The 57,952-nt window shown below is 36.1% G+C and overlaps 5 protein-coding genes across 9 annotated transcripts; 4 read left to right on the plus strand and 1 right to left on the minus strand.

Annotated features, from left to right (window-relative positions):
* The first annotated feature begins 3,658 nt into the window (after positions 1-3,658).
* LOC126785388 (type IV inositol polyphosphate 5-phosphatase 3) lies at positions 3,659-14,168 on the plus strand. 5 transcript variants are annotated; one of them, XM_050511062.1, is made up of 12 exons: positions 3,659-3,975; positions 7,395-7,424; positions 7,596-7,761; positions 7,879-7,953; positions 8,239-8,314; positions 8,423-8,527; positions 8,801-9,662; positions 10,511-10,695; positions 11,003-11,111; positions 12,143-12,285; positions 13,050-13,319; positions 13,778-14,168. In XM_050511062.1, exons 2-12 carry the CDS (start codon positions 7,395-7,397, stop codon positions 13,980-13,982), a joined length of 2,226 nt encoding a protein of 741 aa, XP_050367019.1. In that variant the 5' UTR covers positions 3,659-3,975; the 3' UTR covers positions 13,983-14,168. The 5 variants fall into 5 exon arrangements, with proteins under 5 accessions (XP_050367019.1, XP_050367021.1, XP_050367020.1 ...); XM_050511064.1 differs by having other exon boundaries at positions 7,641-7,761; XM_050511063.1 differs by lacking the exon at positions 3,659-3,975 and having other exon boundaries at positions 7,051-7,424; positions 8,242-8,314.
* A 793-nt stretch (positions 14,169-14,961) lies between these two features.
* Positions 14,962-16,642, plus strand: LOC126783958 (uncharacterized). Its single transcript, XM_050509481.1, is given in 8 exon segments — positions 14,962-15,021; positions 15,024-15,071; positions 15,168-15,229; positions 15,618-15,737; positions 15,839-15,938; positions 16,058-16,112; positions 16,185-16,338; positions 16,426-16,642. Coding segments are annotated over 8 exon segments (816 nt in total).
* Positions 16,643-17,520: 878 nt separating this feature from the next.
* Positions 17,521-21,975, minus strand: LOC126785404 (probable choline kinase 1). The gene is made up of 8 exons (XM_050511083.1): positions 21,654-21,975; positions 20,775-21,179; positions 19,762-19,883; positions 19,487-19,682; positions 18,814-18,931; positions 18,649-18,696; positions 18,099-18,199; positions 17,521-17,980 (listed from the first exon to the last, which is right to left on the minus strand). The coding sequence occupies exons 2-8, from the start codon at positions 21,123-21,125 to the stop codon at positions 17,870-17,872; spliced, it is 1,047 nt and encodes a 348-aa protein (XP_050367040.1). The 5' UTR covers positions 21,126-21,179; positions 21,654-21,975; the 3' UTR covers positions 17,521-17,869.
* A 2,642-nt stretch (positions 21,976-24,617) lies between these two features.
* On the plus strand, positions 24,618-31,639 carry LOC126785405 (probable S-adenosylmethionine carrier 2, chloroplastic). Its single transcript, XM_050511084.1, has 12 exons — positions 24,618-24,693; positions 24,774-24,842; positions 24,927-25,009; positions 25,132-25,208; positions 26,652-26,742; positions 27,177-27,230; positions 27,321-27,416; positions 27,661-27,750; positions 28,599-28,650; positions 30,099-30,160; positions 30,272-30,352; positions 31,296-31,639. Exons 1-12 carry the CDS (start codon positions 24,660-24,662, stop codon positions 31,416-31,418), a joined length of 912 nt encoding a protein of 303 aa, XP_050367041.1. The 5' UTR covers positions 24,618-24,659; the 3' UTR covers positions 31,419-31,639.
* A 6,935-nt stretch (positions 31,640-38,574) lies between these two features.
* Positions 38,575-42,894, plus strand: LOC126785399 (tryptophan aminotransferase-related protein 4-like). The gene is made up of 5 exons (XM_050511077.1): positions 38,575-39,022; positions 40,882-41,197; positions 41,472-41,764; positions 41,853-42,133; positions 42,277-42,894. Exons 1-5 carry the CDS (start codon positions 38,727-38,729, stop codon positions 42,549-42,551), a joined length of 1,461 nt encoding a protein of 486 aa, XP_050367034.1. The 5' UTR covers positions 38,575-38,726; the 3' UTR covers positions 42,552-42,894.
* The last annotated feature ends 15,058 nt before the right edge of the window (positions 42,895-57,952 follow it).

Consider the following 57,952-nt stretch of genomic DNA (forward strand, 5'->3'; position numbering starts at 1 on the left):
TCCTTTGTTTCTACTTAAAATTTTTTAGTGTGCTCTTTAGAACGATACGTGTGTTCTATCCTCAAGTTAGATGCATGCGCTAATTAAAATCAACAAAAAATTGGTAACTTTTGTAGGATGCTTGAAGTAGACTATATGATTATTGCTTTTATGTGTGGTTTTCACTAAATGTTTTCTAAGAAGTTATGTGTACTCGAAGCATTGCATGATTCCTAAGTTTTGATTAAAAGACTAATGCCATGAACATGATTTCTCTTTATATGTTGCTCGAAATATGCATGATTTCTAGAGCTCGTCACACAAATCTCTGAACCTGATTTTCTTGCTTTTCCACAAGGTTATTCACTCTGAGCTCGATAGCCTCCACCATGCTGCCATGGCCTTCGCCACCAGCCGCACTTCCACCGGAATCGAGCAGCTGATGGAGCTACTTGAAGCTTACTAGCTAATCAAGCTGGGATTAGCAATCTTTTAGAGCCTCTGGTTTAATGGTTTATTATGTTTTTTTGCTCAATTTTTCCGTGATCGTGCTCTTTTTTCAATGTGTTGTTGCAACTATATTTCAAAGTTAAGTCATGTACTAGAGACAAACGAACCTCAGCCTCCCCCGACAGCTAATGGCACAGGTGCTTGGTGTACCACTTTCATGCATTTCAAGATGCCTGGAAATATTAATGGCTACTCTTTAGCACATATGTGTAGAATCTCAATGATTTGGTTGAGTTGAATTCGTTTCCTTGCCTCTGGTTTTGTTCTTGTTGCTTATTTAGAGGAATATATATATATATAATTGTTGAGGAGATAGTAATCATTTACTGGGGTCAGTAACATGTTTATTGAGTATCAGTAATTTGTTATTGGAGATTACTGAGTGTTAATAGTTTGTTATTGGGAGTTACTGGCTGTTAGTAATTTTTTATTGGGAGTTACTTGGTGTCAATAAATTTTTCCAACGATTGGTGGCCGAAGTCAGCCGATGGTGACCAGAGTCCAGTGATTAGATCAGAGTCTGGCAAAGTTTCGGTAAAGTGGTATCTCTTATCAATTTTCTCTCTCTATAAGTGTTTAGATAGATGAGGGTAAAATAGTCTAAAAATATACAAGATCATAGTTTTTATTCTATTTGGTCAAATAGTTGTAGATACTCTTAGAGTGAATGGTCATATTTTGAATTTTGTCATTCAATTTGTCAATAAAGGAAATTTGTATGAATTGGTTATTTTTCCAAATTTATATGTAAGATGTGAAATTAGACTTTTATCAGGCCCTCTGCTGTAATAGTTGCACCCTAATTAACTAATTAAATTTATGAACTTATAATTAGTCAACACATCTAATTGTCCTGAAATTGCTTGTAAGCACAATAATTCTCCATACAACATGCATGTGATCACATAAACATCAATGAGTAAATCCATTTATTTAGTTCGATTAATTTGTTCTACAAATAATTGAAATATGAAGACCCAGATCATCACGTACAATTCTACTATATAATTGTTGTACTATTGTTAATTAGTAATTAAACTTTTCTTTTTTGGTCGAATTAGTAATTAAGATCTAACAATAATATTATAGATTGCTGTCACAATTAATTGATGAGATATACTGATATACATATATATCGTGGAGTACCTTACGGCACTGCTACACCCCTAGTCTGTACCTTATATTAATGTTCTGGAAATCAATCAGAACTACACCAAAAAATTAACCAGTATAATTTTTGTGGTTTGTTCAACTTAACATCCTAATTAAAGATAATTAACAAAGACGTACAGCTTAAACGATTTGTCTGTTGCTACTTCAACTAATCCGTATAAAGTTGAACAGGCTCACCAAGTAGTAAAGTATTTTAGCTATGAAATTATTCACAGCCTTTTTTTAATGGTATATTTAATTTGTAAGTGGCATCAATTAGAGTAGAGCCTTTATGGGATGTGGCACACGATAATCACATTGTTTCAATATAAGATTAGAAAAAAAAACGCACTTAATGGTATCAATTACAGAACTAAACACCATGCAAAGATGCAGCCAAAAAAGTTAGTCCCTAAAACACATTCCTTAACCACTGCTTCATGCTTTTGTTTAATTACTGGCTATAGTTCTTAAATTAGTTCTTCTATTTGGCGCATGGATAAGTTATTCTTTGATTTGTTTAATTGAAATGATAACTTAAAGCTGTAGCATAACTTAAAAAGTGTGCAACCTTTAAGCTGATTAGCTAGATTAATTATACTAATCTTGTAAGTGTCAATTGTTTAGAGACCTCGTTTATCTTTTAATCAATATTATATGTCTTCCTTCCCCATAGAGTTATCATGGACATGACCCATTTAGAAAAATGTTACTGTATATTACTTACAAACATCCATATCTTTTCTCCCTAATAAAGTGAATATATTAAGAGCGAAGGTTATAAACGTTCATCGGAAAAAATATATACAAATTCATTGTTGAAACCTATTCTACACTGAGCACTCCATATTTTAGAAACTGATAAAGACATACTCATATTAGAGTATATTTGACGATACTAACTAGCCATATTTCAGTTAGCGAAAAAAAATTTGACGAAGCCACATTTGCATCAGTTCTCTCTGTCTATAATTTATTTTATCTGTTAACATATTGAAAACTAACCCCAAATTAGTAGTGGATAATCTTACTTGTCTGGTTCTCCAACATCTCTTTGAGTTCGGTACTGTCGATCAATAATGTCCAAGTAAAAGTAATATCTAAATAACTTTACGTTGAGCCAATAAAGTGATACTTTAGACAAGATAGTGAACAACTTGTTAATGAGTCAAAATTCAGTAACCATTTATGTGATTATCCTCACTCACTCTACTAGAGTTTTCTTGCACCCAATCATGTACCCCCTCCTTTATTAATTCTCTATCACAATCTACTTTAGTGGAGATTTATATGCATGACGCGAATTATAATCAAAATGTTGCCTTACAGTTTCATAACTAAAATTTTCTTTAAGAACGCTAGCGAATGTAATTAAGAGAAACAAAATATGTCACACTAGCCTCTAAATTAACATTATTTGTTACAGATCATTAAATATTCATATACATAAAAATAAACAGCATGTAGAAAATAAGTCTTTTAAGACCGGCCAAAAAATTAGTTCTCTCTTGCCGCACACGCTTTTACAAATTGAGAATCCAAGCACAATCCGGAACCGACCAGCACTAGTGCATTACCGTTACCGTCCTCGAACCTGAGAATTGGTGGTGTTGGTCGAGGACGATCACTTGGTTTAGCATTGTAGGCCTCATGATAGATATCAATATATCTGACAAATAAAGGACTATTGGACTAGTATGTGCTGTAGGATTCCTAATAGGAATAGCTTGAAATGGGAACCCCCAACCTCAACTTTAGGGTATGACCATCTCGAAATCCCGACTGTCCCCTAACTGATTTGGTGTCCGTCCACTGTTATGAATAATTCTACAAGATAGCTAAGCTATGAAAGAAAAATACCACATTTCACATGCAGAAGTGACAGTGATCTACACGTGTCTTGAAATCAGACACTAAATAGAAAGAGACACATATGCTGCTTGCTTCTTATATCTATTAAAACAGCCAATTACAAAGCCAGTAAGCCACTCGTCTCTTTCTTCCCTCCGTAGCCTCTTTCCTTCTCACTCGTATATGCAATGAGCTGCTGATCTATTTTTCTATATATACATCTGCCCACATAATCCAGCTCTTACTTCATATGTGTTTTTCTCATACAATACAGAGGGAACGTGCAGAAGAGAGCTTTGCTTCAGTGTCCTAGCTAGCTACCAGGTTAGTCTCAGCTGCTAGCTCTCTTCGTTTGGTCAATCGATCGAGTTCATCATCGATCAGTTGCCTCTCTGAGTTGCTTCTACTGTAAAGATCGATCCACACAAGACTATTAATTGTTCTAGCTAGCTAGCTCCATCATCCAACCGAAGGCAGATTAAGGTACGTTTCTGCAATAATTATATACTTCAGTCTCTCATATTTGGTTCCGCTTTTATTCCATTTTTTATTGTTAACAAGTGCATATACATACATGCTATTCTGGGATTTGAATCTCATTTTATATATCAAGAATAGAAAGCAAATAAGTTCAAATTCCTCAGCTTGCTCTTCCTTAATTTCTCTCGTATCTGCTGTTCTTTTCTTCTTGCCTTTACAACTTTTACCCTTAATTTTATGTTGCTGTAAATGATTAAAACCACTCATTTTCTCTTTTCTATCTGGATTCCAAAAATGAAAAGAACAAAGGGACTAGCAACTAATGCCTAAAATCAAAGCTTTTGTTAACCCGATTACCGACAACATTATACTCACTCTTGTATTCTAATCTGTTTATTCTGCATGTTCTTCAAATACTCGATCGAGATCTTTTTTTTTTTTTTGGTTCTCTTATCAGTTCTGTAGAAATGCGCGCTCATTCCTCGATCTGGCAGAGTCGTTTTTAGATATGAACATATATATGCATGATCGAGATTGATTAAGGAGTAACTATATATCGTTAGTACTGAAATATGAGATCTGTACTGAAATATTTATAGCATGAGTTACGAGCAAAAAAACAAAAATTGACTATGCCTCCCCAGGCGACATGATGATCGATATGACCTCGACTGGGACCTAAAAAAAATGAAACAGAATTAAGCTAAACTACAAAACTCTTCGAAATTAGTACGACCGTCTGAGCTAGATATCATATCGGACAGGTCTTATCATACTCCTGACCTGAATTATTGAGACTATATATTGAAATTAGTGTTTTTTCGACTTCATTCTGGGAGCTGAGGGAGGTCAAATTGTAATAGACTTTTAGAGGGTCATATTATATTTCCTTTTGATATTAAGAGGGCCATATTTGCAAGAATACAAATAGAAACCTTGGAATAATTCAATTTAGAGAAATATACAAGACGATATTCTCAATCAAATTATTAGATTAATGGGGAGTGTCACATTGTCACGGTATTCTTAAACATACCACGGCGGCTCCATGCTGCCACTTTTTCCGGTTTAGCACCAACATCTGTACAGTTCAATGAATCTTAATTTGGCAAGACTTCCAATATTTTATTTGTTCAGTCAAGTCCATTGTTAAACAAGAACTAATTAAGCGTATAGTAAATTAGGGGTCATATTTTCTCGACCATTTGATTGAGAATATATACTTTTGCCAATAGGAACATGTCCTGTTGAAAATGTGAGTGTATTTTGTCAGTCTAAGAAGATTGCTGGGTAAGTGGTATAATATATTTCATGTAGGCCTACACGTCTTCCTCTTATTAGCTGGCCCTCACTAAAATTTCTTCAAAAAACAATTTTGTGTATAATTAGAACCGTATTATACGACTAATTAGCGCAAAAAAACATGTATTTAGTGTAATGGATTAATCTTACTTTCATAAGTAGGTGATTATATATGAATTTAACTCGGGAAAAATCGTTTTAGTACTTGAGTTGTTTTTGTTGGTTGTAGCTTGGATCGGATCTCCCCGACCACATAAACTCTAGATTGCGTTCTACAGTATGGCAACTGTATAGGATGGATTGGACGAATAAGTTGAAGTCACAAGCTCAAACATTGTTGGCCTTTTTGTTTGCTTATATGTGTCATGTGTGTATAGAACTATAGAGGATATTGCAACCAAAAAGGAACTTAAATTTAAATATATTTGGGTGATGAACGAAAACATATTTCAATTTTTAATTGAGTTCATACCTTTCAACCAAGTCTACTAAGACCTCATATTGTATATTTAGGTTGAAATTCTGGTAGTCGGCAGCCAATAAATAATGAATTTTTTACTGCCACAGTGGAACCATTGAAATTATTTATATTTCAAATAACTTGCAATGTATAAAATCTTATATATATTGAACGTAATGTTGGTATTTCAAAAAAGCAATATAAAGACAGTTTGCATATAAACTTTTATAAGGAAATCTCTAAATCAGGTCACTCCTACTACAACCTTCATCTGGGGGCGACTTTTCGGCTTTGTTTTTTTTGTTATTTCTTAATAAGTTGACATTATTAATGGGTTTTGGTTTGGATTTTGGAGCTTATTCTTATGGTTTCAGTATAGAATTTGCCAAAATTTTAGATTTTTAAAATTGTGGTAATTTTACATATTTCAATTTTAACATAGCTCGCGAAGGTATAATGTGTTGATGTTCTATTTATGATCAATAGAAGCCTTTGCGTTTTTTGTTTAAAAAAGGTCTCCCTACATAAATTTAATTTTTCTCCTACCAAATGAGGCAGGAACTGCATAGAAAATGGGGAGGTCCTCAAGTTTGATAAGTTCATAACCATTGAACTCCGCATTTATAACAATAACATCCAAATCTTTGGTGACTTCCCTTTCCTATATTACTTTTGCAAGCAGTGGGCTCACAGAATGCTATGATTTATTCATTTTTATAGCAAAAAGAAAACCCTATCAGAGGCCAGTGAAAAGGTCCTTTTGATTTAAAATAGATAAAACGGTGATGAGTCTATTTCCAGGCCACTCTTTGCACGGGGAGATTGTGATAGGTTACGACACATCATAAGTAAAACCCTTCATACCAAACTATATTTGATGCAAAATCTGGAAACTCGTTGTCTCTAGATGTAAAGAAGCCAGGAGCATAGGATATCTTGGTGGTACGTACATTATGATGTTCATTTGGACCATAACTAATTGAGGAAATTGTATTTGATAAGCCATAATTTGAAGTGAACCTGATAGCGTATCAAACTATTTTCTTTACCAATGAGCACACATTTAAGGATAATTAAACATAACTTTATTGATCAGACTCCGTGAACACTATTATACCGTCAATATTTTTGAATTTAATTACATTTGCTATTGGGTAGCTAATATTACAATTGCCGTGAAATACAAGGCAACCGTAGCTTCCGACCCCGACCTCTATCATCGGCTCATGAGTAGGGGCATGCTTGAGCTAGGGTTAGATTGCCTCGAGCACATAAAAAACCGGTGTCTACTACTCAAAAGGCGCCAGCTTTCTACTTTTTACCGGAAATGTACTAGTGTTTTGAGTTCTAGAAGAAAGCAAATGAAGGTTCCGGCAATGTTTCGGTTATCGCGGGCTACATTTGCGTAGTGGTTCTGTAGTTAGGACTGTGGATAATAATGATTATTAGCTGTAATTATAATTAACAAGTCAAAAGCGTGGTAATTTACAAGTCCAGCCTTCAAAATTCCGCTTATTACTTCATTTCCATTGGCCGTTGGCGGCAGTCTTCTTCTTTCGCTCCCAAATCTATTCAACTTGCCCTTCTCTCCCTTCAAACATTGTTCTTGATTGTTGTTGTTCTGTTGTCCTGGTTATGTTCTCTAACTTCGCTTCCACAGATGAAGCCCCACTCCAAGAACCCGCAACAGGTAAAACTTCCTCTCTCTCTCTCTCTCTCTCTCTCTCTCTCTCTCTCTCTGTTTATGTTTAACGTTTTATCATCATCATGAATTCATGAATCACCATGATGATGATGATGCATTGTTTGCTGTGTTATTTGTTGGGTTTAATTTTTTGGGAAAACTGAGAGGAATTTGCAGACGAAATGGGCTGAACTGTGTTGTTTGGATTGGTCGTGCATACAGCTGTTCTGGCCCAGAGTTGTGATGCGCAAATGGCTCAACATCTCCGCCCAAGACTCCGATTACAGCGCCGACACTGAGGATGACGACGACTGGGGTCCTGACTCCCCAACCCAGCAGCAAGGTACATGTGTTTCTTGAATTTGAAGTGTCTTCACTTATGTTTGTTTATACATTGCGTATTTGTTTGAGGAATACCCTTTTGGGGTTTTGGACTGACTGTGAAGTTTGGTCATTGCAGATTTTGGTCAACGGGTCAGAGGATCAAGGTTTAGTGATATCAAAGAAGATGAGTCTGAGGATGATGACCCTGATGGTACAATTTCTTCTACCTTTTATTTTCGTTATATTTACTGATCTGTGATGAAGGTGAATCACATGTAATTTGTATCTGGTTTCTGTTTCAAGAGGACCAGACTGGTTTCCTTTCTTGGTTAAATTTTTTACCAGTGAGGTAATGTAAATTTATCAGCTTTCTTAGTCTCAAATAGTCGGATGTCATATGCATTTCCAGCTAAAATAATGTCTTCTGTTCCCGAACAAATTCCAGTATCATTTCGACAGTTATTCTTCCTTATTATGTTTTTTTTTCTGGTCTAAGCAGAATCTCTTCCTAGAATACGAAGACGAAAATCAGAGACCTTTAGAGCACAATATATAAATACAAAGGAACTCAGGTATGTCTTCCATACTTTTGTAATATGGAGTAAAACCATACTGTGAAGGCATTCTTTATCTGGCTGCATGCATTAATACTCATATTGTTTAGTTCCCGACTGTTTCAGAATATGTGTTGGTACATGGAATGTTGGAGGACAGACTCCACCTGAAGACCTGGATATTGATGGCTGGCTAGATATCAATGACCCAGCGGACATCTATGTACTTGGGTATGTACATCTGACCCCTTCACTTATCAATCTGAAGATTCACTGAATTTGAATTGAATCCTATTCTGTTTATCTTGATCTATTATCCCACACAGTTTCTTGCTTTTGTAAATACTATTGAATAACCTGAATCGTACCTATTACACTATACACAACATTCCTTGTGCTGCTTTTTATCCCCTCTTTTGTTTCTTCTACCACTTTGATTTGTATTGTAATGTGTTGTTCAGCCTGAACTGTTTTTCTTTAAAATGAAATCTGCTTTATTTTCAGTCTTCAGGAGATGGTGCCACTAAATGCTGGAAATATATTTGGTGCTGAAGACAGCCGTCCAGTTAGTATGTGGGAAAACGTGATTCGTGAAACGCTGGATAGATTTCGACCTGCGACCAACAAAGTTAAATCCTTTAGTGATCCCCCATCACCCTCAAAATTTAGGCCTTCTGATGATGTCCCTTATATAGATGAGGAGATATTAGATGAAAGTGATTGTGATATTGGTAATGAAGTCCATCCATTGGATGACGAACCCAAAGATTTTGGTGCCAGTAATGCTACATCAGTCACAAGTGAAACAGAGAATGTTGATGGTTCAGTTTCAAACTTTACTGATAGTAGTAATCCGGGGATGCCAATTGGAGAGGATTTACAGAGGCAACATTCTTCTCCAAAGAGATTAGATCGGTTATATTGCCTTCGGCCAGATGATTGTTCATTAGATGAAGATGCTTCTGATGTCCAACATAATGGAAAGTTAACCAAAATGCTTAGTGGGTCTGATAGAATTGGTATGAACTGGCCAGAGCGTCCATTGAACTTGCTATCACAGCACTTATTAGAGCGGCGAAATTCCTTTAGACCAACAAAGTCTTTCAAGTCCTCTAAATCTTTCAGGACATACAATTCTTTCAAGTCAACTGCCAATGGCAGGACACCAGAATTAGATTTGCTTGGAGAGATTGATCTTGAATCTCTCATGAAACGAGAAAGAAGATCATCATATGTAAGGATAGTAAGTAAGCAGATGGTTGGGATCTTCCTAACTGTATGGGTTCGTAGGAGCTTGCGTAAACACATTCAGAACCTAAAGGTGTCGACTGTTGGTGTTGGTGTTATGGGTTACATTGGTAACAAGGTTTGTTCCTTTTTACAAATTTCTCTTTCTTTTATTCTTGTCTTATAATTTTCATTATAATGACTGTTATTGTTAGTGGTTGGCTACTCTGATGAGGTCATCTCACAATTACGTCCTTGAATTCTCTTATCATGTCCATTTGGAATTGCTTCTAAACTTTGCTAAAAGCAACTTTACACTACAATGACTTCTCAAAGTGGGAATTATGCTTTGTTACAAAAGCACTTTTGGTGATTTTGAATTATGCTTCCTAAAGTGCTAATTGAAAAGTACCTGAAAATTTTATTGCGTTTTATGTAATTTTAATAAATATGCTTTAGTGGAGGTGCTAAATTACAAATGCACTTCTAGAGATCCCATTATTTCATTGCTGTTGAATTCTATCTGAGTGTAACAGTATGACATAGCAGATAAGAATTGAACTCTGGTTGTACCCCTCCCCTTTTCAGTTTTATGTTCCAGATCATCATCATTGCTGCACCTATTTAGGGACTTCAGTGACCCTAGCTTCTTTTTCTTTTCTTTGTTGAAAAGTGTGTCCCTAGGTTTTATTGTTTACGATTTGTAGGCATTGAACTTTGCAATGCATATATCCACTAATTCCCATGTCAAGATTTGTTCATAAAATATATTTCTGTTAGATCTTAATGATAACATTCGTCAAGGTCCATCTTTATTATATACGCATTCCTTAATAAATCATCCTTAGTTAGGAGGCTTCACACGTAGTTTCTCCGATGATTTTTCAAACCAGTAAAGAATAAGTACTTTGGAAATAATATTGAGTCGTCTTTCATCTTGTCCCATTCTCTGATGTTCTGCACTAACCAATGTCTCAACTTTGCCAGGGAGCTGTATCTGTGAGTATGTCCATATATCAGACACTGTTTTGTTTTGTGTGCACTCACCTGACAGCAGGTGAAAGGGAGGTAGATGAACAAAAAAGAAATGCTGATGTGCATGAAATTCATCGGAGAACTCACTTTCATTCTTTTTCTGGTATTGGACTTCCTAAAAGTATCCATGACCATGAGTAAGTATATGGCACGTAAAGTTAAGAAGCTCAATGCTCTATTTACCTTGTTTTTTCACCTTTATACCTTTTTCCCCCTTTTGCCTCCAAAATAAAACATATGCTTTTGTATTCATATATATGTGTTTATAAGTACTGGCCTTTTTTGCAATTCTAGTATAGCTACTAAATGTTAAAAGTTATAATCTCCTAATAAAAGTGCCGGACATGCAAATTAATTGTATCACTGCAACTTTCTTAGTGTTTATAAGGAGCTTACATGTTCCTCGTGACGAGATTACACTGAAGCTATTTACCACTACTGCAGAAAAATAATTTGGTTGGGTGATCTAAATTATCGTATCAACTTGTCATATGAGAAAACCCGAGAACTCATTTCCAAAAAGGACTGGTCCCGGTTGGCTGAGAAGGACCAGGTGCACTTTTTACTGCTCCTTAGAATGATTGTTCCTTTAAAATTATTTCTGGTTGATAATGTGTCTAGTAGTGATCACATATATCTTCTAGCCAGCTTTTACTGTGGCTCTGTATTGGTGCTATGCAACCAATTCTTTGCCGACTGATCTATGCGTACAGATTCCAAGTCAATCTTTGAAACAAATAAACATTTGATAAGCACAATTTGAGTATATCAATTTGTCATTCTAATGGTTAATGCTTGCCTAAAAGTAGATGCTTAATAAACTTTAAAGTTCTTTGAATTACTTCAATTGGTTAATTCTTTACTTTAAAGGCTAGTAATGATGAATTAACCAAATTTTGGTAGTTCAATTTTACATTGGACATTAATAACTGTAATTTATTAAAGATACAAGATGGAACAAGATACTTAAGGATTAAATTCAGTTTACCCCCAGAGGTTTGGAGGGAACATCATGTTAGTTTCCATACTTTAATTTGATCAAGTTACCCCCTGAGCTTTCAAATTTCAGTTAAATATGTTGAATTGCTCATTTTCTGTCCAATTTGGACGTTAAGTTTGACAATAAGACCATTTTAAGGGCTCAAATGATCATTTTATGATATAAATGCATATAATTGACTGAGTTAACTTCCAATTTGGACGGAGAAGGAGCAATTTGGATATGATTAAAGAGTTCAGGGTGTATTCTGATGATTAAAAGTTTGTATACTAACATGAAGGTACCCCTAAACGGGGGTAAACTGAGTTTAATCTTTTTGTTTTTTTTTAAATGTCTCTGTGATATGCTAGTTAGCTTGTATCCAGAATGTGTGACTGGTCGAACATCTTTTCTAACCTATGAGAATTGCATGTTCTACTGTCTAACAATGTGCTTGTAAGGCTTGATATGACAGCCTGTAAATTCCGGACATGTTGGAGGGATTTTATACAATGAATTCTTCTTAAATGATTGAACATTAGTATTTGATCAAATTAACTGAGATTCCAAATATAACTTAAGACATATTGTCATTATTCTGACAGCTTGCACGACAATTCAAAAAAGGTTGTGCATTTGATGGATGGTCTGAAGGTGTTCTAAATTTCCCGCCAACTTATAAGTATGAGATGAACTCAGACAAGTATTATGGAGAGGATCCAAAAGGTGGGAGGCGGACTCCAGCATGGTATGTTTTGCATTGACACATCACTATTTGTTCATTTTCTTTTTTAATAAATGCACTGTGTTTTCCATTCTGTACTTTAAACACTTCAGGGTTTCGATGTTTACTGAACTAGTTTGCAATTGTCTCGCCTCTAACCTTATAATTGAAACAGTTCTTTCCATTATTTACATCCCAAAAGGATCTGGAGATAATGTTATAAATATGTTTTATTATAGAGACTTTAGAAACGAAAGTAATTAAACATCTCGGAAGTTTGCAACCATTTATTGATTTTGCAACTAGGCGTAACTCACTATCTGGAAAAGTCCAACTATAGAAGTAATATATTTTAAGTTAGTACATATTCTGTTCATTGACATTGCTTTAACACATCTGTGTTTCTATTATCAAAATTTAAAGAACTTCTTTCTGGGATTCTCCCTGTTTCATGGTGAATATTGTTTTATGTTAGTATACTAATTAAAGATCCTTCAAAGGTTTGTAATGCTTTGAAATTTTCTGTTGCATCACTGCTGGTTTGGTGGTGAAAGTAGTGATAAAAATCTTTGAAGACTTTCAATTGGGAAACATATATACTTTCATTATACAGCAAAATAGGGTGAACTCTGACGTATTGTTAGGAATTTGAAAAAGTATTCCTTAATAAGAATGAGGGTTTTGTATTTTTTTCAATAGCTTTTTTCTTCTACTTTTAGTGTTCTCTTTATATTGTTGTATAACAGTTCCTTATACGATATTTACAATTCTGTGCCTCCCTTTTGCAGGTGTGACCGCATTCTTTCATTTGGCCGAGGAATGAGGTTACTGCATTATAGAAGGACTGAACATAAATTTTCTGATCATCGACCGGTGACTGCATATTATATGGCAGAGGTTGAGGTTTTCTCCCCTAGGAAGCTTCAACGTGCACTCACATTCACTGATGCAGAGATTGAAAATGAGGAAATCGCAACGGATATGGGTATTGATGTTGGAATGAACTGCTTAAAATTCGAACAGGTGCGTATTTTACTAGGCATGTTGCACATCTGTAGGTACCTCCAGTTTCTGAAAAGCTATATATCTGTTGTCACTTCTTTTTGTTTCGACTTCACTTTTACTAGAGTAAACCACAACTATGGGCTGTTTATGTCACATAGCTTGCACAAGTATTAGATGTTGGAATTACGTATCAAATGATGCTGCATGTTAATGCCCTTTTCTTTTAGTTTCGAATCACGAGATGTCTTGAGGTAAATTAATTATTTAGTCAGAAATGGGGTTGTAAATGTAGTAGAAAGAAGTCACAGAATACTTATTTGCAAACTATGACTCTCTTACTGCTCCATCGCTTCCCAACACATTCACTTCATTGAATTGATGTAAATGAGATCATTACACAGCCTGTTAATTGGCCATTCCGGATTCAGCAACTGTTCATGTAACATTGTTTTTGCTCTATGAATCCTTCTGATATGTGTGCTTGTATTCATAAACTTGCTTTCTCATGCAGGGTATATGTGATTGGGATCGTTGACTGGTTAATTGAGGCTACTATATCGTGGAAGTTCCAGCAAGACAGGATTTTTTTTTTCATTACATATACAGCTTGTATCATTCTTTGCTGTGATCACTTAGTCCACAACATAGCAATGATGTACGTTGTCTGGCCAAAGAAATCAAGAGAAACACTGGCGTACTCTTCTAATAGATTGTAAATCGTATAAGGTTGTTTTCCGACCAGTCGCGGAGCATATATACAAGTTGAGTTGAGCTATACATCATACAGTAATGAAGAGTAAAAGTTGCTTTACATATTTGTATCATCAAACCTTATCGAGGAAGCTTTCTGGTATTGTAAATTTACAAGTGAATACAAAATTTTACTGGATGTTTTTAGATGATGCTCGGCATTCTGTGTTTCTCGTCTCGTTATCTTTGATTTGGACATGGAATAACTTGAACTCGACCGCAGTCAAAATTGAGATATTAATTGAGCTCAATATGCGTAGGTATAAGGCAAGACCAAATTAGACGAGATGTGTAGGTGGCCCTCCAGATTGTCACGCAAATGAAAGCTCATTGAGGATGCACGAGATCCATATTTTTTTCGCCTACCAAAATGAAACACATACAAACTAAACTAAAAACATGCTAACATGGTAGCGAACTCATTCATCGTACGTTTTCTGTAAACATGCTAACATGGTAACGAAATCAGTCATCTTATGAAAGGAAGAGCGGTATTTGGATTCAAGAGTGAGAAATAGCTTGGTGTTTCTTAATACACCAAAGCTGAGTTTAGGGTGAAAACTGAAAGCACAAATGTCCCTATGGTGCAGATGTGCAATGTTGAGTCTCAAGGTTGGCATCAAAATAACCAGAAAGGACATCATGGGATTGGAGGTTCCTCCAATGTTGGAACAAGTCAAATTTAGAAACCCGTTAGCTCTAGAGCGCTCATTTTGTCTAAATTCAAAGCCTCATAGTTGAATTATCGAAAGTAAACCACCCATATGATAATTAACCAACTTTTTTTCTGCTCCTAGAGAAAAATACATGTTGATTCAGTTTCATGATCAATCTTCATTAAACCACGCAAATACTAATCAGGTTACTTAATGTTAACCCCACAAAACCCTGAAGTGTTTTCTTCAACGTGGCATATCTATGACTAAAAGTACAGTACTAAAACCCATGAGAGATCTTCCACTCGAGAAAGCAAAGGCCCAGAGCGAGACTTGTTCGACTCTCAGACATGTGAAGTTCACATATCCCTTACAGGGCTTACACTGTTTCTTCTCAGGGTACATACCCAGTTCAGCTTTCCAAGTTTTGAGCTTTCAGACTTTCAGTTATGATTCTGTGTTTGTTTATAGTTGTGATTCTGTTTTCTGTTGCAGGCATGGAGACAGTTGACTTTTGGAACATATGGGTACCTGAATTTCACCAAGCCCGGTTTCATGTAATGTCCAATTTCAGTACTTTATATCTGTTCATTGGTTGGGATGGTTTTTGAACTGTTTGATTACTAGTTCATTAGATTTTGAACTGACTTGTATGTTGTTCATTTGCTTTGTTCAATCTACTCTAGAATGTTGGAAAATATATACTCTTTAATAGATAATAGTAAAGCATATATACATGGTAGACGCTCATGGGCTCATCGTTTCGGACTTTGAATTGGGTAATAAAGATTGATCATGAATCAGAATTGTACAAATGGGTGGTTTCTCTTGTATCCTATATCTTTAGGACATTGTTCAACAATGTTGGTGTGTAATGACCAGGAAGCATGCGTTTTTGTTAGGTTTCAGTAATTTATGTTGAAGTATATGCATAATGCATTGTAGAGAACATTCAAAGAATTTCAAGGCAGAAGACATGGAAACACGGATAGATGGAAAAAACTGCATTGTAACAGGAGCTAATTCTGGCATTGGTTTTGCAACTGCCGAGGGACTCGCATCACGGTACTTTTCTTGTGTTACTTTTCAGTTACTCACTTGTTTATGAACTTCAAATTCTTACAAAGTGTACTAATTATATACAAATGAGTTTTATTACTGTAAAGTGGGGCGACTATCTATATGGTATGTCGAAACAAGGAGAGGGGTGAAGCTGCACAATCTAAAATTGAGTCTACAACTGGTAACCAAAATGTTCATTTGGAGGTATGTCATCCTTTTTTTGTGGTCTTCGTTATTTAATGACTATCACTAAAACAATAGTCAGTAACATGCTCTAAGAAACATCTTTCATCTGATTTACTATGCATACAATTTTTTATCAGGTCTGCAATCTTTCATCTCTTAGTGATGTCAAATCATTTGTTGGTCTCCAGATAGGTGTTACTGCTCAACCAAAGAAAATTAAAAATGTGTGTAGGTCTGTTTGATTATAACTTGTTTTCTTTCAAGCAAATTTGAAGAGCTATATATTTCTTTCTCAGGTTGCACTAACTGAGAAATGGGCTGAAATGAACAAAAGCAAGGGCATTGGATTCTATTCTATGCACCCTGGTTGGGCTGAGACGGCTGGGGTTGCCAAGAGTTTGCCAAGTTTCTTTAAAGCGTACAGAACATTTCACCTGTCACATTGTATTTTCAGTGTATATTTTTGCTATTATACTGATATATCTTCCTTTTATATCTGTTTTAGTCTTTCGGGAAAGCTTAGAACAAACGATGAAGGTGCAGACACCATTATCTGGCTGGCTTTACAGCCAAAAGAGAAACTTGTATCAGGTGCATTTTATTTTGATAGAGCAGAAGCACCTAAACACCTGATGTTTGCAGCAACTAGTTGCTCTCATGAATTCATTGACTCGGTTATTGACAGTCTACGTTGCATATCTGGTATCTCTGCACAAGATTAGGATACATGTATATTAATTTTTTTTCCTTGCAGATAATTCATGTAAAAGTCAGTGATAGTCAATTTGATTGAATCATGGCTATTGTTGTAGAAAGTATAAACAGATGGATGATAGATATAAGGGTGGTGATCTATTAGATTGTGAGTGGGCTATGTACTACTCAAACGGAAATGAAATTACTGAAATATACTCATTGAAGTTTATCAAAGTTCTGTAGACGCAAAACCTTTACAATTTTATCTATTGTTGTAGAATTTTTGGAAAACAGACAGACATTGAGGCTCAAGTGGGTCGATGAACAAAAGAAATTCATTGGCTAGTTGGGACTTGGGAACGACTTTACTTAACCAAGCATGAAGGTGAATGGGGTTCAAAAGTATGAATGCATATGACCTTGCCAAAGGTTCATATATTTTCTAACAAGGGAAGGTACAGACTAACGTGTGGAGAGCATGTAACTATTTGCTTCCAACAAAAGACAGAATTCAGGACCCAAGGGATTTACAGGTGATGTTGGGTGTTTGTTGTGCCCTCATCGTTATGAAGACACAGCTCGCATCCTTCTTATTTGCGTGAGGATGAAACTTATTCCAGGTTCATCTCTAAAGCATGTTTCCAAATTTTGCAATACTGTTGATCACAGACTAGTAGCTACAGCATTATTAGCATATGAGGAACGCAATGGTTCTATGTGGTTTCTATTTGCTCGTGGAGCGAATCATATCTTAATGATATTTTACTTGATTTAAAAAAAAAAATTGGTCAAGGACATTAGCATCATGATGCAGGCAAACTCACTTGCAGAAAAACACTCCTGTTGAAATAACTATAAATTGAAGCAAGAATTGAAGCTATCTGGTGGAGAGACAAAATCACGATTGAAGTAAAAGATGTTGCAAACTGTACTGCCAATTATATACGCGCAGGCACAATCATCAATCATGTAGATCACCAATGTGTTCTGCTTACTTTCTAAATATCCAACAAACAGTCGTTCATGTACAATAAAGCTCACTAGAGCACCCATTGCTGCTTAGTTGATGAGAAACTTGTACAAGTTATTAGCAAACACATAAGAAAGAGAATTATTTGTACAAGGCTCATCCAGTACGGATTTTAAGTGCTCTCAAAGGGAATGAAAGGTACGTTTTATATGAACATCACACAGGTTAAAACCTGGAAGCCCTCAACATGACATATAGTAAGCTTCCAAGACTATTGTTTCTGTCACACAAAATCGCCTGAAGACCCCAATAGTGCTGCCTTTCTTAACCAGTATTGCTGAAACCTCTGCCTTGCATACTCCATGTAGTCAAAATCAATTTTGTTCACATAACCCTGAAAACCAGAAATAAGATTTTTCTCTATCAAACAAAGTCAGCAAAGACAGTCACTTGAATGCGCACACAAGGATACTGTCAACAGAACTTTAATCAGAAAGTGCAGAATTTTTTACCGAGATTATTCCCCATAACCCCCAAAAGAGATGGTTTGCCAATGTGTATTGCTCTACTTTGTCGACTAACTGTGCCACCTCAGCATCACTGGGTTCGTACCCTATAGGAAATGATGGAGAAAAGTAAGCTACAGATTTAATAAAAGTTCTCAAAGAAGATGGTCAATTTATAACTCCATTTTCATCTGAATATCCATAACATTGCTACAAAACCCAAACTGTAACTTGCAATTGGTAGATGGGAAGCAATAATAAGAACTGTGAACTTTCCTTGTTTTAAGTTAAAACCAGCAAGTTTGCTTAAATAAAGAGAGACATTTAACAAGAATGATAATCTGAACTGAAAAATTTACAAAGACAATTTTTTGAATCGTAAACTTTTCAGATACTATAAGCCATATATGCTGAAGCTTTGATAAGTTAAATGTGTTGTAGGTTTGTACCATATACGGGAAACTTAAAACAGCCAAAGAGCAAATGACCAACATCAATCACCGGTGTTAGACACTCATAATAGATGATAGAGAAGTTGGGGAACTTAGAGGCTAACCTGCAGAGCTCAGATATAGATGCACAAATCTCCGGCGCTCCTCCAAACCTGAAAGGAATAAAAAAAAACAAAAATACTTATTCTTAGTTTGCAACTGGATTGAATTCTAGAGTTCAAGCAGGAGAAAAGAGATCCGGTTGTATTAAAAGATCGACCAACATTTACCTGGATATTTCCTATAGTCCAAAAAGTGAGGTGCCTCAGAGTGGTAGTTTGCTACCATTTCACAGAAATGGTTTGCAAGGTCATAAGCAACAGGATTGTAGCTGGCATACTCATAATCCTGGTAACATTTAAGAAAAAAACAAAATGGAAATTATCACATAGTCACAGAAAGAGGTCTATAAAATTGAACTAAGGCATATTAAACAGACCCCTCTCTGGAAAAGGACTATGCTCAACTTCTCCTCATCTAAAAGATGCATTTCATCATTTAGATTAGACACAGTCCAGGTTCATCAAAACTGGAAATGGGTGGAGTATGAAGTCCCATTTGGCTTTCAGTGTACTGTTTTGTTCAATCAATTAAAAACAGACAAGAACATTCTGAATGTCTGATTATAGTCATCATTCTGTTCAAGAACTATATTACTGTATCAGAAGGTAGAGTATCCACCCTACAACATCTATATTCATAATTCCTAGGGATCTCTATTTCCTACTATTCAAGAAGTTAACACTAATAAGTGATTATTATGGATGATATGCTAAATTAGTTGATGTCCATGTCAAATATATTAATTCAGGTGGTCTTGACCAAGCATCATCGGTCACAGATATTATCACATGTAGTCAATTCTAAAGTTTGTCAGGATAAACAAGAATGGAAGATACTCACAATTATAGTAATTGATCTGGTCTCTTCATCCATCATTATGTTACCATACTGCAGGTCGTTGTGACAGAACCCAATATCTTGACAGTCCTCTGACAGTTTCTTCTCCAACATATTAATTTCTTCCAGCAATGTATCTAACCCAAAATCCTCTTTGTCCTTAATTGAACACAAAATTTTAGCTTCAGTAAGCCAGTTTCTGTTAAAGCAACAATAAACAGCATTAGATTATAATAATTGATTGGAAATTTATCTTTTAAAATATATATATAATATACCTCATTCTGTCCCAAAGTACTACATTTCTTGAACCAGGCATATCCAGATTGTGGAACTCTCTGAGCTTAGCTGCTATAATAGCAGATATTTCAGGATCACGGAGGTCTGCAGCTGATAGTGTCTGTAAATGTGAGGCATATAAAACGTTGTTATGGAATACATTTATTTCCAATGGGGTACAGGAAAAGATCGGGCTAAACATCAAGGATTCTTTTTTCAACAACGTCCATTTTAGCTTTATTTTTAAGAGATTCGAGAATTTGGGTCCACCTATTGTTCAAAGAATTAACAAACTTGGATGTTGTGTACTTCTTTAGAGCTCATACAACCCTGGTGTTTTAGCTACCAAAGTAAATGCATCTAGTTTCATTGTTTACTTCTGCTATCATCACCTTTCAGAATTAGATGATTCACAAAGCTGCAGCTAAACAATGCAGACAAGCGGGAAGAGAAAGTAGGAAAGAACAAAAACTCTTACATCTTCATACGTATAACAATAGTTGTGTGATTGAATGACAATTATGCAATTTGGAATTCTGTACATATGGAAATAAGTTATTCTATTTATCAAAATAAAGACTGCAGTACATATAATCCTGAAATTAGCCTAGAAGTTATCTTTCTGGTCTTATTACGAAAGATGCTTCAGATGATTAATACCTTTCTTTAACACAAACATAAGGGTACCAGATACCCATGTCACAACTCCAAAACAAACAATTAAGGTACAATACTTCTTTAAAAAAATGGTCAAGGATAATTTGGCCTTTACACTCAGCAGTCAGCACTGTCCATTATAGTTCTAAAGTGCACATTGAACCTCATTCTTATTCTTATTAAAGCAATAAAATACTAATACACTATCCATGTGCCACTATCTTTCAAGAATAAAGTAAAGTATGATAATTATGATGATTATGGCACAACTGATGTAAGTATTCCAAAGAACATGCATCAATAAGAACTTGAATCAACTTATTATGAAATGGCATAAAGGAAAGAGTTCACATACCCGAGCATGAATGAACTCCTCAACACGTCCCTCTGGGAACCGTCCAAGAAGACGAGGCCCCTGACCGTGCTTGGACATGCACTCAAAGGTCCTAATTTCGTTATCCCTATTAAAAAACAGGTCAACCCCTTCACCATAAACCCGGACAATAACTTTCCGGACTTCATCACCATTCCTAGTCGGCCAATTCAATTGATACACCTCATTAGTCATGGCCCCCTTCAGCGGGATGACCTGCAAGGAATTCATATCATCCACTACATCCCCCCATTCAGAAGCTACAGCTACAAGTACCTTCTTCAATTCCTCAGGGGGACAACCTTCAATGAAACCAATTGTCTTTATGGTCATTGTGTATATTCAATACAGTGAAACAAAGCAAATTCTTTGCAACCAAAGATCAACCTGCATAGCACAAAGTCAAAACTATTAACTTCCTTCATATGCATTTCGGATTACTTTCCCAGAATCACTATCAATAAAGTTTAAACTGAAAAGAACTGAAAGGCAGAGAAAGAAAATGATCACTTTGCAGAATACAGAATTAGCAATCTTTAATACTGATTACATTTCTAAAATTTAAGCCGATCAAAATTACAACACAGAGAAGAAAACACAACCAGAAACCCTGTACACAGATGAAAACAACAAAATCCACCCGATTAATCTAGCATGCAACTCACCCCAGAATCAAGAAACTACAATTCAGAGATAAAAGAAAACAAGCTCAAAGCTCCAATCTTGGTTCCTAATAGTTACATCTAACTGAAAAAAAAAAACCGATCTTTTTGTATAAAGCAAACGACTTGAAAGATCAAAACATCAGAAGACAAGCAACATAGTTGAAATAAACGAACTGAAACAGAATTCAAAACTTACAGTAGAAGAAACAGGACAAGAAGGAAGGTCCAAGAAAACTGCAGGTTGATGACAATCTGGAGAGAGCCTTATATATTCAAAGTCAGAGCTTGTGGAATAAAAGAAAGAAGCTTTGGCCCCAAAATCAAAGAAGCAGCGATGACCTCGAATCAAATCCACCAATTATATAATGGGGTGGGGTCGCATGAGCAGAAGAAAGATCCCAAGAATAATATTTTCCCAAGAAAAACGTCCAAAAACTGACTTTTTCTTGATAGAACTTCTATCTGCCTAAAAAGCCAAGAAGGTTTTAGAAAATCTAAAGGGCTTTGGGGGGAGAAGTGTGAAGCTTAAACCCAAAGTGGGGGAGGGAAGAAGAAGAAGAAGAAGCAGCAGGAAAATTTGGAATCTTTTTTTTTTATCAAAGGAAAATTTGGAATCTTAGTTTGGAGATTCTGGGTCAGAGAGGAGATTTTTAGAATCCCAAGGAGGATTGACCATTTCCAAACAAGGTAAACGTGAAAAGTAGAGAGAGATAGAGAGATGAAAGTCAGACATGGAAGTTACGAAGCGTGTTGTGGTTTCTCTCCTTTTATTAGATAAGTATCGAAGCATTGGACCATATGGGATTACGGCGTAGAGGGGACCATAATGTGAGACTTCATTTCTGGGTGAAATTGAAGGAATTGAAAACGAATTAGGTGATGATGAACGCGTGAAAATCTGGTTTTAGTCAAAACGTGTGTAAACGGGACATGTTCTGTCGGCCGAGTCCCTACAAAGCGGGGCTCTTGGAAGATAGGCAGGAATATTGCCAAAACCTTTCGTACTATACTTGCAAATTGTGTTGTACTCATGTTTAATGTAATGTGATATCAATGTTGAAATATTGATAATGAGATTCGGCTTTGGACCTCACATATTTTTGTTGTTGGTATCTTTGTTCTAGAGATGAATCACTATTGTTCTTTTTTGGGAAGAGAGGAGAGAAGAAAATTCATTATCACAACAGTCGGGATAACTTTTCAAAAATCTCAACTGCAACTCATGTAGAACCCACGTTTACAGGTATCAAAAACCTGTATCTCGAGGAACCACCACTCAATCTGCCACAGATACAAGCCGATAACAACTCGAGATTCAACAAACACAATCTAGTGTCGATCACCAACATCAAATGCAAATTCCCGCAAAGAAAATGGTTTTCTCTCAGACATTCTCTTTTTGGTGAGAAGAACAAAATCTCTATCCCCAAGATCAACCATAACCAGCAGAAAATCAGAACCACCATCAATCGATCACCACCAGACTTAGCAACTCACTAAATGAGTCGTCGAAGACTCTAGAATTACAAACGTAAACAACTTCAACTCCACCGCCAGGTCCTTAAGGAGGCATACCTACGGCCGTACAGAGAAGGAAAACAAGCAACCAAAGGATTGCCATAGTTTGGTAAATTTGTTTGATTTTCAGAACCCTAGTCGTCGACACTAGATAGAAAAGCGATAGGTTTTACTAAAAGGTACTTCACTTATTAAGAATAGTTTGTGTTTGCGAACTTGCTAAACCTTATTCATTTCCTATTAAATTGACTTATTTAGTTAAGGGCGTATTAAAATACTGCATAAGGAACAAGATTGGAAAAGTGTGCGAATAACATCACGTTTGCCCTCCTCGCTGAGGGAGAGGAGTAACTAACGACAAAGGCACAGTGGTAAAAAAAAAAAAAAGGTCGTCGGAGCTCCAAACTCTCATCACTGCCTCCAATTTCAATATCCCCAGAACTTGCTTGCAAGGTTTGAGGATTGGGCTAAGCAGGGGATAAGGTGGCAAATTGAATGATGATGCTCTCAAGGCCAAAGGTGGCCAGACGGTGGCACTGCAACCTGGAGAAGAGCGCGAGAGAGTTCCCCCAGTTCTCCATCTATTCCTTTTATATTTTCCACTGACTTATAATCCAACGACAGTGTAAGATTTGACGTCTCAGATTTATTGTAATAATTTTATAATTTTTATCGATATTCCCTAGTAATCTAAGTATCACGGATACGGACACGATTTGATACGTAGACACGGCATATAAAAATTTTTTTGAACACGGACACGTGGTGGACACGTTAATTAAATATTATTTTTAATATATATATATATATATATTTATTTATTTAAAAAAATATTTTATAAATTTGAAAGTATTTAGAATTTTAGATGTATATATATGTCAAAGTGTGCATTAAAATGATGAAAACATAACTTGTTAGAATTGCTAAAGACTTGATAAGTACCTTGGATAACCAAGGTTCGAATCCCACCACAAGCATTCTTATTTTTACCACGAGTTTCTCTCCTTATATATATTAGAGTGTGCATAAATATAAGTATATAACAAAAATTGAAATTGTTGGAATGATTGAGGAGTTGTTGAGTGCCTTGGATGACCAAGGTTCGATTCTCACCATAAGCACTTTCATTTTTGTTATGGGTTGGTGCATGTCTGCGTGTCCGAACCGTGTCCAAAATCAGTTCGCGTGTCCGTGTCCGTGTCGGACACGCAATACGGTGTCATGAGCACGTGTCCGTGCTACCTAGTTAATAATTAATCATTGAAGAACCATAATTACGACTTTAGTTAAATCCCCAAAATATTTGGCAGCATTGATTTTAAAATTATGATACAAAATAAAATGTGAAATAATTTATGATATAAGATTTATTGTTGAAGAAAACAAAACATGAAATAATTGATGATATAAGATTTATTGTTGTTTATATTTGTATGATGTGTCTTTTTTTTGTGTTGAAATCAATTAAAAAAAGATCTTCATTTCGAACTTAGAATGGGGAAAGGGTAGCACCACACATACAAACTAGTACAATTGTATAAATCAATAGGTGTTTGCCGGATCTATAAAAGATTAAAGATAGGCTAGACATAGATCTCTTGTTTGGAAAAAGAAGTCGTCTTCATTTTCATTTTGGAAAAAAAAAAGAGTTAGCTCAGCAGCAGTTCCAAATCGTGCACCGGCAATGCAACCGGAATCTTGTCAGCCACATCCACATGGTTACCTTTCTTAATCTCTTCTCATGTCTCTGTCTCTCTCACCCAACTCGATCGGCTTAAACTGATCCGTCTGATCGCAGATGTCATAAGCTGCAAAACGAGTGAAGACCCAAATGCCTCGCCATTTGATTTCTTGGGTGTATTCTGCGGTATGTATCACTAACATTTCCAGTCTTTAGAAACATGTCGTTATCACATTATTGAGTATCTTGGGTTTTGGGTTTTGGTTGCAGATAGTGTCATAGCTGGTGGTGCTGCTGGTGTTGTTGTGGAAGCCGCATTGTACCCAATTGACACCATTAAAACTCGATTACAGGCATGTTTTTTCTATAACGACCATTTTGTTTATGTGTGTTTGGGCTGTCTTTTAGGGAGTGATATATTTTGGTTACTTTTTTTTTTGAAACTGTTGGCATTTTCTGTTGCATTCACTCTCAGGTTGCTCATGCTGGAGGAAAGATTATGTTGAAGGGCCTATATTCCGGGTTGGCTGGAAATCTTGCCGGTGTTTTACCGTAAGTAGATTTTTTTTATTTCTCTCCTTATTTCCTTGAGATTTTTAAAGATGGGCATTCAGAGTATATATTAGTGCGATGAACAGGGTTGCATATTTGTTGTTCTAGTGTGTCCACATCTGAGAAATGAGACATAGGCAATTAGTTATTTTTAGGATTTGGGCATGTCCAATCAATGCCAACTGGTTTTGGTGTGATGCTCGAGGTTGAATTATTTGTATTAGAGCATATTATCTCATGTGGGAATGACTGGCGTCCTTCATGTGGTCCAAGTCACCGAGTTTAAGCTGTTTCAGTGTATGCGTTGAATATATTGCCACACGGGAAGGGGCATACAACCCTGCAAAAGAGTTTAGAAGTTCCTCCACTCAATGTGAAGTGATTTCGAGTTTGACGCTTAAATGACTTATGTTATTCAGTTATTGGATCAGTATCAGTACTGTAATACACGAATTCATTTCAGTTCGAAAACCAGCTTTATAAGTCTTTCCACTAAGTCCCAATTAGATTTGAGTTTCCCAGATAAATTATGTTAAAGAACCTTTCTTTTGTTTGTTACAGAGGGGGCACAGAGGCCAAAAGAAAAGAAACTAACAACAGAAAAAATTAGGAAGCCACAGCATTCCCAGAATTCCTGGGTCTAGCAACATTGTAAAGATCATTTATGTTAAAGAACCTTTGGTCACTAGGTGAGATTTATATGCATCACGTTCTGCAACGCTGGAACTCATTTCTGGTTGGAGAAACCAGCTATATTGCTTTAACATCAATTATTTTATTTTCAAGCCTATGAGCAAGTATACTAAGAAAGCTTCAGATGTGTATTAGTTTCTGGAGTTCAAAGTAACATATATATAAAATAAAATACAAATTTATTACTTTTGTGTACAGATGTTTTAGTGAGATTGTTCTTTCTTTCCAGGTGCATTCATGTCTTTGTATTTTCTCTTTTGTGTCCTCTTTCATTTTATGTAATTTTCCGAAACTTTTCTTGCTAACAGGTCAATGGAGGGTCCAATCTTGTCCAAAAACTACTTTCTGACTTAACTATTTGATTATTCACTGTTATAATTTTGTTGTACACGAGAAAGCTATCTGATTTTGTTGTTATATCATCAATTTTCCTCAATCTTTTGGACATGAACAAGAATCATTCAAAATGAAAATGAGTAGGCACCCATTTTGCGATTGTTTCTCATGATTTAGAAAGCACTTGCATTATTGAATCTAACTCTATAAACTTTCCCAAGAAATCAAGCATCCCATTAGTGGAAGAAAGTGCTGGATGATATTACAATAGATCACTGTCATTTGTCTATTGAAAGAGCATTTAGATTTTCATTTGGAACAATTCCATACAAGAGGAGTGCAAAATTAATTATTTTAATTGCTGATTTTCTCTCATTCAATGTTATGCGGGTGATAGATTCTTTTTCCTCACAGGGCTTCTGCTATATTTGTTGGTGTATATGAACCTACGAAGCAGAAATTGCTGAAGTCACTCCCAGATAATCTCAGTGCCTTAGCTCATCTGGTATGTTCCCTTGTGTTTCATATATGAGGGCTGACGTTAAGATTCTATGAAAAATGATTCTTAAATAATTGAACAGTTACAAGCTGATTAATTATGCAGTTTTCTAGCAAAAACTTCCATAAGAAGTTTGGGGACATCATGTTTGGGGAATGTTAATTAGTGAGCTACAAAATACATAAATCTAACACATAATTATAAAGTTTAAGTTTCTGTAGTAGACATAATTTCTGAAGTAGACTGATTGATTGGTAGTAGAACTATCTTCCATCACTTAACATCCACTTCTCACTGTAGTAGTATTGGTTTTTTTTTAGAGGATAGTAATAGTGTTGGTAATAGTAATAGTAGTATTGGTTGATGGTAGGGAAAAGTAGAACTTTCAGTGTACAAGATCAGGCCATTATTATTTTAACAGGTATTCAGACATCAATCAGACTGCAGGTGCTATTGGAGGTGCTGCTTCTTCTATTGTACGAGTGCCAACAGAGGTAGTTAATCTGATTTTATTCATATTTCATTATTATATTTTATTTTATTTTATTTTGTCTTCTGCATGTTATCGAGTTATCCATTTTCAGGTTATCAAGCAAAGGATGCAAACTGCGCAGTTTGCTTCTGCCCCAGATGCTGTTCGCCTTATTATTGCTAAGGAGGGTTTCAAAGGTCTTTACGTGGTACATCACATTCAGCGTTTTCCATTCTTAATTTCTCCTACTGAATCAAGTTTTCAATCTGCAAGTTTGTTTGGTAAAAGATAGCAAATATCACTCAGAAAAAGAGTAGCTAAGTTACTTTGAAATAGAGGCCTAACTTTCTTTCTTCCTATTTATATAGATGTTTTTCTTAATGGAAAATTAATTTTATTTGTTTGTAAACTGTTTATGGTGCTGATGCCTTGATCGTCTTTCGAGATTGCAGGGGTATGGATCATTTCTATTGCGAGATTTACCATTTGATGCACTTCAGTTTTGCATCTATGAGCAGCTTCAAATAGGTTTTAAACTAGCGGTAAGATACAATACATTATATCATATTTAAATATCTAATGGAAATATTCAAGGAAATTGTAAAACCAAAACAAAGACCTCCATTCAAAGAAAAGCATCATTTTCCTTGATCAGAAAATTTATTAATTTCTGCTCATAATTACAATCTACTGAATTCTGCCTACAAGGATGAAAACCTTTTGCATCTGAAATAGTTCCCTAGTCGTTATTCACCTGTACGGCTGGACCTAATACCTATGTACATAAAAGTTCGTGGTTGTAAAAATGATGCATGATCAATTTCTGTCCCAGGAAGCTGGACCTGGTTTTACTTGAATTGATATTGTCTCAACTTTTGCATTTATACTATTATAGTTTCTTAATCTTGCAATTTGGTCCAGAATCACCTTTAGTTGGCAATTTATGGTGTAAAGTCACATTTCTTATCATAGAGATGCCACAAGTTTCTTTATGTGCTCGTAAATTGACCATGGTAATCTCCCGTATGATAAACAGATGGCATTTCTGATCGAAATGTTCTTTTTTATGCCTAATTGCAACGTTAACAAACTATTAGGTTATAATTACCAGAACAGTCTTGTTCAAATTACAGAGACCAATGATATGATTTAATTAATAGTTTAAAAAGAATAAAAATCTGTTCATGCTCAGAAGGAAAGACACATTTTATGGATAATTGTAATTAATCATGTCAAACCATATGTAGAATACAATGGAAAGATGCTGGACAAGGTTTCTGCAACTTCCATTTTCTCTGCCTAAATTGTATTTTTTTTTTGTGGATCTGCAGTGAAATATGTAGATGTGTCTTCTTATAAATCTAATCTAACTATTCTGACTTCCCTGTAGGCACGAAGAGATCTGAATGACCCTGAAGTTGCTATGATTGGTGCTTTTGCTGGTAATTTAATATCTAAACTAATTTTTAAGTGTCACTTGGCTGCCTTTTTTTTTTTAATCACGATGTGCATGTATGTTTCTTCCTGTTATTATCCTTAGGATATAATGTATGGTACAATAGCCTATGTGCATCTGAGTATGTGTGAAGATCATACATTTACACATGAAGCCGGTGCCGAGAGGACCCTCCTTTTAAAATTTGAGGATTTTTTAATCTTTTTTAATAGGATTAGACCTAAAATAATTGTTTCAACCTTTTCTTACATTCCGATGTAAGAATAGTAAAAACATCAACCAAATTCCTAATATTATGGTCATTGAAACTGTGCAAACAAATGTTGCAGGTTAGATAAAATTAGAACGAATTTGATCTAACCGAATAGATTTACGTTTTTCAGTGTGGTTAGTTTATTAGTTGGATTGATATGCGCACACGTACTAGAGAATGAGTGATTTATTATCTATAAACATACTAAAACTAATGTGATCCTCAAATTTCTAGGGCAAGGACATTCCTGTCTTGAACCTCCCTCTGTGTGCATGTGTGTGTGTAAACAAATTAAACATCTGCACCTTTTTGTAATTGTTGACCCTCCTTTCACCTTTCATGAAGCATCCTAAATGCAAAAAATTGTGAGCCCATATGCACAGACACTATACAAATGTATTATCTAGATCACCTCCTTGCAATGGTGTCTTTATACTCTGACGCAGGCACGCAGCCCTGATTGAAATTTTGTCTGTTCCTCCTTTAGAACTTTTATTTCACAACCTAGGCTGGCTACAAAGTCAATGTGGAAAGATACTAATATATGAAACTATTAGTAGTTGGTTCCATAGAAAATATTTTTTGAGGTGTCTTTCTATCATGATAGAATCAAACTTTTTTTAAAACTAAAAAAAAGAAAGGGAAGAAGTTCTTAGTCAAGATCGTTTTTAGCATGTCAACTTGTGGAGATGTAAAGAATGGCATTACGAATTTTTCCATCCCCTGAAGGTATTTGTAGTGAGTGGTGATTTGTTTATCTGAAGTTCTGAACAGCTTCCATATAAGACCAGATCGGACCAAGTTGGGATCCATCGATCTAATAAGTGCACTGAGGTTACTTGTATTTTGTAACGAGTAGAGCATTAAGCTTCAGTTCAACATTTGTATAAAGAAGATAACATTTGATAGCCTCGTTGTACTTTTACCACTCTAGGATGTTCAGCCTCACAATATAGTATCCATGATGGTATAATTCAGTTTAGAATCTGACTGAGAAATGGCTACCCATGTAATGATTTCCAATTTCCATGCATTTGGGTTTTTCCTTCCAGGAATGGAACCTGTACATGTGAGCTTGGTTGCTCAATGTATATGAGTAACTCTTTTGCGCCAGGTGAATCATGTATATACATTGTGCTGTTTACTAATAAACTTTTCAATCTAATGTCACTAACTTTTAGGTGCAATAACTGGTGCTTTAACTACTCCTCTTGATGTGATAAAAACGAGATTAATGGTTCAGGTATTGGTTTCCATATCCCTATTCACTGTTCCTTTTTCTTTTCTTTTTTGTTTTCTTGATGTGATAAAAAATTTATTCCGCCATTTTTTCTTTACTTCAAAATCTTTGCAGGGATCTGGAAATCAGTACCAAGGAATTTGTGACTGTATTGGGACCATAATAAGAGAAGAAGGAAATCATGCTCTTTGGAAGGTTTGCTCAATATCTCATAAAAATTGGTCCTTTTGAGATAGAATGCTTGTACTTTCTTCTTTCTTATTTTTCTCTATTTTGAAAATGCAATTTGCCCTCCAGTCTCTATTTTACTTGCCCTTGCTTTTAATGAGAAATTTTATTTTCTTTTGTTGTTTTGTTTGTTTTCTGTGTTTTTTTTTCTGTTTTTCTTTAAATGGGTAGCTGCTTCATTGTTTAAGCACTTTTTATCTGGAAGTTATAATTTTCTCAATTAGCAGCTCACATCCTTTTACAAAATGTCGTAAGCTTTTCATATCTGCTCTGCATCACATATCCTGGCATGTGGCAGAGAATTACCATGTCTTGATTTTTATCCAGTTAATGCATAACTTTTTCTTTTGATGCTGTGCACTGTATTTCCTTCATGCTCCATTTGAGTTTCAAAAGGGAAAAAAAAACTTGCTAATACATAAAAATTGTGTATTCTACACTAATACGCTTTGGACATAAAGAAGTATAGTAGAATGGAAGATCAAATTACTACCAACTATAGGAAATTAGTGGGAAAAGTGAACTTAGTTTTACAGCGTGTTCCATTGATCAATTATAATAAGTATATATTACCACTTACCCCAACATTCTCATACCCCAGAACCCAGAGATACGCTACAAATTGGACTATCAAGTCATGTTTACAGCTATTCTATGGCTTAATAATGTCTTTGATTATCAATTATGGAGCGAAAATCTGAAGACTTTACCCAATGCAGTGATTCGTTTATAGTTTTCAGCTAAAACTTAAAAATAAATGTGGTATGTGCTTAAAGAATCAACCCTACAGTATCTGTTTTGGTACAACATTAGTGTTGAAAATGGTTCAACATTAGTGTTGAAAATGCAAATCATTTCATTTGTTAATGACTGGCAATTCCTTGAGCTTCTCTTCTGCCATTTGCTGCAGGGCATTGGGCCACGAGTACTGTGGATAGGTATTGGAGGTTCGATTTTCTTTGGTGTTCTTGAAAGGACGAAGCAAATACTTGAGCAAAGGCGCATCAGGGATCAGGATTCCAAGCATTACTGAAGCTAATTGATATGTGTTTTGATGGTTAGGATGCACACAGTAGGTGCTAGGCAAATATTTTGAACTAGTTTGCTTCATAAAATCTAAAAAGAAAGGGTAGATGTCAGTCTGCTTGAATGTGTAAACGAGAAACGTAATCCTAGTTGCCTTGTAATGGTCTACTTAAGTATACTCATAAACTTTAAATTAGTATTATGTAGCTTATGATTCACTTATGATGAGTTTTGACTTTTGAGAGCATGTCTTTGCTCTAGAGTATTCTAGGGTTCTCTTGGCACTTCCTTTCCCGTCTTCTGGTACCTGCCTCCATGGTTACTGATGACGTTGCATCAACCTTGGTGTCCTAGATCTCGCCGCTGACAATCATGATATTAGGTCACCCTTCTTCCGCTTAGTCCTCACCCGCTGGCTCTTCATATTACTAAGCAGATATTGTATTAGTGTTCCTCCTGATTATATACGGGTCACCACATTGACTTGGATGTTAGTTGGCATGAGTTGCGAACTTCCCATTCAGAGTCTGTGAAATCTCCTATTGATCTCTACTTTCATTAAACTCCATTTGCAGATCATGTGGAGGACTCCCAAGACTTCTGCCACATTCTTGTAGAAGTCTTCAACTACATTAACCCGTCCAATGTGCGAAGCGATAAAGATATGTTCAAGACTAGTCTAATCGGTCGCAGGCTAAACTGATGATTCCATCACATCTCCAACAGCGTGCATGTTTCTGGATTGCAGTTGTTCAGCATGTATGTATGGGGTTCTTTTTGGCCTTCTCAATTTAAACTCTTTCCTCTTTGCTGTAGGCTCTTCGGTTTACATCTACCTAGTAAAAAACAACTATAGCAAATACGCATATTCTAAACCGGAGCCCTCCCAGCGTATTTGCGTCAATATTCCCGGCCTGCCATTCCTGATCCATGTTGAAATCCTCCATTGATCAGGAAGTCACACCTAGCTAGCTCTGTGGCGTCGTTGTCTCTGGTCTGACTGGACATGCTTGATATCTCTCGCAAGAACGGCGTCGCTCATGCCAGGCCTGATGCGTCACTATTGACGTGTCTGGGTGCTGGAAGGAAATGTTGGTGTCCAAGCTAGCTTGATCGAGATCGATTTAGGGTTCTAGGGGGTGGTCCATATCCTTGGACCTTACGTAGTTTTTAGACTCTCGGCGTGTCCCTATCATGACGGATTCCTTGCCACGCAAGCTCTCAACATGAACTCTTATCCTTCTGGGTTCATATCACTAACCACCTATGAAGCACGCACATGTGTTTCGGACACGCGAACTGACTTTGGACACGGTCCAGACACGCGGACACACACCAATTCATAATAAAAGTGAAAGTCATCCACGGCACTCAACAACTCCTCAACCATTCCAACAGATTCAGTGTTTGTTATATTTATGCACACTTTAATATACATAAGCAGAGAAACTCGTGATAAAAATAAAAATGCTTGTGGTGGGATTCGAACCTTGGTTATCCAAGGTACTTATCAAGTTATGTTTTCATCATTTTAATGCACACTTTGACATATATATACATCTAAAATTCTAAATACTTTCAATTTATAAATTATTTTTTTAAATAAATATATATATATATTAAAAATAATTTTTAATTAACATGTCCACCACGTGTCCGTGTCCAAAAACAGTTCTATATGTCGTGTCTACGTATCGAATCGTGTCCAATACGGGCACTCGTGTCCGTGTCCGTGCTACTTAGCTAACCAACTACCAGAGTTGGAAGTTCAACAGACCAGGATGACGTTTATATTATTGTAGGGGTGGGCATAAAAAACGGAAATCCTGATCCCGTCCCGATCCCGTCTCGTTTCATAATAGTCGGATGGGACGTGGGACAAATAATTTATATCTCGTTTCGTCCCGTCCCGTCCCGTCCCACCTTTAATAAAAACTTAAAAATTCTTATATATTTGTATCAAAATGAAACTAATTTATGTTCTTAATAACTCCAAAATTATATCAACTCAAATAATACTGGTACATTATAATATTTTGAACATAATATGCATTTTTTTGTTAAAATTTCATTATTGAATGTTACTTTATTGATGAAAAAGTAAAAATATAAGTTTTTATTTAACTTCATATGAAGGTGGGATTTGTCCCATCCCGTCCCGATCTCGTCCCGTTCCAACCGGGATTAATTCCGAGTGGGATGCATTCTTAAAAACCTTCGTCCCGTCCCGATCCCGTTCCGATTCAAAAGAGTGGGACAGGACGTGGGATAAGCCCTGTCCCGTCCCATCCCGTCTCGTGCCCACCCCCTATATTATTGCATGTAGGTCAGTTCTAATTACACTTGGATGAAAAGCTGTTTGAAAGAATAGGAAAAATTTATATCCAGGCTTTTCTATTTTAATATTTTAGTTTATAAGAAATGGTTATTTATACATCATATATAATATATTGTTTAATTTAAAGAGTAATTAATTTATAAAAAAGTCACCAACGGAAATTATAAAAAAAAAATCAACTGGCAAATGGGCTAAAGCGTTGTCCATCAAATTCTGAAAAAAACTACGTTTTGTGCCATTGCAATTAACCAGATCAAATTGTGATTTGATCGATTTGATCCGATTTGGACCTTCACTGAAACTTTCTTCGCCAGTGACTTCACTAGCACACCTCGCCAAAGCAACAGTCAGAGAGAAAGCGATGTTGGAGACCCACTGATAGGAAGTCGCCGTCGACTTCACCAAGCCCGTCCACTTTGTCTCCACCGGCGTCGTTATGCCCAACCAGAAGCCAAAAACAATCTGAAGCAGCAACTCAAAGATCTCATCGACGGTGACGGTTTGGAGCAGCGGCGACAATGAGGAGGAGGAGGAGAGGATAGGATGACATCGAGTTGCTGCACAGAGCAGTTGATGATGGAGATGTGGGTGTCGATGGGAATAAATTAAGATGGTGAAGGATGCGGTGGTAATGGGGTCGGATGCAGTAGTTAAGACGATAGCGGTGCTGGTGTTGCAGCCACCACCGAGGAAGTCCTTGAGCTTGGGGTCGACGCCATTGAAGGTCTGGAGAGGAGGTGAAGACCTTAAAGAGAAAAATGTGCCTAGAACAATTTTCTGGGTGCCCAATAGAAATTCTTATTTTCTTTTGTTCTTTTTTCATTTCTTAGTTCTTCACTTTCGGTTTTTTATCCACTCTCGTTCAATAGATTAGAATTGGGGGTTTCAAAAATTACCAACCAAGTCAAAACATCAATCACACTACCTATCACAGAATAATGTTAGTGTAACATGTAGTGTAAATGACTAGTTTTCTAGTCACAAAAGTAGTGTGACTACTATTGTGGCTAATGGTGTGACTATCAGTGTGATACCTGGTGTGACTCTTAGTGTGACTACTAGTGTGACAATGTCAGTGTTGATATTTGGATTGTATTAGTTTATTTGAGAAGTTCAAAATCACATTACAGTAGACAAAAATTCATTATTTCTATCAATTCTAATCTTCTTCATTTTTTTCACATTTACTTATTGTCACAACATAGTCACACTACCAGATACAATGACAATCACACTACCATATAGAATAGTAGTCACAATGTCGCTATTGTAACAACCAGTGTGACAAAGGTTCATTAATACTACTCATTCTTTTTTTTCACATTTTATTCTTTTCATAACATAGGCACACTACCAGATACAATGACAATGACAATGTTGTTATTGTAACAATTAGTTTGACTACAACTGTGACTGGTGGTGGGACATGTCGAGAAAAAAATATAAATCGGCGAAATTATGTTAAATTTCAAAGGATATCGGTATGAATGTGTTTAGAATCAAAAGAGTAGCTAATTTTATGGAGCCTTGGGATCCGGTTTTGCTGGAAAAGCTTGGAGTACCGCCACAGACAGCGGCAACTCCTTTCAACGGTTTATGCACCTTGTACGATTGTCATTCAGAGTGGGTATGATATCAAATGAAAAAGAGAAGAAAGATCTTTCCAATAGTATCAACCACACTCAAATTCATAACCGGACGACAAAGTTATGGCCGGAATGAGAAGAAGAATGAAAAAAGAAAAAGAAAATGAGTGAGAAAGAGCAAAACAGTCCGGAAAATATTTAAAAAGTGTTTTTTTTTCTAATTTTGTTTAAAGCTTGTTGACTTTTTTCTAATTTATAATTAATATGATAACCATCTTATAATTAGATGTTTTTCATTGACCTTTTTATAATTTAAGATTGGAGTTGGTACTAAATAATAATTTTCTCTAATTAAAACAGTATAATTAGAGTCAGTTAGATTAAATTAGTGATATATTGTAGCCGTTAGATCAATTGCTCTGTTCATTTTGGTTGGTAGAATTGCAGGCCCCACAATCAACAATAATAGGTATTCCTCCTTCATAGTCGACCTAAAATGGGCGGTAGTATGAGTTGGCCGCCTAAAACCCAAAATGAATTTAACCGTGGAGAGCTATTTTTTATAGAGGGTGTCTCATTATGGGTATGGGTTGATAACGTTGGAGATGTTGAAAAAATAGTTAATTTTACTAATTATTTTAAATCAATTTAATTAAAGGAATTTGAGTGGACGCACTTAAATTTGTAATGATAAATATGAACTTGTATTCTCTAGTATTAAGAGTTACAAAACGTATATTTATCTGATTAAATTGGTTATGGTGTGAATAAGAACTTATCACTGTAAACGTGAAAACCATTTGAATTCCGGAATGTGTGACGACTTAACCACTTTAATTTTATAACGCATGATTCAATACGATTAAATTTTGTAATCACAGATTTCATAAGATTGAATTCTGTAACTGTCGAATTCATTGTCTAACAGGCGTAACGGATGAAATGAAATTCATTGAGATAAAAGTCGTAACGTTTGAGAATTTATTACATAACGTCTGTAACAGTCGTTACGTATGTAAATTCATTTTGTAACCGTTGTAACTTATCATAACAAATTCATTTCTAAATTCATGAGAGTTCATTTAGTGATCCAAGTTTTCCTCTATAAATAGCAATCTATTATTCCATTATTTTAAAAACGGATTCAGAACTTGATTCAGAAACACATTCAGATTGAGAAACTTATTCCTTAAGTCTCTCTCTCTCTCTCTCTCTCTCTCTCTCTCTCTCTCTCTCTCTCTCTCTCTCTCTCTCTCTCTCTCTCTCTCTCTCTCTCTCTCTCTTTAAGTTTCATTCTTAGCTCTCTTGTTCTTGTGATAGAAATGGTTCATTCCAGTTTACTGGTATTCTTGTAGTTGTATCCTGGAAGACTAATGTCATTGAATCCTTGCACCTGTAGAGGTGGCGTAATTGTCTTAAAGACACTGTGGTATTACACACGACTCAACTTTTCATTCTATTCGTTCGGTATTGGTTGAGTTATCGTTTCAAATTTTCTTAATTCTGAATTTTTTGTTTCTGCATAGTTATTTTCTGATTTATCTTTATTTTAGAATTTCATTTATAATTTATATATTTGCAATATCACCCCATTTTATAATTACATGAGCCCTTAATCGAACTAAACGTCTGTTGGAAAAAAAAAATCATCCAGGTCTGTGATTGAATACATATGACTGAAAATGATGGGGCAAAAAGAAAGGGAGTGTTGGAGAGAAGAACAAAGTATATATAGTAAAACCTTATTAAATTATAGGTTTCGAGACCAGTAAAAATTATTAATTTAACGCGTTATTAATATATCGATAAATTAATAAATATTATTTTTATTGATAACTTAATAACTTATTAATTTTTCAATATAATAAATATTTTTTTTAGAAAATAAATGTTGTACTTTATTCAATGTACCACATTGATCATTTTTATTCCGTAAACAGTATTGAATGTATTAGTTTGTTTACATGTATTACATTGTTCATATTATATGTCCACTATCAAATTTACTATTTTATTGGATGTATTATATTATTAAAAAATATATCATGATAGAAAATACATTAGATATATAATTTCTTGTCGCGCTAAGATAAAACCACACCAGAAGTTTTTATTATGTAGAAAATAGCATAATGAGATTTAAAGTGACATCATTTCTAAGTAAAAAAAAGTAACAAATGAATCGTACTTTACAAAGTACTTGTAAATGTACAATTATTTATATATAATTAGAAATTATTAATTTATATATCTGATGGGGTGTCTTAAATTTCTATTAACTTATAATTTAGCCATAATTTGAGACTGACAAAAATTATTATCTTAATGTAGTTATTAATTAATCGAATATTAGTTTAACGAGATTTTACTTAATATTAAAAGCTAACTAGAATTAAATGTTGTATTCGGTCATATGCATATCATGTTTCTATTGTTCCTAATTAACTTCCTCTACGTACCCTCCCAAATAATTGAGGGAATCATTGGGAGACAGCCAGAACATAAAAAATGACCTCAAATGCGAGACTCGGGCCCCATAGTTCAGTGGCCAATCAGTTCATGAGCATTAGACGCACTCAATTAAGTCGGAAATAACAAATACATATAACTATATTATAGGTGTGTACGGTAATCCTTCCCACTTGATTATCAGTCTCTCATCTTGTTCGTATCTCATAATTATTTGTGGCATTTTTCTTCTTCGGATGCAACAACAGCAAGAGTATGAGCTTCTTCAAATTTTCTAATATATATATATATATATAATTTTTTAATATATATATATATTCTCTATTCAGAATAAAAATTTATTCTAAAATTAAAGAGTGAAATTCTAATTTTGGCATACTTTCAGGACAAATTTTTTCACTATAAGTGATTCAATATTTAGGTATGTTATTCAAGATTATCTCTATCAAATTGCATCTAATTCAGACATCGTTAAGGTATTGAAATTATATTAAATCAATTAATTGATTAAAACTGTTTAACATGAACCGTTCGTGTAAATCTCAAATTTAAATGCTCCAACCATTGTCGAATTATATGAAACTTTGTAGAGATAATTTTGAATAGCATACATAAATATTGAATCTCTTATAGTGAAAAAATTTGACCGAAAAATGTGCTAAAATTAGAACTTCACTCTGTAATTAATTTTAAAATAATTGTTCACTCTGAATATAAACTATATATATATATAATTTAATGGTGCGGAGGGTTCATCAAGCCTCTGCGTTATAAAAACTATGTCCTCCTCAAAGACATAGACATATACGTCAATTATGTCCACACATATCCTTCTATACATAAGAGATTCTAAGAAGAGGATCTTATCCCAGCAAAGTATCTATAAGCTAGAGATTCTGAAACCCCAACAAATTCGATAGTCATGGCTAAGCTACAACCAAACTCCTCCGTTGTGTGCCTGCTGGTATTCTCTGTAGTTGTCAATCTGTCTTTTATCTTCAAGCTCTATGGACATGGAGGTCAGTGGGAGCTCAGTTGGAGCAGAAGGGCAGCGGAAGAAGCGGAACAAGTCGCCGCCGTGCCTTGCTCGGGGCATGGCAGAGCCTACCTGGATGGCTTGGTTCTTGATGGCAATCAACCTGCTTGCGAGTGCAATTCTTGCTTTGGTGGCTCTGATTGTTCTCAGTTCTTGACAGACTGTGAATCAAACGCTGACGGGTTTGTCCTTCTTTCATTCTAGGCCATAAGGCTTAATTATACACTTAATATATATATATATATATATATAATATGTATACAAAGTGAATATTCTGAAATTAAAGAATAAAGTTCCAATTTTAGCACATTTTTAGGTTAAAAGTTTTCATCACAAGTGATTCAATATTTAGGTATGTTATTTAAGATCATCTCTATAAAGTTTCATCCAATTCGGTTATCGTTAAAGTATTGAAATTATATTAAATTAATGAACGAATTAAAACTGTTCAATGTAAACCATTGATGTAAATCTTAATTTTAAAAGCTCAAAACTATTATCAAACTGGATGAAACTTTATAGAGATGATCTTGAATAACATAATATAGAATCACTTATGATGAAAAAATTTTATCGAAAAATGTATTAAATTAGAACTTCACTCTGGAGATATATATATATATATATATATATATATGCTCCATGATATTAATTCTTCATAACTTTCTTGTTTTCTAGGTATATTAAGGATGATCCAAGACAATCCATAAATAAATAAAAAAGAGTAGAGAAAGAGGGATCCCAGAGAAAGAAAGAATAATGAATTGCATGAACTAATAAAAACAATATGATGATATTATCTCCCTCTACAACCATAACTATACAAAGAACTTTAACGTTAGATCCTTATTTACCCCCTCTTCTTCTTCTTTTATTGAAATTATATATAAACATTTAATTCTCTTTATTAGAGAATCAATGAATCATGTAGGAACTTTGTATCCTCGATCAGCCACCCAGCCTAAAGATTCCAAAAGCTCCCTTTCAAGAGAAGAAAGTCCAAACACTAATATATGAAAATTGAAATCATATATATATACATGATGGTCAATATGTACCCATCCAACCATTTAAGATGGAAGAGTGACATTTGTGCTTGAGTGCTTTCCTAAACTCAATTATTGTTGTTGTGTTGTTCATATCATTAGAGCCCCCCATTATGATAGTGGGTCCAAAATGGTTTTTCATTTGTTTGCTGTTAACTAAGAAGTTAAGTAGAATATGACATAGATACTTTAAGTTCAGTAGAATATGACATATAATATATGTCTTTTCTTAATCGGAAAAATAAGAGGTTGTGATGACTGATGACCAAATTAAGGACTTGTGGTTTAACTGTCCTGCAGGAACTTGCAGCCTGATGAGTGCTTAAGTGAAATTATATGTACGGTGTTCTTTCTGGTTTTTTAAACAATTATGTGCTGAGGAAAATAAACGAAAATATATAATTTTCATGACATCGAGGATTATTAACTAGCTACCTCCATTACGTACAAGCATAAGAAGATATTCAAGTCCTGCTCGTTTCACTCGGATTTTGTTTAAGCATGACTATAGGACTATATGGAAAACCTTGCCCCATGTCATATCTTCCGCTTCTCTCGACGTCAATCTTCACTTTCCGTCCTCCGTGTGACATTCTGCGCCTTCTTGCTTAGTCACTTAGTTGTAGGAATACCAGAAATGTTAATTAAAACTCTTTGAAAGAAAGAGTTGGGTTGACCTAAGGCTGAAGAGTAAAGTATCAGAAAGTTGCTAGAGCAGAAAGTGTAAGATAGGAATGTAAATGAGAAAGCAATAAACAATTAAACATCATAATGCTAGCTAGGAATGTAAATCTATACTAGTAAAGGGTAATGCTTTTCATGAAAAAAGTGTGAAAAATAAAAACATGATGAGAGGACAGGCGATGAGTCGAACGTTAATTAATAAATGTAAATTGTTAATTAATTAGATGAGAAAATTGGTCGATGTTAAGCGATAAGCCTACGCCAAAAGAGAACCTTAATGAATTAGTTACAGTGTATATTGTTTGTTGCAGTGGGGATCCATTTTTCTTAGAGCCCTTCTGGATGGAACATGCTTCCAAAAGTGCAATTCTAGTAGCAGGGTGGCATCGAATGGGCTATACCTTCTCCGATAAAGCTTACATCTCACAAGAGCTTGAGAGGCTCATTCGCAAAGTACACGACATTGCTGGTAATGCAGTCACTCAAGGAAGGTACATTGTAGTTGGTGCCGGTTCAACCCATCTCCTCAACGCGGCAGTACAAGCGCTCTCTTCGTCATCTAACGATAGTTCGGACTCATTATCCTCTTCACCAGCTAGTATTGTTGTTACAATTCCTTATTACGCGGTGTGATTCAACTTCCTAATCTAGGTTAAATTTTTTGCATGCATGGTACGTACGTTAACCAATAATTACTATTACCATCACCCTGAAGTTCTTTACATCTAACGGGTAATAACTGATCATGTAACTTGTTGGACAATTATTTAAAACTGTCAAATAACTAGGAAAGTAGGAATGCTGTAGGAGCCAGGAATACTTACTAGCTAGGAATCACACTTGACATTATAAATGATTAAATCTGATTCTTTAATTTGGTGTACGTGGTATATTTTCACAGCTTTATGAAACGCAAACGGAATACTTCCAGTCAGTAAATTACAAGTTCGAAGGGGATGGTTCGCTGCTGAAGAACATCTCAGATGGAAGTAAGAGGGTTATTGAGTTTGTAACCGCCCCAAACAATCCCGATGGAAAGCTAAACAACGCAAACTTTGAAGGACCGAATTCTGCAGCAATCTATGATCGTGTTTATTATTGGCCACATTTCACACCAATCCCAACTCCAGCAAATGACGACGTCATGGTGTTTTCGATTTCCAAGCTCACTGGCCATGCTGGTACTAGATTAGGGTAACATGCGAGGACCTTATTTATCTCAACTCGGATCGAGTGTTGTCGAAGTTATATGTGCTTACAGACGTACACTGTTTTGATGCAGGTGGGCAGTGATAAAGGACGAGGCAGTGTACCAAAGAATGTTGCACCATACTCTTATTAGTAATTTGGGTATATCTCGAGACGCACAGCTAAGAGCTATGAAGCTTTTGAATGTAGTCGTAGAAGGTGGAGGGAAAGAAATCTTCAAATTCGGATACACCACTATGCGGAAACGTTGGGAAAGATTGAGGAACACCTTGTCTTTGTCAAACCGCTTTTCTGTGCAGAGAGATGAACCTCTATACTGCAAGTTTTTCCAGAAAATTAAAAGACCATCTCCAGGTGAGAAAGTTTGCCACACACAGATGCACACGGTCACAATTCACAAATTCACAATAGTACTTTGTGATAAGAAATTAAGAATGCAACTAAAACTAAAAAACCGATATATGACACAAATATGATTTGTTTCACATGGTCGGCAGCCTATGCATGGGTGAAGTGCGAGAGACTAGAGGACGTAGATTGCTACCAAGTTCTCCAGGAAGAAGCTAATGTGTACGGCCGCAGAGGAAGTGTCTTTGGTGCTGAAGATCGATATGTACGTCTCGCCCTCATAAGGAGCCAAGATGATTTCGATATATTGCTTCACCGACTGAACCAGTTAGTCTCCAAGGAAGATACACAGCACAGAAGTTATATGATTAACGTGACAACCGATCGATTTTTCAGAGGCAAAACACATGTAAGTAGCTCATGACCGGACTAGGTGTTTGTCATCACTATTTGACATCTACGCAGTTGGAGAAATAAGGGAGTGCTTCTCGTAATCCACTGTACTTTACTGTCATTGTCTCTCTCACATCACGCTGAGAGACCAAACCACTTGACAGTGTTCAAGTGCCAATGTGTGGATATATATATATATATTAATATATTATCCTGGAAAAACAATATAATTCCTTCATGCAAATGAAGAATCTAGCTAGTAATCATATATATGAGGGAACTGTACGTCAAGTGAGGGAGTTTGTGCGCTGTGGCAATTCTCCTTGTCTTTGGAGATTGTATGCTATCTGCCTCTATATATCTCCTCTTTCCAGTTCGATCTATTTTGGTTTTCGTGTTATGATAGTAATTTGGTCGTTTGGACATAAGATAAGGGTAATTAGAGTTTTAATCAACCATGAACATTATGAGTCAAATATTTAACGAAAAACAATTTCATAAGGCAGACGATAATGGGATCAGTTACAGCTAAACCTAATATCTTGTGTTTCTCGAGGTGAGTGATAGAGCGATAATTAAAACGTCTATGATAAATCCTGTAAAACATCATCGTTATATAGAATAAGCAGGGATCGTTCTTTCTGGAGAATTGAAGGGAACTCTAAATTTTTAGTATTAACAAATAATGGGGGGTTTGAGATTGATTATTAACTACTAAAATAAAACCTAAATTACTATTTACATGATCGACTTCTCTTTAACAAACTTAAACCAAATTTACCATTACACCAGATAATTACAAGTTTGAACCTATCATGCATTCTAATTTGACCAATTACATACTTTTTAGACACCAATACAATTAGAGCCTTAGGGGATTATCTAATCATACAAGATTTCAATTAACATTTAGATTGACTTAGGGCCTAATCTAAATTTGCATGCAATCGAATTTAATAACACTTAGAGTATAAATCAAATAAGATTACATTTAAGCACCAAATCTTTATTGGAGACATGTTTCATGTATGGCGTCACCCACCATGGTTTCACATGCAAATTTCCAGAATTTTTACCACTTTTAATCAACACAAACCGAACCTACTTAGGGCATGATTCGATTTGTGTCAATATGGTTGATGAATGTAACACTCGAACACAATCTTAAGGACTGCATCCAAACACTAAATTCATATGCACATATCTGAAAATTATCTAAAAGTATGAGAAAGATGATTAGAACACAATAATAGAAATACAAACTCATTACTTATAGAAACCATCAATTCGGCAAAGATCCAAAAATCCAATAAAACAATCTGAAAATTTCGATTCTTAATACAAAACAATAATCTCACACAAACGTCATACTACAATCTTCATAGACAAAGTATTGTAAAAAATCAAAAATGAACAAACTCATGGAAAAGAGTTGCGAGAATCACACGTTGTAGGAACCTTGGAGGTGTGTCTTCAATGGTGATTTCGGTGGAGATGTAATTTGTATATGGGGGGAAATGATTTGCTTTTTTGGTGAATGATGTTTGAGGTAGTATTTTGGTAGAGTTTTGGCTCTTGAATGCAAAGGAGAATTGATATTTTTCTTTATGAAGAATATGCTATTTATAGAAGAGTTTTGGCTCCTTGAATATTATAGCTTTCACTTTTTCTCCTCAATTTCTTTCACTTATTTTTGTCATTGGTGAGTGCAATCTCCTTTGATAAATTCCTTTTTTTTTTCTCTTTTGTAGGTGTCTCATTCTTTCTCTTTTGCATTATCTATTTTTATTCTCTTTCTTTTTCTTTCTCTCTTTTTCTTTCACTTATTTTTGTCATTGGTGTGTGCAATCTCCTTTGATAAATTACTTTTTTTTCTCTTTTGTAGGTGTCTCCTTCTTTCTCTTTTGCATTATCTCTTTTTATTCTCTTTTTTTTTCTTTCTCTCTTTTTCTTTCACTTATTTTTGTCATTGTTGGGTGCAATCTCATTTGATAAATTCATTCTTTTTCTCCTTTCTAGGTGTCTCATTCTTTCTTTATTTTCCTCATTTGCTTGACTTTTTCTCTATTTTTGTTCTTCATTGTACAATCTGAAAATAATAAAAAACAAGATGATTCATATAAAAAGATCAAGTAAGTTACTAGAATAAGAGAGTAAGATTAGGAAAGTTACGGAATAAAAATTTAAGTTCAAGTAAGATTTTCCCAAATGGTACGTTTTCTAATCTAAAAAGGATTCCTAATGCAAATATGATTCTTAAAATATCGCCAATACAACCAAAACGTAGAAAGATGAAGACTCCTAATCCAACTAGGTTTCCTAGTCCTTCAAGGATTCCTACTCAAACTAGGACTCTAGACCAATTCTGCGTTTTTAACTCATGTAAGCACAAAAATGCATCCAATACCGCCCAAGACTCTTACTACGACTCAATGACTCAATAGTACAATAATAAGGGCTAAGCAAAGTACAAATTGAGGTAAAAATATGTTAAGAACGTTGCACAAAGTGCTCCTATCAGTGAGCCTCAACAATGAATTTATAAGAGATAACGAGATAATTTTGGTGAGAGCGCTGCCTAAAACCCAATGTAGTTTGTGTTTTGCCAAAAATTTGTAAGATAACTGAAAAATAAATGAGAGTATGATTTATACATTTTTTGTTTTGAATTTTTGATTCATAAAAGAATGAATGTTGTCGTTTTTAAACAACACAAGAGTAAGCCATTTTTTAGAGTTAAAATTGGATGTCGATGTAGTTGAGAAAGTTGTTATAATTATTTAGGTTGTGGTGGTGAATTTTGGTAGTCATTGTGGTGGTTAGAGTAGGGGCAGCCGACCGTCGTGCCATCGATATTTTCGATGGCGTTTTTAGCCGTTTAATGGTTGAGCATGGTGTAGGAATTTTTGGAGAAGTTTTAAGGTAGTTTATGCGATAAATTCCCCGTACTTAACCGTAAAGAGATGTGTTTTTTATCCATAAATTGGGGAACTCTCGGTGTTAAGACTTTAGAATATTTTGAAGAGTGTACAAAGGTTGTTGGTGAAGTTGGAAAATTTTTAGTTGAAGATGTAACAGATTTGGGCGAGTGAGAGCGATTATATTATTTCTATTAGGCATAAATGTCGATTTGCACCCCAAATTTGGTCTTAATTGTTAATTTGCACCCCGAACTTGCATTTGAGTCAATTTACCTCCTAAACTTGGTAAAAATTGCCGATTTATATCCCGAATTTGCATTTGAGTCAATTTACCTCCTAAACTTGGTAAAAATTGCCGATTTGCACCCTATCCATTAAATTTAATATTTTCAATCCAATTTTAAGTCACATGTCATGCATTTAAGGGGTAGTATTGTCATTATATATTTATTCATATTGAATAATGAAATAAATTAATAAAATTACTTAAGAGGAATACTTGCTACAATGGTTGTTTCTTCGAAACATGTTATTGATTTATATATTTATTATTTTATGTGATATGGTATGTTAAAAGATATTAGAAAAAATATAAATAAATAAATACATTGAAAATTAAAAATAAATGTGTATTCCGAGAGAATTACTATTCTACCATTGTGCGTGTCTTAGCCTTATTAGGTTTCCTGGTAGAGATAGATTCGCATCTTTATAATAGATTAGGACTCCGAATCCTACGGGATTGTGGTTATGTAATGCCTATATATTGACCTCATTATCAATCAATAAACGGTTACGTTCTGTTCTTTTACGTCGTTATTATTCTCGTTTTGTTCATCCTCCAATAATGTGTACATATAAAAATATATTTATACACAACACACTATATTTGAATGGGTGGGTATATTGAATATATAATTCAAAGTAGGGTTAAGTAGGTAGAAAAAAGATGTAAATAAATAATTTGATTAACAAAATAATCCTCATTTTAAAGAATATTTTTATTTGTTTTTAAGAAAAATATAAATAGAAAATGACAACATTACCCCTCATGTGCATGACATGTGACGCAAAATTGTATAGAAACAGTTAAATTTAACGGATGAGGTGCAAATCGGCAATTTTTACCAAGTTTAGGAGGTAAATTGACTCAAATACAAGTTCGGGGTGTAAATCCGCAATTTTTACCAAGTTTAGGAGGTAAATTGACTCAAATGCAAGTTCGGGGTGCAAATTGACAATTTCAGCCAAATTTGGGGTGCAGATCGGCATTTATGTCTTTTTATTAATTATACCATGTTATGGTCATTAATTTTAAATATCCCTTAAACAGGAGGTAAGGAGACTCAAGTCGAAGAGACTTCAGACCGACCGTCAGTGAAGCTTGGTTACTGTGAGTGGACTTTGATTTGCATGCATGAGTTTTTTCTAAATTAAACGATTCCAACATTATATTGTGTTATTATTTCTCTTGATAATTTATTTTATTTTCTATTTATTTGATTGTGAATTCCATATGATCGAGAAGTATATAATGCTTTATTGAATAGCTGAAATTGGTTGAGTATTTATTCAGGAATGAGATTCACGGGAATTTCTTTAAGTATATTTCTTTTTACTTATTTTATACGATTGGGAACCGTATTTATTGATTATGATTTGACTAACGGGGCTAGTGTATTTTAATGAATATTCTTATTTATTTTATTGTGACTAGCGGGGCTAGTTCACCTATTATTTTGGAAGCTATACACTTTGTGATTGATGCTAGCACACTATATCACCTTATGGCAACCCTTTTTCACCAGGGAGGCATGTAACATAGCCAGCAATGTCACGACAGCCCAATACATTCTCCGTAACGTGACATAACAGTATTGGGAGCTTGAGATTATATATTTTGTCCGGGGGCAAATTGTATGGCTCATTACTTCTTATTTGACTAGCGGGGAGAGTACACTCCTTATCAACTATTTGATTATCTTATTTGACTAGTAGGGGCTAGTTCACTCCTCATAGGTATTCTTGAATATTTTATTTGGTTTAGTTGGACTAGTCCATCTTCTCCATTTATTTCTTTTGATTTTATTGACTAGTAGGACTAGTCCGTTAAGTGATTTTATTACCATTCAATCTCATTTAATAATACTTACATGCATTGAAATTTATTATTATAGAGAATTGGAGATGTATCCATTAAATCTTGTTAATTTTAGTATTGTTTCAGGATGAAATAATTGTGTATTATTGAATGATATGGGGGCCTATATATATGCATTACAAAACCACAAACTCTTAGGATTCAGAATCCTAATCTATTACGGAGATGCTAATCTATCTCCTAACAGGAAACCGATTAGGCTAAGACACACACAAGGGTAGAATAATAATTCTCTCGGAACACTCCCCCTTGTGTCGTATGCCTAGGTTGCATGGTGCACACATCGTTGCCTCGGTAAAAACCTTGTCAAGCAAAATAAAAACCTCTTAGGTAAAAACAAAAGTTTGATCGAAGGGAAAAAAAGCACAATGCACCATCTACATTTGATAGCATCATGTGAGGTAGACTCCCCCTGAAGTCTACGAAACAACTCCCCCTAATTAGTGCCATAATCATGGAGTACAAAGAACAACGTATACGGCGTTCATTACATAATTCTCAAACGTAGTCTTGGGCCCATGATTAATCATTAATCTTGCCACACATCTTTAGATCATACATGCTATACTTAGCCAAACTTAGATCTTAGGAAACATGATTGCATAACAACTCAAAACAAGAGTTTGCAATGAAGATCAGATTCTCAGATAGAATGACATTCACTCACTTAAACGGCCATAACTTCTTCGTCAAAATAGGTATTAGCAAACCGTAAAATGTTTTGGAAAGTAGACACCCGTGGCTTTCCAATGACATAAAGTTCACAACCTAATCCGATCGGAGCAGTTCACAGTACTCTGTCGAAGTTGACTGACTTGCAAATTTCTGGACAGAATTGTCCTACTTTGCTAAAATGACCATAACTCACTCAATATGATAGCTATGAACAAATGGTTGGTGTCCCTGGAAAGTAGACACATAGGCCTTTCCAATGGTAAACTGGTGTTTTCTGAATTATATGAAGCCAGTAAGCAAACAGCGAATCCATGAAGCCCATCCTTTTCATCATAAATGATCCGCTTGCCCTGAAATGACCTGACCCAATAGGGAAATCCCAATTCATTGGGCCTTTCGATACAATCAAATAGAAAGCCCCAAGGGCGCCATATTCTAGGAGCCCAAACAATGTGATTGAATAAATCCTCCTCTATCCGTTGCAGGTCGAGGACTCCTTCTCCTTCCCCTTCTTCAATTTCACTATATTTCATTGAGCAAGCTGTCTTGTAGGTCTCGTTGAAGTTGACTTACGAAACTGGACACATTCTGATATGTCGCATTCAATGTGTCTTTCGCAAAAAGAATGGGGAAATTGACCAATGAAGGACTGATTTTGGTCAGAAGCGGAACCGTACATATCCTTTACGCTACCAGTGTCGACTCCTACACCAAGACGTATGTTGATGTTGCTGGAGCTGCTGGCGGCGTTGGTGTGGATAGGATTTGTGTTAGTTCACTAAGTGTAGAACTAAACCCATGTCAAAGGAGCAATGCAAGTCCAATTACGATGTATAGGGCGCATAGTTAGTCACATCATAATGAAAGCAATAGTGTGCCGACAACACTTACATATATGAATGTATAGCTCATTGAATCTTTTCATCATCTATACTTAGACGGAATAGAGAATCAAGAATTAGCTTTCATATTAACACATATGGGTATGAGTCATTGCAACCGATTGTACTACGTTCTCTCGAACGTCGCAATCTGATTACATAAGCTCTTTGTGGTCTGTAGGCATTTAAAGTCCCTCGAGCACTCTCATATCTGCGTCAAGATCCCTTTACATATATTATATGAGCATTATCATATGCTGCAAATCAGTTTTTATGGACACTACTACTGATCAAGTAGCGGAAATCAATTATGTCCATAAGGAGAGAATATAACTCATCGTGGTCAATACTAGGATAATGAGACAATCTTTGCGCCATAAGTCCTGCATATATTGCATGACTTTATCTTTCTCATTACACTTACGAACAACGACCAACATAACAAGTCTAGTTCAGCCTGTATTGATTCTTTCCACTTCGGTTAAGTTGCTCATCGTTGATACTTTACAATGGAATAAGAGCATAAGCGAATACATCATCAATCATGGGAGATCAATCCATTAAACACACGCGCGCGTTGTATATGATCAATTTGTGAGAATTCTATTTTTCTCTAACATCAACAAAAAGAGTTTGTAGCGTCCTACAAAAACTTAGTTGATACACATGTTTAGAGAATATCTCTTGATGATGGGCGAAATACTTGTGCCTACGAACTTCGCTTCTTTCTGGTTATGATTCCAGAGAATAATGGTATCCCCCTCATCTAGGTAGGAGCCAAGACCGAAGCTATGACCCTTACTAGTCCATCTTTGCGTTTTCCGCCCTTGTTTTGTGGTGCAATACCACAGGCGCCGACAACACCACAGCGTACAATGATGCCATCGCCGGCTTTCTTGCCACTATCAGGGATGGTGCCAACGGTGCTAGGACCAGGTCATATGAAATTCTCCCATATTCTGAGAGTTCCAACCTTACTGGCACATCACAGCATTTATGTGCGATCTCGTCACTTTCACAATATCGGTAAAGTCATTGAGCATCGAATCTTTGACTTTCTGGAAGTCGATAATGCGTTGCACATATGCTCAATTTGAGTAGTGCGGGATCTTAATGAGACATAGTGCCACACCACGTCAATTCCTGGCGTTAAAACTGCAATGGGAGCATTCCATATCTCCCCCTAACGACGGAAAGTATGTCTCATCAAAGTGACCGTCTGCTAATATCGCAGGATAGAGATCAACGGTTGTAGATTGGAAATAGCGGACAAGTGTTGGTGATTCATAAATCATAACCAACCAGAATACTTAATCATTTCAAGTAGACTCATTGAGATAACTACAGTAGAGGCATATAAACAACTTTAACCAAACAGGCGTTTAATGAAAAGAACGTTGGGATCGTATCCAGTAACCATCTGCTATGCACTAAACGCTTAGCAAGTTGTGGGTCTAAAACGAATAAGTGTCGCTGCATGCAACATCATTACATATCCCCATGCAAAAAATTGACAAGTTAGTACCCATAACCAAGTCCGAGCTCTGCTAGATCGTGCAGTGAATGAACATGAGGAATAATATGTTCAACGACGATCCCAGTAGACATGCAAAACGAAATCATCAAAAATCGTGGAGGTGAACTCTCCAATGGTATCCAATCAAATAGATTTGAGAGGATGGGAAGGGTGGTGAGCCCTTAGTATGATGATCATAGCTAAAACTTAGCAAATGTAGCATTCCTTGTGGAAAGCAAAGCGACGTGTGACCAACGCGTCGATGCTCTTAACCTATACCATAGAAATACCGAAAAATGTCCGCATTCGGTTGGATAGGGTCCACTAATGTCACCTTAAATACGTTGTAAGAATGGAATGTTCTCGGTTGGAGCCTTAGCAAATAAGGACTTACTTGAAATCTAGCAAAAGAACAAGCTTTGTAAAATGAGTGATGGTCATCAGAGATTGCCATGGAGGCATTAGAAAACACGAGAGGCATCACAAGCTCCTATGAAGAAGGGGATGCCGCCACTGACGGCCTTAATGCCATGGAGCCGCCGAAAGAGGCAGGCTCGGCCTCACCGTGCATGGCACGGATAAGCACGGCCTCACCGTGTGGAGCATGGTTGAGGTGGTCCTCCAATCGCTTCGTGAACATGAAAAATAGATGATCATGTGAATTGCAAAGAACTCGAATCATCATATCTTGTTCAAAATAACTAAAAAAATGATCATGTCAAAACCGAGAAGACAGCAAAGCTGAACCCATGATTCAAAGAATCTTGAGTTACATAAAGCTACTACTACAGGCAAGCAAAGCTATGTCTGCAGGCTAACAAAGCTACTGTCTAAGCTTGAAAAAGCTACTGTCAATGAAATATGACAGATTTATTCCTCTCCATTCTTAACACAAATATCAAGATGAAAATATATCATTGGCATATATGGCCTTTTAAAACTTAGCAAGCCACGAAGATATAAAACACAATCTCCGCACGAGATCCGTAAAACAACTACCTGCGCCGTATGACAGTGTAGGTGGTTACGCAATTAGCAAGACACTAGATTTCAAGGCGGGACATTCTCAAAATGAAGATTAAGAGAGTCAACGACGTGGTGAACTTCTCTAAACAATACGCCGTAGGATATTGTAAGAGGGGGGATTGAAACAAATGTGCAATCCCATCGAGTGTCTCACATGGCAATAGAATTACATTCTTCAACTTAAGAGTTGGAAAAACATGGTATTGGAGCAGTTGAATACCAAACAATTTGGGTGGTAAAAACCATCCAATTGGTGCGGGTAGTCACCAATAATAATAAAATCATTTGAGCTATTAAACGACTTGGAGAAAACCGGAAAATTAACCGGAAAACCATGTCAAAATAACTCAAAACCGGGTGAAATTTGGACTAGGAAAATCTGGTAGCAAAGACTGCTGGAAATATGATGAGAAACAACGAAAAAATCGTCAGAAACACTTGCCAGAAAACGGCGGCCCTGATCGCCGGAAAACCGGTCGGCGGCGGCTGGAGCTGGCTAGTATGGAGGCCGGAACTGCAAGTCTGATAGGGGACGCCGGCATGAACCAGATGGCGGTGCCGAAAACGCCGGAAAATGGCCGGAAGGCGGCGAATACGCCGGTAAAACGTTCCATAAACGCCGGAACAGTAACGGAGGAAAACGACGTGAATTTTGACGTTCTGATGTCTGTTTTTCCAAATTTTAATGTCCAAATTCACAATGTAGTACTATTGGGGTCCCATGTAACCCAAAAGCGGCCAATTTAAAAACCACGTGAGTTGCAAACGTTGACCATGCTTGCTAAGCCAAGGCAAATAAAATTCTCACGAGTCCATCTTATAAACAAGAAATACGAGAAATTTTATAGAATATGCCAATACAACACAACCAAACTCCAATTCCAATAGACAACTGAAGCTAAAGTCGAGCAAGAAACATGGCAATGCCAACGTCATACTTGAAAAATAGTAAGCAGAAAACATAGTCAAAATAGATTGACTAATCAAAAGTCTGTAGCAACAAAATCTTGCATATCGGATCAGGCGGAGCCTTAGCCTGAGGCTCAAAATGTTTGCTTACTTGAGAATGGAAGAATGTTACTTTTTCATCTCCAAAATTCCCTCAAGAAATAGATACAGGTGCCAAAAATGGCATGCGTTTCTTGGATGTGGAGTATGCATCAAGGTCAACTCTAATAATACAACGTCATAAACGTTCATTAAATCACTTGAAGTGTGTCCCATAAAATTCGTTATTTTGGGATCTTTTGTCAGCAAATAGTACTGTTTCAGAGTAATGAATTTCAACTCAAATAAATGAGTACGTTGACCTTGAGATTATCGTTTATAGACATGAGTTTAAGAAAACTCAAACATTCAAATAACAGTCGTGATTGCGACGCATCCATGAGAAAACGAGGGTTGTATAGGTTTCGAATAATCGAAACTAGTCAAGTATGCAACCGGTATTAGAAGGGTTGTGATGTATATGGTCACAAAATAATCGATGCATATCGGCGATACTCATGATCGCACCCAAAACAGCGGTGCACTCAAGCGACCACACGAAATCGATATCTTCCCTTTTAAATAATAACGTGACTCTCCCAGGACCGTCACACGAAAAACGTCGACCAAAAAGGGAATCATATCCCTATTTGGTCTCATCGGCGTTATAAGAAATGCCGGAAAGAAGACATGAAAAAGGCTAATAGCGCCCGATAATTTATATTAATATGTTCAAAAGTAGCAACTTTAAGAAAAACATACTTGTTGGTCTGCCAAATAGACCGCATATAATTAAATTGCTCTGCAAATTGATTTTCATGCATGAAGTTGCTTGATGAATTCTCTTTCAATCTTCATCTGATGACATAAAAATCTTGGGAGGATACGATCGAAATCGTATGTAGATGATAAAAGTATCGTCCATCTCGGCATGAATGTCATCACCATAGTACAACGAGCAATGATTTTATCTATAAGAGCACGTGAAATATCATTAGAAATAAAAACGTGCCAATGAACATTTAAATAATGAAATAGGAAAAAGAAAAAGGAAAAAAAATTTAGTATGAAGCCCAAAGGGCTATTGTGCTCGGTAGGCCATAGGCCCAAAAGGGTAAAGAAGACGGGAGTAGCTTCTCTTGAGCGAAGAGTTTGCTTGTGCAGTTTGCGTTTCTTGTGTAGATATGCGGGATGAGCAATTTTGACTCCTTTGATGCGGGGTCTTGCGAGGCAAAAAGATGTTTTTGCGGAGTGAATGCGGAAGAGACCCTGCGGAGCTGCGTGCAGGGGCAACAGGGGGGTCGCAGGGGCTGCAGGGCAGGATCTGCGTGCGGGGCTGCGGGGCTGGCTGCGTGCGGGGCTGCAGGGGCTGCAATGCGGGGCTGTGTGCAGGGGCAGCTGCATAGGGGTCGCAGGGGCAGCAGGGCAGGATGCGGGGGCTGCGTGCAGGGTTGCAGGGGGGTTGCAGGGGCAGCAGAGGGGTTGCAGGGGCAGCGGGTTACGGTGGCTGCAGGGGGGCTGTAGGGGTCGCGAACAGGAGGTGCATCGGTGAGGTGATGCCGGAGGCCGGAGATGACGGCGGCCGGCGGAGAAGAAGAGAGAAAAAAAATCTAGGGCTCTAAAAGTTCAGGGTTTTAGGGCGAAGTGCGTGATAACGTGTTTCATGATGAAATAATTGCGTATTATTGAATGATATGAGGGCATATATATAGGCATTACAAAACCACAATCCCTTAGGATTCAGAGTCCTAATCTATTACCGAGATGCTAATCTATCTTCTAACATGTAACCTATTAGGCTAAGACACACACAATGGTAGAATAGTAATTCTCCCGGAACAAGTATTTATTTTTGTCCACGTACTCTAACATTTTTAAATACTTTCTCATATGCCATTCGTTTTCAAATGCTCAATTCGCATGCTTACCGACTTTCCATAGCAACAATGAGGCATCGATTCTTCCGCCGAGAGTACCCAAACTGTAGGTTACATGTTTAGCTTACAAGTCGTTTTATTTATATTATGCTTAGTTGCTCTGATACTCAAAATATTTTTGGATTATTTTCCTTATGTTTGAAGAATTTGGTTTTAAATTGTATAACTAAGTTTGGAATATTTGTTGTCGGAGTTGGATATTATTTATTTATAATCCTATGGGTAATTTGTAGTTGGATTGATATTGGTGGGAACATAGGGCTCTAGGATGGTGGCTTGTGAATTGTGATTAGAAGTGTTGTTTTTCGCAAGTTGAGTACTTGAGTTGGCTACTTTCAATGGAGACTATGCGAAATTTTGGTATACCTCATTTGATAGTGGTCCATGCACGACTTATTCTAGATATTAGAGTAATATTTTGGGTGGGTCGTGTCATAACTTACATATATGGCGTGCATGTCATCACAATAGTATGACGATTGATTACTTTTTATATGAGCACATGAAATATAGTTAGGAACTAAAACATGCAAATAAACGAGTAAATAATGAAATAGGAAAAGGAAAGAAGAAGAAAGAGAGTTTAAAGCCCAAGGGTCTATTGGGCTCGACAGCTGGTCAGGTAAGGATGCCTAAATCTGAGTTGGGTCGGATCTTTGATGAAACTGGTCGAGATCGTTGGATCCGCAAGATCGGGTCATGAGAGTAACGATAGGTTGGATCAAACATGTAGCGACCCTAGATTCTGAACAGTAAAATTTCAAAATTTAAAACGCTAACACTCTAAAATAGTCTCAATATAATTGAAATTACAATACAACTGTTGAATAACAATTCTGAGTTCAAACAAACAACTCAGTTACAACTTGAATCCAAACTCACTGTTTACACTTAAGTAAATAAATACAGTTGTAGGATTCCACTCGAGCCTCACTAAAACTAAAAGAACTGAAATCAAAACAGCAAATTGTTAACGGTTGCTCGACTCTCCAACTATAACTACGTACTACCTGCAACACTACCCCCTGCACCATTTGTTGGTACACCGGGATTGCAAACACAAACTCGGTCAGCTTCACAGCTGGTATGAGTAAATTAAATATGACTACTCAACAACATCACTACTTGTTTAGCACTATGTAAAACCTCAACATTTATCTCATTAGCACAACACTAACTCCCCAAATGACATTTACTCCACTACACCAACATCATCATGCTAGATGACGCTCAATAATTATTGAGCCATTCATGAGTTCAACACTTTGCCTCATAAATGATGTTCCACACAAACAAACTAATCATGAGTTCAACACTTTGCCCTATGAGTAGTAGGCTCAAACACTAGAAATATATTCATAAGTTCAGCACTTTTCCCCATGAATAGTAGACGTTGTCTATCGTCACTTGGCCGCCAATTGAGACAACAACAAATGACACGACACCACGCCACTTCACAACACCACAACACTCAACTCGATAAAACACACTCTCACAAGAACAACAAGGAAGAAAAAAATAGTGAATCCTGATGAAAGCGTAGTTCATGAATTCACAAAACCACACATAAATATAAGATGTATAATCCCTGCATGAATTTTAGTTCAGGAGATTACACATAAAAGAAGCACAGAGTAAAGTTTAGTGATTCCTGCATAAAGCTTAGTTCAAGAAATCACTAAAACACACATACAAGACTATATAATAAGAAACCACAACATCAATTATCAACTACAAATGAACTAAACACGCATTTAACATAGTCTCCTATCCAACAACCTCTTTTAAAACAATTTTATTAAAATTCCATTTTACTTACCCATGAACCGTTGATGATCCAGTCCATGTATTTTCAAAACAATTATATTTTTAGAACAATTTAAAGGTTTTTGGATCAAAGACTATAATAACAATCACTACAACCTTAACATCATGAAATCCCACAACAATATCACGACATACCACTCAAGCAAACAACGACATCGACACACTCACAACCATACCAACCAACTCACTCACACTTTCTTTGCCAATATGGCAGGAAAAAAGGCCAAGCAATTTGGACTCACCGTACACCACTCCACATTCACAACTCTTAAACAACTTCTTTTGCCAAAATGGCCGACACCAAGGCAAACAACACTCTCACAATCATACAATAACAATCATATCAGAAGGTACATTTTTCTATTCTGGTCAAACAAACACACATACACTTCAACAATACAGTAATCCTTCACAAACCTCCAATTTCTTCACACCTCACCATCCTAACCTCACAGTCTCACTCCAAACTTAACCAATATAAGTTAAATCAAAACTTAGGGAAAATAACCCCTTAACCTTACATAACTCTCACCAAAACTAACTTCATATCCTAACTTAAAATCTTCTTCTCTAAACACCAAAATAATGGCCTAACCACTTCCATTGTAACAAAGCTCTCACAGGAATTCCATCAAACACCTTACGTGTATTCCCTAAAACCCTTCCACTTCTCACAACCAAAACTCCAAAACTTAAAAGCAAACTAACTCAACTCTTCTCTACAAAGACACCACTGACCTTCTACCGGCCATAACAACCCAAACACTTTTACATCCTAAAAATTACCCTCACACCAAACACACACATCTACACAAAAAATCTCACAGACAAACTGACCAAACCTAAGTTAAACTACCTCAACACTTTCCAAATGTAATTTCAAGTGCTGGGTTAGAAATCTCACCTAACAGAAACGTCGGAATGACAAGAGAGCTGCCTAAGTGCAGCTATGACTTATCAGTCACTGAAACAACTGCATGGGAGCCGAGTTCCACTCCAACAACCTTTCTGCTTGCTCTAGTGTGACCCAAGCAGCTAGGACCCCCAGGTAGAGCTACCTCCTTGCCCAGAACCTGTCGGCCACGCCTGACATGACGGTGGCAAGTTTTTGCCGATTCCTCCAAGTGTTGCAGTGGCTGCTAAGCTTCAAGGGTTGTACACAACCAATGCCCAGTTGAAGAGAGGGGCTACCCGGTCACAAGGAATCCAGCAACACCAAAAACCATGGCCGGAAGGTGAGCTCAATGATGAAGTTGGATTTTTTAGAAATGGAGAGGAAAACGGTGGGAAGAAGCAGAAGAAAGAAATGAGAAAACAAAGGAAAGGAGAAATCTCGGGTTGGAGAGAGAGAAGGAGAAGATGAGACTAAATAGATATTTTCTAATATTTCCTCGCCCCATTTTACCCTTCCCACAACAAACTTCCGTTAAATAAAACTCGCTTCTACGACCTCCAAAAAAATACATGCTACATGTCTACGAACTTGTTTTGACGATCTCTA

Source organism: Argentina anserina, chromosome 2, assembly GCF_933775445.1.
Source record: "Argentina anserina chromosome 2, drPotAnse1.1, whole genome shotgun sequence".
Lineage (NCBI taxonomy): Eukaryota > Viridiplantae > Streptophyta > Magnoliopsida > Rosales > Rosaceae > Argentina > Argentina anserina.

What these genes read in the sequence shown, in the direction of transcription:
- LOC126785388 (XM_050511062.1), top strand. Translation starts at nt 7,395, where the DNA reads ATGAAGCCCCACTCCAAGAACCCGCAACAG. An exon ending in ACTCCAAGAACCCGCAACAG is followed by an intron (nt 7,425 to 7,595) that starts GTAAAACTTCCT and finishes AGGAATTTGCAG; the next exon opens with ACGAAATGGGCTGAACTGTG. An exon ending in GGGAGGCGGACTCCAGCATG is followed by an intron (nt 12,286 to 13,049) that starts GTATGTTTTGCA and finishes TCCCTTTTGCAG; the next exon opens with GTGTGACCGCATTCTTTCAT.
- LOC126785404 (XM_050511083.1), bottom strand. Translation starts at nt 21,125, where the DNA reads ATGACCATAAAGACAATTGGTTTCATTGAAGGTTGTCCCCCTGAGGAA. An exon ending in AGGAGTTCATTCATGCTCGG is followed by an intron (nt 19,884 to 20,774) that starts GTATGTGAACTC and finishes TCACATTTACAG; the next exon opens with ACACTATCAGCTGCAGACCT. An exon ending in GGACTATAGGAAATATCCAG is followed by an intron (nt 18,697 to 18,813) that starts GTAAATGTTGGT and finishes TATTCCTTTCAG; the next exon opens with GTTTGGAGGAGCGCCGGAGA.
- LOC126785405 (XM_050511084.1), top strand. Translation starts at nt 24,660, where the DNA reads ATGCAACCGGAATCTTGTCAGCCACATCCACATG. An exon ending in TTTCTTGGGTGTATTCTGCG is followed by an intron (nt 24,843 to 24,926) that starts GTATGTATCACT and finishes TTTTGGTTGCAG; the next exon opens with ATAGTGTCATAGCTGGTGGT. An exon ending in TCAGTGCCTTAGCTCATCTG is followed by an intron (nt 26,743 to 27,176) that starts GTATGTTCCCTT and finishes GACATCAATCAG; the next exon opens with ACTGCAGGTGCTATTGGAGG.
- LOC126785399 (XM_050511077.1), top strand. Translation starts at nt 38,727, where the DNA reads ATGGCTAAGCTACAACCAAACTCCTCCGTTGTGTGCCTGCTGGTATTC. An exon ending in TGTGAATCAAACGCTGACGG is followed by an intron (nt 39,023 to 40,881) that starts GTTTGTCCTTCT and finishes TGTTTGTTGCAG; the next exon opens with TGGGGATCCATTTTTCTTAG. An exon ending in AATTAAAAGACCATCTCCAG is followed by an intron (nt 42,134 to 42,276) that starts GTGAGAAAGTTT and finishes CATGGTCGGCAG; the next exon opens with CCTATGCATGGGTGAAGTGC.